The 56,735-nt window shown below is 41.6% G+C and overlaps 2 protein-coding genes across 2 annotated transcripts; both read right to left on the bottom strand.

Annotated features, from left to right (window-relative positions):
- Positions 1–22,135: 22,135 nt before the first annotated feature.
- vwc2 (von Willebrand factor C domain containing 2) lies at positions 22,136–36,644 on the bottom strand (the record flags this gene model as incomplete). Its single annotated transcript, XM_079230197.1, has 3 exons — positions 22,136–22,287; positions 34,483–34,612; positions 36,018–36,644. The coding sequence occupies 3 exons, from the start codon at positions 36,642–36,644 to the stop codon at positions 22,136–22,138; spliced, it is 909 nt and encodes a 302-aa protein (XP_079086323.1).
- A 13,195-nt stretch (positions 36,645–49,839) lies between these two features.
- Positions 49,840–56,117, bottom strand: LOC306746775 (poly(rC)-binding protein 3; the record flags this gene model as incomplete). The annotated part of the gene is made up of 12 exons (XM_079229746.1): positions 49,840–50,182; positions 50,493–50,662; positions 51,781–51,833; positions 52,803–52,878; positions 53,296–53,337; positions 53,996–54,085; positions 54,523–54,651; positions 55,109–55,240; positions 55,459–55,575; positions 55,691–55,723; positions 55,843–55,866; positions 56,040–56,117. 12 exons carry the CDS (start codon positions 56,115–56,117, stop codon positions 49,840–49,842), a joined length of 1,287 nt encoding a protein of 428 aa, XP_079085872.1.
- Positions 56,118–56,735: the final 618 nt, after the last annotated feature.

The raw sequence follows: 56,735 nt of genomic DNA, 5'->3' as shown, positions 1-56,735 counted from the left end.
AGGATTGCAATGGTTGTCAAGAAGGTTTTACTCTTAATAAAATCATTATACAAAATAAGTGTAATAAGCCTGTTAAATGAAATACCGTCTGAAAAATGTACCAAACACTTTCAATTATTCATTTACTGAGCATAACCCACTGCAGTCTTGATATTAATGATGGTTAATCTGAGCTTCATTCATAAATGAATAGCAGTAAAATATGAGCACATTTGTGTGGTGAAGTGAGCCCATAACCAGAGGCATGGTGTCAGTGGAGTGCATTAGACCGCCCTCCAGTGGACAATTGTGAGCATTCATGTCCAATGTATTAAAAATAAATGTGTATTGAAGCTACAAACTGGGAGAAGACAGTCTCAGTGTGCAACAGAGGATACAAAAGAATATTAACAGAAAAATATTGACAGATTTATTAAATAATTGCGACCAATGAATAAATTGTATTTTATTTGTGTGTGTATATATATATATATATATATATATATATATATATATATATATATATATATATATATATATATATATATATATATATATATATATATATATCTTTCATCCCTGTTGCTTCTTTATATATTTTATCTTTTATCTTGTGTGTTTATTTGTATCTTCAAGTTGTACGGCGCTACTATGACAAGAAATTTCCCCTTGGGGATTAATAAAGTATATATCTATCTATCTATCTATCTATCTATCTATCTATCTATCTATCTATCTATCTATCTATCTATCTAAAGTAGTGTTTGCTTTGAGTGCTTTGAGGTCATGGTTTATTTTGCTGCCTACGGGGCCTCATAAAAGTTACTGCGAAGACTCACCCGGATGAGCCTGCAGGACTGCAGACAGCTGGGACCGAGACCGCAGCATCAGCAGCAGAGTTAGCATAAGCAGCCTTGCCTGTATATCCAGGGATGGTGGTTCGCCTGGCACAAATAACAAGTTTACACATTATCTATCAGAATCTGTTACAGGAGAATGAACACCGCCATGTAAGAGGAATGTTAAAAGGTATATGCCGTTTCTGATCCTGCTTCAGTCACACAGGGTGTAAAAATAAAACAAAAATACATCAAGTGCAAAAATATATTTCATGCTGAATTAGTGGAGCTCTTGAGATCCTCGGTGAATGTGTGTGTGTGTGTGTCTTACCGTGCTGTAGGCACGTATGGGGGCACGATGCTCCTCTTGAGGGTCAGCGGGCTAAAGTCTGCATCCATGTCGTCAATGTTCTGCATGTTCTCAGAGCCGATCGTACCACTGCGCACACATGAAAACACACGGTCAGCTCGAGGGACACTGGGCATGAATACTGTGAACTGAAATGTGGAAGACATTTGCGGTGACCTCATACTCACGTGTACAGAGGGATTTGACCCGACCTCGGACATCCACTGCAGCTGGAAGGAGGAGAGAGATGTTGCTTTAAAGCCAGGGATCACCATTATATACTGCTCTTAAGACAGGAGAGACTGGTTGTTGGAAGCTTACAATGATACGGGCTTCCTGGCATCATTCCTCGATCGAAGCTGCTGCCTGCTCCACTCAGCTCCGATTGACTTGGAAAGGACAGTGACAGCAGATCTGTTAGCAGAATCTATCGGACACCTTAATTAAGACACTGATACACCCTCTCTTCACTGTGTAAACACACACAAATAGGTAGACATGTGACAATGTTGAGGTTGACGAACGCTGCAGGCAAGGTTTTATCATCAGTAAATTATTACCACACGGATTTCAATTCAATCCAATTTAGTATAGCCCAGAATCACAAATTACAAATTTGCCCCAGCAGGCTTTACAATCTGTACACATACGATATTTCTGTCCCGGGACCTCACATCGGACCAGGAAAAACTGCCCCAGAAAACAGAAAAAAAACTTTCATTGGGAAAAATGGGAAGAAACCTTTGAAGACGTTTAAAGGACGAGTCTGGTATTGTTATAGATTTTCCTAACAAATGGAAAGACCAAAAACAACAATTGGCACTTCTGGCTTTGTGGCTCTCAGACCATTGTTCCCACTGAACATGTAAATACTTAATAGACTCAATATAAATATATTGTTTAATTTGTAATTTCCTAAAATAGCTGGCCACTATGGCTTTGAGCACACATGACTTAAACATTAGTAAACAAGGCATTTTGTTGCGGACTACTTTCAGCCGCAGATTAATACATATTTTCATTGTATTTTAGTGAGTAATGGCAGGAGGATGGTGTAAGGAGGATTGACTCAAAATTACCTGAAAGAGCATGTCACTCTTTGAAGTGTTTCAACTGTTTCATCTATGAAAGCCTTATCTCATGGTGCAGAGGAATAAGCTACAACAAGGTCAAGTGCCTTGCTTTGCAAGTACCATGACGTTTTCCGAGGGGTGTTACACAAATTGGTCTGATGCAGTGAAAAAAAGACACACACATACACGCACAACACAGAGAGGGCTGTGTTGTGTCCCAGTTGAGTGGGCCGACCGGCCCAGTGTGGTTCCTTTGTGGCTGTCAAGAAGAAGCTGAAATCGCATAAAATAACGACATCTAAGTGTATTTAAATAATTAGTCGATGCATTTCGGAGCTGCTGGTGAAAGCAGCGCCGATGAGTCAGAGAGGAGGACCTGAGTAACAGAGCCAGTGAAAACATGTCAACAAATGTAAGGCAGTACATTAAAACATATATATATATTTTTGCTTTATCTGCCTGCCTCAGTTTCTATGCTGCATTTTACATTGTGGGCCAAGAGGTTAAAAACTGACCAGAAATGTGCTGCATTCTCTTATGCCGTGTTCACACCGGACGCGACGCAAATTTGCGGCGCGACCAGTTTACATGTTAAGTCAATCCACAGACGCGCTGCGGCGCGAATTTGCGGCGAGATAGACGCGTTGGAGGCGGCGCGAACAGAACGTTTGACCTGGGGCGAACAAAGCGAAGGACGCGGCGCGAATTCGCGTGAGTTGAATTCTCCCAACTCTGGCGGAGAAATCGCGTGACGCAAAGTTGCGGCAGCCAATCAGTGTTGAGAATCAGCGTTGAGAAGCTCTGCCCGTCACCACCGCCGTCTCCCCGTTTCTGAATGAAACTGCTGCTGCTCCGCCTGAACCAGCGCTGACAGCGGCTTCATTGAGACGCTGTTGTGGGACTACGGATAATAGTATGAACCCAGACACCATGGAGTTTGATGTTCCGACATATGTGGAGTTTACACAAAAAGTATAAAGCAGAACTGGTGGTTATTTCCATAGTGGATGGCATAATCGGTATCGTTTTACGGAGACACGCGAGACGCAGTTCCTGGAGGAGTCGGTGAAATTCACCAAGCTGTGTGCGGCTACGGATGGTGTTATGAACCCAAATACGAGGGCGTTTCATGTTCCGACATGTTTGGGACTTCCACAACAAGTATAAAGCAGAACTAGTGGTTATTTATTCCATAGTCGATAGTGGAAATGAAAGCTTCGTCGCTTGTCTCTCACAGAGGCAAGCAACAGAGCTAAGCCACGCCCCTTTGGTCGCGCCGCGAATTCGCATTTGGTGTGAACACCCTCTTTCTACTCGCGCGAGTAAACTTCCGCAGTGGACGCGACGCCGCAAATTCGCGTCGCGTCCGGTGTGAACACGGCATTAAAGGGCCAGTGTGTAGCGTTTCAAGGGATCTATTGGCAGAAATTAAATATAATATTGATGTTTATGTTTAGTAAATAATGAAACTAAGAGTTCTTTTTTTTTCCGTTAGCATGTTACTACAGTAGCCCAGAACGGACTAACCAAACTCCAGAGAGGGTCTTTCGCATTTTTAGAAAGATTGTTATCTGAACTCAACACCAAAAAAAAGAAGAAGAAAAGAGATTTAATTTTGTGAGAAAATAACAGGTTGTTATTTATTTCTAACCATAATTACATTCAGGTAACACAATTAGATTGATTTTTGTGATTTCCTTGAAAACCACCCACTGCTTAATTACTTCAGCACAGCAGTTCTACTCTGTGGAGCATTTAGTCTCAGTTATGTTATATCTGCACCTCTAGTAATCAGCTAACACAAATTAAATGTGGGCGAGTATAAACCTCTATAGGAGCGCACAGCTGCAGAGAAAGAAAACCACTGAGTTGCAGCCTTGGCAGAGTTAGTCACCGCTTGTCCTCCATGGCTCACCTGCCACAGCTCAGGTCGGCTACCGTAGCGCCTCGATGAGGTAAACTCACTCACTGGGTCGGCCATTTTCTCCAGGGTTGTGTCTGGTGCCTTCAAGCGCCGGGGTAACTTTGAATCCCAACAAACGTCCTCATAACTCCTGCAAGGGAACGGAAAATACCGACAGTAAACATCAGAGCCGAGTGCCTTGAGTGAAATTGATTAACTTGATTCCCAAAAGTTATTAGCTTTTAATTTGAATTCTTAAACAGCCCTGTCTTAAACAGCCCTGTCTAATATACCTTGTTGCACAAGGTATATTAGACAGCCTATTAACTGAGGAGCCAAGTCTTCCCAGAGGCTTTGAGAGAGGCCACAGTCCAGCTACATGGTTTCATTAAGCAGGAATTAACACAACAAGAGGACACACTGCTCCCTGATGACATCACCAGAGCACAGTCAAACCTCCTCACTCTCAATAGCCCTCAAAGCAAAAGGACACTGTGCGTGGACTGTACATAATGATTTATGTGGGAGGTGAGTTTTGTTTAGCTCAATTATTATGGAAATTATGGACTACTGAAGGTCAGTGTGTTCTGACCTCTGTGTTGCAGAAGTGTATCTGAAGTGCTGAACTGCCAGTGAGTTTTGTCTCCCCAGCCTCAGATCAGAAGAGAAGACATCCTTAAAAAAAGAAAATATATATATATATTATTTTGTTATATCGTTAGTGGTTTCATTTGCGGTCAAAAGACACAGGAGATTAGGTTGCAAGATACTAATTTGTCACTAGTTAGTGTTGATATATTTCTGTATTTCATTTTTTTCCCTTTCTTTATGTTGTACATAAACGTAAATGAATAACAAGATCAAGATAGAAAACAACAAATGTCTAACAGTATAAATTTACAATATAAAACGAGACTCAGAGTCTACGTGAATGTGCACCAAGTTTCATGGTCATCCAGATGTTGAGACGTTTACCTGAAAGACGACAACATAAGATATTGATATTACAGATGAGTGCTGCAAAGTTACTCCTAATCCATGATAATGTATGTCACGGTAATTTGTATTACCTCAATAAGCGGACTCAAAAACAAAAGAATACAGCACGATTATGTTCTCAAAGTGAACATCTGCCTCCATGGCAGCGGGTTAATGTGATGCTTTATCATGTGTGGTGAGACCCAAAATGTTTACTGAATACTCGTTCATACTTAATATGTTTGTGCTGTGACGGCTAAGTGGCTAATTGACCAGGTAACCGATGAAATTAAATAATAACTATTGTTTTCCAGAAACCAAGCCAGCGTTAGTTTTTTGCAAATTTGCCTCGTCGCTGCGGTCGATTGAATGTATGAGTGCTTATTTGCTCAGAAGCAGGAAAAAATAAGTACGATAAAAACAAGGATCTGTGGGAGTCTACGTAGGAAACACATGCTGTTATGCAGAGCACTTGTAGAAAAACCAACTCAGTCATCACCCACCTGAGGTCCAGTGTGTTTATCAGTGAATCTGCTGTGCGGCGTTGCTTTAGTTGACGTCCTCGGTGAGTGTGGTTGAACTTTACCAGGATCAGTCGAACCTTAGGATGAAACAACAACAACTGAGTGTCTGGGACACATGCCAAATTGTGAATTTTATGCACAGCAGTAACTGCTCTCCAGACCAGGCCCTGGGGCAATAATCAACCAGAGAAACCAGCAGACTGCAAATGGCGGTTATATAATACACTTTCTTTGCACTAATACCAACTCCTACTCTTGTCACCCATTACGGGGTCATCACGTTCTCCCAAGGTCCCAATTGCAAGAGATCAGTATCGGCCATCTTCTCAAAAGAACAAAGTGAGATGGATGTTTCAATTTTGAATGGTACAAATCCATTCAGCCGATGTGGAGATAGAAATGTCTAAAGCCTGTCTGCAGCTGCCAATTTGATGCCATAGGTCGAGAGAAGTAGAACATCGGGAGACTATAAGCTGTAGGTGGTTGATTTTGACATATTGGACAAAGGAAATGTACTTTTTAATATTGCTGAGAATATTAAACCCCTTAAAAAGGTGCATAATTGGCCCTTTTGACATGTAATGCAAGGTAAACACAGGTGTAATTGATTAAATAAATCAAGGTCCCATTCCATTTATTGTGTCTCAGCCGTTGCAGTGAGGCAGCGTGCAGGATTCGGTCCTGACAGGCCTAAACGGAACAGGTCCATAATTAATGTTATTAAATTATTAAACAAATGTGAAAAGGGCCCATTTTTGTACTGCGTGCGACGCGGCTCATGGTGCCGGCAGAGCTAACAGTGTTTACCCGAGGGGGAATCCGAGGATGGATGGTAAGCTTCCGCGAGGACGCTGTCGGTAGTAACCGGTGTTACGGTTTAATAAGCGACCGTGTTAACTGGCGACTTTTCAGCCGAACGCGTCAGTTGTTGTCGTAGTTACGACAGCCGTATCGATAATTAATCTTAATTTTTTTGAATACAATGTCAAACCCTCTCTTACACATATTAATATATCATATACAAATTTGATAATGCGGCATTTACGAGGGCAGCTACGTGTTGTCTTCCTATTTTTAAACAGCTGTCTGTAACTACGACAACAACGGACGTGTTCGGATGAAAGTCGCCAGTTAACACTGTCGCTTATTAAACCGTAACACCGGATATGAGAGCATTGCGGAGCGGCGGCTGTTAGCTAGTCCGTGTGGGACGCTCACAGCCACATGCACGAACATGCACAAAAAAAAGCATGCACGGCCGGCCCTCATGTCAACAAAGAAAGATAAACACTTTGATAACACACCGAGAGGGAGAGCAACTTCATGTTCTGCCCAGGTAGCCATATATATCTTTACATAGCTAGCTATTAGTTTAGTTGTTTAGTGTTATATTAATGCTCTCAATGTAAGCGGGTATTGAGCTGAGGAACAGAGATAGCATTATACTCCCCTGCCCAAGGTTAGCCGTTTGTCAACATCCTCAGATTAACTTTCTTTGAATATTTATCTGTGTAACTGCAATAAAAGCACAAATGGAAAACAGAAATCCAGAATTAAACCAATATACACAGAACTAATAAACATTGATAGAAACTGAAGCTGCAGTCACGTGGCTGTAACTTAGCTTATTTGCTAAAAGTCAATGGTAGCTATCAAGTAGCTCAACAAGTAGCATTATATCCTGCTTGTCCTGCCCTGTCTAGTATTTAATGAAACAAAATACTCACGTGCTAACACCTAGCGTTCAAGATAAAAAGTAAAAATATATATTTAAGCAGGAGAAGCAGTCTCCCTGCGGCCACAACGTGCTTCATAAGCAATGTGCCTCCACCAACACTACTGCTGTCGAATGGCCAGTAGGGGGCGCTGCAGCACCCAAAGTCTTATTTAACAGATTGAAATGCACACGAACAGACAGCAGAACAATAAAAGCAATAAAACTATTTTTTTCTTCATGATTAGACATCAAGGGATGTATTTGTGGCATATGTCTTGTGTGTTTTAGCTGTAAATACTGTTTCTGTTTTGTATGTATTTGATATGTTCATGTGCTAAGTGTTTTTACCTTTTCGTGTTCATTGCTGGACAAGATATTTCCCCATGGGAGATGCAGCTCCAGAGAGCCGAAGGTGACCTATTCAAACATATTTATCGTCTAAATCTTTGATATTAAATTTACTATTATATATGACTAAGGAAAGCAAAGAATATTGTTACCATTTTTGCTTGAAGAATTATTCAAATGAAATAGTTCCCAACAAATTTTCTGTCGATTGGCTCTAGGCTAGTTTCAGTTTGAGTGTTAGGGTCCTGGGGCAGTTGTCCTGTAGGTTTGCCAGCTTTGACTACTCTACAGTAGACACACCGTCCAACCTGCACAGGATTTGATATACATCATCACGGTTGGCAAAACATACAAGTATTAATATCAATGGTGTTATTTGAAGCAAATATTGACATAATCTCTAGTGTCTTTACCACTGAGTCTTGCTCTCAAGACTGCATCAGGGATCCTCCTTGAGTTCCAGGCTTTATCTTCGCTCAGGTCGACCAAGATACCAGAATGGTTTGGAGCTGTTGGTGGTCTCTCCCGGCAACCTGGAGGCACCCACAGAGCAGAGGCCACATGCTGAAAATCTATGAGTCTCTGTCGACCCCTGACCCCCAGGTCCACCTCCGCTCCGGCGCTCAGCTGACCGCAGCAAGGATCCAGCAGCGAGATGTCGTCTCGTAAAGGAGCCAGGTTGACAGGTTGCTCAGCAGGGGGGTAACATCTAGCAAAAGGTGAGTCAGCACGGCCACTTTCCAGTCCAGCAGCACCGTACAAGCTGGAGTTCAGCCGTCTGATGGCATGCAGTTCTGCTGAAAACGGCTTGTAGGGATCCCAAACTGCTGCCATTATTGCCAAGGGAGAAACTCACTGTGTGTGTGTGTGTGTGTGTGTGTGTGTGTGTGTCCGTGTGTCCGTGTGTGTCCGTGTCCGACACAGCACGTCATAGAGGGGCTGTCAGGCATAATGATGCCGTAAGCATGGTTGCCCAGAGACAGTCATTGTTTGCTGCTCAGATCAAATTACTGATATGCAGAGAAGCAACATGACCCGATGGCAGTGGAGGTGTGGAGCACAGCATTTATGTGCGAATGTGTATTCTGTATTTGTTATAATAATGGAGAAAAAGGATCTAATAAAAACATTTGGATGCCATAGCCCAATAATTCATGAGGAACATTCGTGACAAATAATGTTTCCTCTGAGCTTGTGATTCTGGCAACTTACAACAATTTATCACACTGACCAAATCAAAATGTTTTGTCAGTCGTCAGGGGACTATTGTCCCTTACTGCGCTCAAATGTGTTTGGTGGCAAATAATAATGAGAAGTCTCAGCCCCGCCTTAGGGTTTACTGATCTGACCCTCCCGAGAGAATGCTACATTACTTCTTGGGATGCGTTATGAATTCTTTATTTTCCCAAAGAAGAAAAAAGTTGTCTCCAGAGAAGATAGCGGTTGTCTGCTTTTCCTCCAAAAGACCACCAGATGGAGCAATAGAGCCTGTGTTATCAGATGGCAACACCAACAAACAGGCCTGCCCCCATGAATTAAATGAGTCCACAAATATCACAGCAAAAATACAAATCCCCGTTGCAATATTATGATGATAAATTATGCATTTAAAAATACCATTATAGCACAACAAGGTGACCATAAAGCCAATGCTGAAAACCCCAGGCACATTTTACGTCCCTGAAGAAATATTAAAATGTTTTTTGTGCATGCCGGCTAAACAACAACCAGGAGTGGAGTTAGTCGACGTCAAATGCAAGCTGTGTTTTTTAAGTTGACGGTAAACTAAATGAAAATTATGTAAATCACAGGGATGTAAAAAAGGGTATTTACAAACGGTGTTATCTGGCGAATGCACTGGCTTGAAAGAGCTGTCTTGTATTTACTGGAGCAAAAAACCTCAGTGCCTATTAATTGGTTTGCATGGATTGTCTGACGTGTAATGTGCAAATGTAAACATTCCACATAAATACACTGTTTAGGCGCACATACTGAAGATGGATATGCATGCTTTGTATAAATAGTGAAAGCGCCCCGGCTAGGTGGCGTTTTTCTTGGGAGAGGATCCATGTTTATGTGTCAGTGGCGATGATGGTGATGCTTGCTGATAGATGATTTTTACTCAGGCTGTCATTAGCAAATGTAAACACCCAAGAGCGGTTTAAAAGGATGTGTTAAAAATAGCCTAATTAGAGTTATTCTAATAACTGAGTGGTGAATATGCCCGACTCCCACACAATGTTCCTCTACAAAAGGAGAGCACAAATGACACTTGTGAGATCTTATGTGAGCTCTCCAGATAAAAAGGAGGGGAAAAAATCACACCATTTGCATCAGTCTTATGTCTAATGAGCGCTGTGCTGATTGTACTTTCACACATGTCTAACGAATGAGGTTATATAGGTCCAGGGGTCTACATGATTTATTGCATTTGGAGACCATTAAGTATTCCCAAATCAGTAATTCATCACTACACAATATTATATTCACACAATGCTTTGTATGCCAATTATTTCAAGTTTTTTTTATGTTGTTGCAAGAATTTAAATACCAGAGACGACTGTATTTTTCGCTGGGAATCAGATATTTCCAGATTGAGGAGTCATTATCATCGGAGCAGCCCTTGTTACAGAATCCTCCGTTATTAGTCGGCATGTCTGCCATTCTCTAGACTACTCCAGTCTCAGAAATTATTTAAATCACACATTTTGCCCATGGTGCTAGGTCCAGTGTTACAGTGCAGCAGCCATTCATTTGTACAGGCTGCATTCATCAGAGGGAAACTGTTGCTCTGGATTAAGAGGCATTGTTGCTGCTGGTGCTGCTGCTGCAGAGGGTCATCAAAGCAAAGTCACATTTTGTAGTGTTGTGGCTAAAGACAATATGGGCTGATGTGCTCTGGGCAGGACATTATTTGTGGTAATCAGACAACGAGGTTGAGGGTGACCCGGGATGACACCTCGGGATCAGACAAGCGGGGCCGGGAGGAGATGTAGCTGCGGGGCGCGGGGAATGGATCATCCACGAGTGCAGAGGACGCTCCAAAATGTAGATGGACAGCATCCTTCATTATAAACTGTGGTCGGGAATCAGTGCTTCAAGAAATTAGATGACAGGCCGATATTATTTGTTTGCAGTTGTTCATGTCATTTCTGTTTACAGTTTTGATGTACTAGGCGTCTGCAGATATCTTTGGGGCTCTAGCTCATGAAAGTCATACCCATGTAAATCCGTCTCTTTGTATGCATGATATAGCCTACAATCCAGTTCATAACAAAGAACCTAATCCCTGTCTGATGCTTCGCCTAATGCATCCACTTCTGGGATTATGTCCGTATGTCTCGTAAACTGATGAAAATGCATGATCACATCTATATCATAAGGGTCTTAAGTCATAGCTCATGGGTCATATTCCTCACACGGAAAAGGCAGTGAATTGATTAGGATGACCGTGCATGCATTGGATTAGAGGACAAATTGGCCTAAGTGAACTCTGTCTCATGCTGTGTGCGGCACCCTCAACCGTTTGGATAAATCCAAACAGAGTGCAGAGATGAAGCCCCCACGAGCGGCGGGGGTAGCCATGTCCTCAGAGAGTGGCCGAAGGCTTCATTGTAGTGCTGCTTCCCTGCCCTCGGTTGCTGCAGCTCTCCGCTTGTCACACTCACTTAGCTCAATGAAGTAATGAATATGCCGCTGTACATTTTTCATGAGGGTGGGAGTGAAAAATCTGCTCTTTTTTATAATGCTTTTAATATGGAAGTTTTCACACACACTCTTCCCCCGCAAAGCACCCTCCAGGCTATCATGATGCTGCATGAGCATGATGTTTAATGTTAACTTTCCCCAGGGGAGAGTCAGCAATGAAATGTCACTTTCTGTGATGAATATGTTGACAACAGCAGCAATACAAGCAGCTGTACATCATGAGTGAGTTTGGATGACAGTCCCTGTCTTTCTTGCAAAGAAGACAGGGACAGTACAATAGGAGATAACTGGTTACTGTACAGTGAGTCACCCATTCAGGTCTCACATCATTATAGTAATTAATTAGATTACGAGGAAGCACACCCATGAGCTTCCAGAAATGGAGGACTATTAAGTGTGAAAGGGAGAAATAATGATCCAAAGATAAATGCTAATGAACACAGGCGCTGTTCAAAAGACAAGCAAGTCATGCAAATGAAAACGGTTTAGCATTTTTGTAACTATTTCATAAGAACATGTATGGACACACGTGATGACTTTACTGCCCATAATGGTGTTTTAAATCTGTGATTCCCAACCAGGGGTTCCTCTGTAGTTTCAGGAGGTTTGTGGAAAGTGTATAGTGTTGCTCATTGAAAATGTAAATTAGTTGAAATAGCTTAATCAGCTAAAAGTAATGAATAAACTAAAACGATAATCAAATGTTTTGGAAAAATAGAACAGTCAGCTACAAGTAATGGAACAATTAATATTTACCTAAAACTAATTAGATGGTTTAAATGTCCAGATTCTGCCACTTCGTCAAACCAATCTCAAAATAGGCTGTGGATTGTATGGAAAAGAATATATCTGATGGAGATGTGGGGGTCAGTCCAAAAGGTTGGGCACCACAGTTTTAGCAGCTTGTGATCATTTAGGGATTTCTTTTGGGTTCGGTCGCTTGTGTGTGCTGCTGGATCGGTGCGCAATAACACACCTCAATTACAATAAGACATTGCATTAGGTAAAGAAACACTGAGGGTAATGGACTTTCTCTGTTGCTCAGAAAGATGTACTTGTCTGCCGAGACCTTGTTTCCATTATTAAACCGCCACCGTGTTGCCCACCTCGGCTGTTTCCATTCCCTCTGACCAAAGTGAAATTACTTGCTTTTGAGGCTAAAACAGTAAAGAAACCACAGAGTGGTCGCCCACAGTCTGAACCTCCATTCCCTCTCTGCCCATGAGGCTTTTTATGTTCTTTGGAAGGGCCACAAAGAAAGAAAACTAATTCTGCTAGCTTGTTTGCATTGAGGTCTATCTTCCCTATATTTTTCATGAACAAAATATCCCATAGGAGTGTACAAGAGCGTGTGAGCCAGTGGCGAAGACATTCACGGGGCACCCGCACAGTATGTATCCAAGACCTGCATGATGAATTACCATACAAGGGCCGGAGGGAAAAAAGAATACCCCAGAATGAATGTTGCAAATACAAACACTTGGTATTCCACAAGGCCGACACAAAAGCTGCTCCCCTTATGATAACCTACCAATCCACAATACTATCTCCCGCCTGACAGCAACTTATGCAGATGTGCATGGCTCAGCAGCGCTCTGCTGAATTGAGCCCCACTTGAAAAGTGTTCAGCAAGCAGGTCACATTGGCGTAGGCTGTCGGTTGTGGATGAAATGCTGAAACGTTGTCCTCCAAGGTGCTCTAAGCAGTATGACTCACCTACCTGGCCTTTAACTGCATGTGATGGATAGGGCAAGATTGAACCTGCTGTCACCCATCCAGCCCTTGTCATTTAGAGAAAATAGAGGATTTGCTTTCTCCCAGGCTTCGACTACTTCGTAACGCTAATACAAAGCCCAGTTAGGTGTTTGCCTCCCATATCCTGTCCTTCTAAAACCTGGTAATCTAAACATATGTGTCGGTGTGGGAGATATGCTCCCCAGATGTAGGAATGGGGGAGACGATTCAACACCGCAGCAGTGTCACCCTCATCTGGAGGCAAGCGCAAGGCAGAGAGGTGAAATTGAAAATGTGAATGTCTGGCTAATGGCAGAGGAGGAGTGCTGGAGATATAATACCAAATCTATAAAGGACAATTTCAGGCCTGAGACTCTGGAGACTTAGGCGCTCAATCATGAAGTGATTCACTCAGATTGATCAAGGAGCGTCCTAATCACATGGGAATGTTACATGTGGCTCAAAGGATGACTCGCAGAACTGTCAAGAGATTCAAAGCTGGATTTAATGGATTTGAGGTGATGTGCTTAGAAACCATTTCAGGAGGTACAAATAGAATCCTCAAAGCATTTTAGCAGCATTTAGCAGCTGTCCAGTGGATTTAACGTTGAGAATAGTAGAATTTGGAAGAATGAAGAAAGAAAACAGAGGGATGGAATTCACTCTGTAGTCTCGCAGAAGAAATTCAAAGGATCAGCTCTCTTACAGAAGAGTTTGAAATCTACTAATGAAGCACGCCGTTGATAACGGCCCTGTATTAAGCAGAAAGCCTAAATGCACTTACAGATAACAAGCCTTCTTTTATTTAAAGTGATTCCGGTTAAAAGCTCAGCGCTCCCTCTGAAATTGAAAGACACGTTTGAAGACACGTGCGCAACAAAAAACAGTCCTCCATAATTATTCACCTCTAATAAATGAGGCCCATGAAGGCGGATCATCGCAGCATTGTGAGAAAGGGAACTCTTCACGCAGCTGTATTAGATGAGATTTAATAGCTGCGTGAGCTGCTTTCTGAAGACCTTTGCTTATTTCCCTTCCTCGTGGGCTCATGGACCATTTTCACCACCCGTCAAATCATTGTCTCTCAAAGCGTTTATTGCATTTCACAAGACTACAGACAGATAGGTCAATTGACGCAGGATTACACTTGTGTATGTGAAACCATAAAAATAAACCTGTGCTTTCAAAACTTCAGATTGTAGTTGGCACTGAAGTTTTGATCTAAAACTTCAATCAAATGGCATCTCTACTCTGAGAATTGGCAACTTCGAAGAGAAACCAAGCTGTAAAAACATTCATATAAAGTCTTGACGTCTCACCGTGTTCAACATTTTGCACTGTAATATGACATAATAGCGTATTATCATTTTAGAAGGCTCAATGGGGCTTTTCAAATTCCACTCCAGCGCAATAAAGGACTTTATCAGATTTTGGAGAAATTGGAAATATTCATCTTGGTATCTTCCCTCAAGCGTGTGTAGTTAACTAATTACATGGGTTTCAATAACTCACTGGCTGAGAAACGTATCAAAAAAGGGACGAATGTGTCACAATCCGAAATGCTATATATTGATAAAAATACATCAGCTATGGACAAAAAAGGTCTCTTCTCGGTTATTATTCTGTCCTTTTCTGAATACTTTCTCAGTCATACGATCTTACATCCGGAAGCTTCATAGAAAAACATATGGCGACTCTCAGAATTAATATATTAACCGACTTGAGTGTGTCTATTCAGTTTAACCCTTAAACACACACCTACTTTTTAATAACAGACAAAAGCTACAAATGAAAATAACATTGCTTGTAACTTTTCAGAACGTAACAAATGTGATTGACTCTACAGTGAAATATTGCATTTACATTGGCGCCTGACACTGAAACTAAATGTTTAATATTAAATAAATATCCAATTGTGCGGTCATGACTGACACTAAATCAAAACGGATTCATCCATTATCTAAAAGGGGATTGAATTTGAGTGGGTTTTGATGTATTGAAACACACTAATTAACTACATTAGAAAGCATACAGTTATTAACTGCACGTATGTATGCCGTGAAATGTTTCTGAAACTACTAACAGATCAACATTTAAAGTGAAGTACAATATCGCGACATGTTTTGCAAATTAAACAGCGAGTAAAATAGTTATAGAACATGCAATATTAATGCAATGTGATTTCACACGTGTAGAAATCCTCTTTAATGTGAAGTTGATCCTTTCTTTGTCTCAGGCTCTCTCTGTGGAGACCTTCTCTGAGTCACATAGTTAAAATCAGCTTATATGATAAATGGACTTGCATTGATAATGCGCCTTTCTCGTCATCTGACCACTGAAAGCGCTTTACACTTCACTGCACACAGCTTATTATATTTCACGAATCCTGAAAAGAAACCCATAAAAGGTTTCCCTTCAACTGAAAAGATGAAAATGTTTGAGAAGAATCCTGCTTGATGTCAAACCATCCTGATAAATCTTTTTTTTTTTTTTTTTTTTTTGATTGGCCTTAGGTCGGCAGATCATTAGAAAATGTAAAAACAGATGGATATAATTTTTGAGCAATTTGAACATAGCAACGGTGACACATAAATAGTACAGCTATAAAGAGGCCTAAGCTGTGTAGCCTCCACATTGCTCAGCATACAAACCTGGTATTTGCTGGCAGCCTATGAATGAGAGCGAGAACCCATGTTAACATCAGACATGCTTATAGTTATAGTGCCAGCTGGCATAATTTCTTAATCAATGAATACAACCATGTTATAAAAGTTATTTTCATTTTGGCTGGTGAGATAAGATTGTTTAGCATTTAAATAATATAGTATTTCTAGCTGAGGGCTTCACTCTCCCTTCTATGTACCATTTCCCTCCAAGAGCAACTTTTTGATGTTTTCCCCGTTATGATTTAGTGTTCTTAGTCATCTAAACCCGGACAGGTTGAGAAAGTGCTTTATTCCTTTATTCAAAAATAATCTGTGTTCACCAGTGCTTATTTAATTAAGCAATAAGGTACAAGAGTTGAAGAGGGTACTGAATTGAAGAGGCAGTACTGTATCGTCAATAATGTACAGTTCAAGGGTATTGTTAGGCCCGATGCGTAGCAGTACCGTTATTGTAGATACAGTACTGCCTCAAGTACCTTATTGCTTTTATAATACGGTTACCTGCGACATTATAAATAGTAAGTAAATGGTAAGCTGCCTTTCAGCACAAAATAGTTGTAGCCACCAAACGTTGTGTATCGCATTTCAGAGATAGAGAAAATAGTCCTGTATGTGTGGGAGAGGCGCACACACACACACACACACACACACACACACACACACACACACACACACACGAGAGAGAGCGTGAGTCTGTGATTTACTGACGGTAATTATCTCACTGGAAATCATCACGATTTTGTGATTAGCTATCGAATCCTTTTCATTCCTCATCTTAGTTTCCGGTTTGACTCACTCGCTCCCCGCTTATCTGCTCTCCTCTCCCCTCGCCCCCATTATTCACCGCTGCCATTCTCATCAAAAGTCATTCCCCCCAAATTATCAAAGTTTACACGAAACATGTTTGTTTGAAATTACAACTAACGGTCGCGCAAAATCAACCTGTTATTTTGAGTGCGCACTGATATGGAACGCTTTGGTAAATGTAAACAGGCGTACAGGACATTATGGCTCAATAAAGTACACCCCATGACTCACTCTCAACCAATCAGAACGCTTGATTTCATCTACCCATATTTTAATTGATAATATGTTGGTAAAATTGGCAGTAGGCACACTCAGACATTATTGATTAAATGTTAGCGATTAAATGTTGAAAACATGCCTGTAGATTCAATATCATTTCCAACCTCAACCATATCAACATAGTCTCATGGCCGTTTGTGAAATAGTCACAAAATGCAATATATTGGTTTTGGTGTACAGGGTAACGAATTGTCCAGTTTCTTTTCGTGGCGCTTGTAATGAATGATTTTTCGGGACATTGTGCTACAAAACGAAAGTTAGGTTTAGGCATCGCTGAGGGAAACGAGGTGATCAACACCGGTCACATGGTTGAAAGTCCGGTGTTTAAGGGACCCATCCGGTCCTCCATGAGCGGTCGTTGTTGATATTCAATATTGTGTTATTAGCTCTTAACGTTGCAGTCACATGAATGTGTTTAATTTCCACCACAAAAGAAGGATCCTAATTTGCATTTTCATGTTCATATTCTCTAAACCAATGGATTACATTTCGTGACTATTTCACAGCCACGATACTGTGCTTACCACATAGCAATTGCTCAGTGCCATTGGGCCGAGTCCTATTTTATCTTGTTATGTTCATGCTCCGATTCTTCTACTAAATTATTTGACTGATATGAAAATATATATTCTTAATCATCACTTCAGCCACGTCTTTATTTTCAAAGTTACTGTCATCAATAGCCTGCAGAATCAAGGACAGTGCTGATGTGACGGTGTCAACACAAACAAACTTCCTCATCATTTTGTCTGTGATGATTTTATAATATGAGTGACACAAAATAAGGTCAAACATGAAAACACATTACTGCTAACATACCGTGAAAAACAAAATAGGTTTCTAAAGCTTCTAGGGAAAACATTATAGCATTGCGTTTTCTAAGGAAATGGACATCAGAGATTGGTGTAACACGGCTGAAGCCCCATTTCTACTGGATTCATTTCTCCAGGGAAGGAGGGGAGATTTGTACATCACCTGCGCTGGTCAGGGATGTTAATCCTGCCAAGAGTGAATACATTGGTCATTTTTCACTTCACAATAAATACAGCGACATTTTCCTACTCTTTTATGGTGAAGTAGCTGGTCCTCCTGTAATTAGTAGCTGGTCCTCCTGTAATGCTGTGTTTTCAGAGATGAACACATTATACCTGCTGTTGTTATAATGTGTTCATCATCTCTGAAAACACAGCATTACATTTCTAAACAGGCGTCATTTGGTCAAACTGAGCACACATAATAATTATAATAAATGTTATTTGTCTAGCGCTTTACAAGGTATTCAAGGCATTTTACATGGTAAAGAAAAAAAAGAATCAGTAACAATACAAACGGTAAGAAACAAAAACATAATTAAGTAGCATCACAGGTTAAAAGCCAATTTAAATAAATGAGTTTTAAGTAATGTTTTGAAAGTGGCGAGTGATGGAGAATGTCTGAGGTGATGGGGAAGAGAGAGGGAGGGGCAGCAATGGAGAACGTTCTGTCCCCACAGGTCCGATGCTTGGACAGAGTAGCGGGGGTGAGGAGGTTGCGGGTGGGAGCGTGTCGGTGCAGGATGTCAGAAAGGTATGGGGTGTTTAGGCTTCTGAAGGGCTTTGTAGGTGATGAGGAGAATATTGAACTGATTATTTTCTGTATGGGGACCGAGTGGTTTTGAAGGACTGGGGTGATGTGGTCTCTGGTTCGGCAGTAGGAGAGGAGACGGGCAGCTGAGTTCTGGATGTGTTGTAGTTTGTTGATGGTTTTGGTGGATGTGCCGTACAGGATCCTGTTGCAGTGGTCCAGTCGAGAGGTGATGAAGGCGTGGATGAGTGTTTCAGCTGCTGAGGAGGAGAGGGAGGACTGTAGACGGGCGATGCTTTTAAGATGAAAGAAGGTGTTTTTTGTGATGTGCTTGATGTGACGTTCAAAAGAGAGGGTTGGATCAAAGATGACACCAAGGTTACAGATGTGCGTGTGGAAGCAGGAACAGAGGGAGAGGGAGAAGTTGTGGTGCGATTTGTTTAGTGATTTGGGGCCGATGATGAGGATTTCAGATTTGTCGCTGTTGACTTTGAGGAAGTTGGCTTGCATCCAGGTCGTTATATCTGTGAGGCAGTTGGTGACGGGGTAGTGGGTGGGATGAATTTGGTGGAGATGTAGAGTTGTGTGTCGTCAGCGTAGCAGTGGAAATGGAGACCGTGGTGGCCTATGATGTTGCCAAGGGGGAGCAAGTAGAGGATGAAGAGGAGGGGACAAAGTACTGAACCTTGGGGGACACCTTGAGGGACAATGGCTGTGTCAGATTTGGAAAAAGGAATCCCAACAGTTACACTCTGGCCTGAAAAACATATTAAAATGTAATAAAGTGACACATTAAAAGCTTTTAGCCTGCCACCCAGATCCAAGCAATGCATTGTGGGGCAGTTGATTATGTGCATTGAATTCAAGGGTCATAATATATTATACAGTGTGAATGCACTGCATACTCCATTTTACATGAATGGTATGTTAATATGTGATTCTAACTTTTATTGTTTTGGACTTGTGTTTGGGTAACGGAACTGCCAGAACACACACACAGTTAAGTGCATCGCAGCTGCTAAGCATAGCTTGGTGTTATCTAAAAGGTCTTTAAACTGCATCTACATTTTCAGGGCTCAATATTCAGATGATGCAACGCTGATATTTCAGAACGAGACTACTCTGAGGGAGCTACACATTGACAAACAGACCAGATCAAGCAAAAGGTTAATGAAGACGTTTTATTTCTCTTGAAGGTCCTTTCCATAATGTTGTCAGACACTTAAAATCTTCACTGATCCATTTGGCCAGGTTACAACGTTTCACAATCCTCTTTCAAGAGACTATGGTTCTGGAGGACATTTCATTTGGTGCCTTTACATTAGTGAGTTGCTCAAAGTAAGCCGTGTGCTGATGAAGCTGTCAACTTTCTTTTGTAGGCAAGAGTTGTGTGCATCTCAAAATGTATGCTTTAATTTCAAATTACGGAGCTGGCCGATTGCTGTAGATGAATAATGAATTTCATCATTTACTGTAATATGAGCACACATCTCCTCTCAGGGCAGCAGTGTGCATTGTCCAGAATAGAACAGGGCAGGAGTCTAATTACGTAGTTATAGCATTGGGGAGACCAAGCTAATCTCTGATGGGTTTCTCCAACAGATGTGTCCAATTAATGGCCCGACTTTGAAGGAGTTTAGATGCCTACCACTCTGGGATTTTTATTTCAAAGTAAAAGACCCAGCCTCGTTTCTGATGAGTAGACTCTATAGGCAGTTTTAATCACCACTTTCTCTTATCCAGTCATACACAGAATTGATCTTGAATAACTGCTGGAATATGAACTGATCTAAAGCCAATTGTGAATGTTTATGGCCTGGATAGAACAGATAGGGGTGATAGATAACGTGCCTGGTCAGAGCCATTACTTCACTGGCTGAGACACAGCAGGCAAGCTGCTTTGGGCAATCGGACGTAAGGGAATATTATCTTGTACAATGAAATAATAGACACGACACTGCAGTACTTCCTCTAATTAGAAAGAAATTGAGGAGGGGCACATGAAGGAGTGGTAAATAGGAGTATTGTATGCACGAGCAGAAATCCGGTTTTCTTTGAATAAACGAGTTTGGTTTGAGAGGACTTTTAACAGTCGTAGAAACAGGAGTTAAGGCTGGCAAGAGAACCTTAATAGATCCATGCAGACGCTCCCCTACTGCTCTGAGAGAAGCCTGTTACGTAGCATGTACATGCATTTAGGCTTATTTACCTCGATCCAGCAGGCTGGCTGACAGGCACGTCTCACTGCTGGATCCACATTGTTGTCTGGCAACCCCTCGAACAAAGAGTTTTGCAGAGTGGCCGGCACATTGCATAGGGTTACACAGAGAGTGCCGTGCTGCAAATGCAAAAGATGACAGGCAGAAACAGAAACACAACATCTGCATCCATTTATCACAGCCCGCCCTTCAGTGTTCATAACCTAAACTTAAATTATTAATCTTCGTTTTGATCTGCTGGTCGATGTGCCCCTGTGGCTCTGCCAGACACTCACATTCATTACTCCTCATCCTCAAATTGAAGATGAAGTCATGGAAAATATGCTTCAAGTCTTATGACCTTTCAGTTTATACTTTTTTGAAGCAAATTGGGATCAATGACATCGGAGTGTCCTTCCTGGCTTTTTAATTAATGGGGTTGAAAATAGAATGAATAGACTATTGAGATGTATTCCAGCCTCTTTGTTGATATTGTGATGCTTTTAGATATTGAAAGTTAAACCGCGGCATCAAAAATGACTTGACAACTCATTAAATATTTACCTGAAGCTTTCACACAAACTGTCATCCAGGAGCTTAAAGAAAATGTTTTAAATATTCTTAGATCCTAAGAGAAGATTTGCTCCCGTTTGTCACATGCAAAGTTCTCTGTGATTTCTGGAACACAAAACGTTGTTGATCGTCCCATCTCAATGTCATTTGTTGATTCAAGTCAAATCGCGAACATTTTATTCAGCTGGAAGCTTGTTGACGTAAAACGCCACCCTTCCTGCAAAAACATGAAGACTTATAGCTGAAATGTACCATTTGAGCTTTTACACAGCCCAGATTGGCGTTTATTTAAAACATGAACACACGGTACCAAGAGAAATACAAAAAAGCACTTTCAAATTAAAACACTTTTGAACATCCAAAAAAGATCAAATAAATCAGGAAACAGTCAAAAGTCCTCTTGAATTTCCTTCTGTTTTTAACTTGTCTACACAGCAAAGGGGTCGCACATAGTCTAGTCTGCACTTTGGTGGGAGAGGGGCAGGTGTCAGGATTTGTCGGGTGACACCACATGTCGAGACACTGAAGGGTTTTCACCTCCAAAGACAGCTGTGTGTGTTCTATACATTCTGTTTTATTGACCTCTGGTCCAATACATCGCTTAATAAAATACAGAGGCTATAAAAAATAGCTGTTCACTACTTCAGCATTAAAGACTCCTATATTTGTGGATATTCATAAATAATGTAATACATAGATAAATAGATATTCTTTGTGTGGATTATAAACTTTCATAAAAGCTTCTTTTTTTTCCTATCTCTCAGTAATACCAAATGATGAAATCTGGAGGGCTGCTGTCCGACCCTGACGTCCGGTAGCCAGCGCTAAAGGCCGAGAGTTCACATGCGGTTTGGTGCCGGTGTTTTGCGTCAATGTCCCCTCTGACCGCGCTAGTCTCTAGCTCCGCTGGCACTCGTTCTTACTGCAGGTGGCCTGGTGCTCAATCTGCCATGAGCCCTCCTCGTATGTGCAGTAGCAGATCGTACACTCATCAATCTTCACCTCTCGGCCGGCCGGTATGACCGTCGTGTCCGCGTAGCAATTCGGCCCTGTAGGTGGTACAAGAAAATCAGGGAAATTATGGAGCAACGTGGAAAACAAGCCTTATGATAAAGTGGTGCAGAGATGATGTATTTTTGGAGGCCAACCCAGAAGTTAGCGCCACACTGGCCAACGGGATTCTTCTAGTGGAGGGCTGTCATGGCCTGCTAAGCCTTCTCTGCTGGCCTAAACAGAATCACAAAGTTAAAGCTATTTTATAATTACATTTTTTTATTTTTTTTATTTATGGAATTAAAAGTGATATCTATTTTATAATGTAATTGTTTTTCACAAATACACTACATGTATTATAATTATTTTTCCCTATTAGCTTATTTTCTCATTGCACAGCTCCTGTCTTCCTGTGTTCCTCAGCTTCTGGCCAGCGCTCTGGTGCAGCCTGCGAACAGCTGATCCACTAAAGGCCCAGCTGGAAAATCCACGGCCCGCCACTGGATTCTTCCATTGAATTTTGGATTATTGCAGAAAATAAGCTCTGTGCCAAACGTTTGACACTTACACGTTGAGTTTAGAAAGGTGATCTTCACAAATGAACACCACATTTATGATTTTTGAAGCGTGAATCGGCAGTAAAAAGCTAATGTTAGGCTATAAACCAACTAGACCACAGTCGAATGAGCGTGAGTCTACACAACGAGGCTCTAAGGGCGGACTAGTCTGCGTGATGACGTATTTTTTTTACGGTAGCCACTTGTTAGCAACCGCCATGTTAAAGGCTTCATAATTCAGAAGAGGGGTATTTACTGACTGTTTTATATCATAGAACAAAATGTTAAAATCTCTTAAGCGTGTGTTAACAACAGACCTTATTGCAACCAAAAACCCATAAAAACAACAACTGGGGAATCACAAAGATACTATCAGTAACTAATTTCCGGGTTATGACTCATTCTTGCACCTCTCTATATATGTTTCAAAATGGAATCTGAAATTGGCCTTGTATATTTTCAATGCGTTTCTTTTACGTTATCAGAAAAATGCCACATTATTGAAGTAAAAAAACAACTTGATGATTGTTTATGTCTTATTGTTCAAAGTTGCGTACAGATATGGAGAAAAGAAAAATCCTCCTTATGTTGAGGTGGCACTCGTCTGTGTTATTTTTCTGCTATTAGACCCACCAAGGACACTGTTCAATGTGGGAAAATGCAGTCTAAGGACGAAACACAACTCAAAGTCCCATTCCTTTGTGCTGCTCGAAGGATCCCAATCATTTTGAAATCCATGAATTTACAGACACCCTTGTCAGTTTGGACGCAGGTAAAATATGAAATACAATAACCTGCAAATTCTGCTGCCCCTGTGAATAGAATATCTTGTGTTTCTTTTTTTTTGGTCAATAAATCTGGTACACATCAGGATACATAGCCTGTGAATCAGTGTGTTGACCCAGACGAACAGTATTATTGCAAATGTTTTATTTTACATTCACTAAGTGCCAGGGGACACTTTTTCCTTTATGTGCACTTCATAACCTGTGCCACAACCAAATTATTGAGTGATAAAATATATGAACAAATGACAGATTGGAGGCCGTGAGTTCATAAACGTAAAACACACCCTCCAGCCCAAATATCCACTCTTAGTTTTACGAGTCTGGAGTTGCCGTCTCTGTGAGCTTGTTATGCTGCATTAACATGGAATCAGGCAGACAACAGACTGACAACACCTTCTGGACGGCACTGGAAACCAGAATGGCTAAATGAAACCAGCACGATATGTTGCTATGGTGAAGGAACCAAATATATCAATTATAATTAAGTAATGCATGAAGCTCTAAAATGCGACTTTCTCTTAATATTACTTTGTAAACTTAAAACAACTTTCTCTGATGTGAGGGAGCAACATAGCAGTTGTAAATTCAGTACCAGAGGATGGCAGAAAGTTCGAATATTTTCACCGTTACTGTGCCCGGTATGCTCTGCCGGCCTTCTAAGCTAAATTGTTGCTGCCAGGCGGCAACCTCCTGGTCTGAAAGGTCAATGCGTAAGTTCTTTTAAAAAAAGCATTCTCTCCAATAGATTCCTCTGGTCGTAAAAAGAAGTCTGATTTTATAGAAGTCTCTAAGAAAATGATTCTACTTCTTATTTGATTTATTACCTCTAAACTTTGTAAACATGAGTTTATGGAATCCATCGCTAGTTTCGAGTCTTCTTCATTACAGCATGATCATTAAGTAAACGATGGTCCCATTTAGAGTCAAATAGACCATGAAGCAGGGTATGCTTGAGGTGATTTAAAGGTCGCTAGCATTGGGTTGTCAAATCCAGGAGTTGTCCAGAATCAGAAAAGGTTTATTGCCAAGTATGGTACACAAAAGGAATTTGGGTTGGTGCCGTCCATGTTTTTGTCTGATAACTTGCTTTTTAAGTTCATGCCACTTAACTGTACCCTTTCTGGTTTACATGTCTGTGTGTGTGTTCAGTTGCACTTCTGGTTGCAAAAAAAAACAAGACGGCGACTACCAAAATGCAGAATATTTGTAATTGTTTTTTTGTAATAATTACATTATAAAGTTTTCATAATGTTTCTATCTTAGTCTCAGATGCGACAAAGTGGTCACGTTCTATTAGCTAGAACAGATATTCGTGTGGATAGATAGATAGATAGATAGAAAAGGACACTAGCAGAATTATCCAGCTGAATATTTCAGCTTCCCACAAAGACTCCAGAATACATTGTGGAATGAAGGCCAATGAGACACAAGCTAGTTGGAAAGTAGGACAGGACTTCAGTTATTGTCATCTTTTAGTCACCATGTCTGTTGCAATGACCACATTCCCATACGGTGTTCAGTGCTGTTCTACATCTCATCTGGTTTCTTTAAGATAAGTTTCATGACATCCCAGCAAACTAGTGTGCAGGTAGTCAAAGAGCAGAATGAACACAAGAGACCAAATGCGGCGCCTTTCATTTCATCTCTGTGGGAAATGGGCTCTCACGTCTGAGCATTCATTTTGTTTCCCAAAATAGTAAGAGACAGAGAAAAAGTAAAAACAAAAGACGTGTGAACATTCTTCTCCTGGTGTCAGTGGCCAGTTCTGACATGATTTCATTCAGTATTAAACCAATGCTGATCAAATTTAACATTAATTGTACACAAAACTGGACTTGATTGAAGTGCTTTTAGGGGTATTGGCAGTTTCTGATATCTGCCACGAATAAGCACAATATGTGCTTATCTGCTTATCAAAATTGCTTTTTTCATTGGCCATCATTACCATGCCCTTCAGATCACCACTTGTGGTTTATTGGAGGAGAATTTTCATGCTGGAGAACAAGAACGAGATGCATCCTGGGAGTAGGGTGATTACGCTGAACTCTTCAGGATTCGATTCACATGATTATATCCTCCACTGCTTGTTCCAGGATTCAGACATTTAACTCAAGTTTAATTTTTTTCTACACTCTAAAATTTGATTCCATATTGAGAGGTTTTCAATGGCACTTTGTTCCACACTTCTTAGATTGGCTGCACCACAAATAAAGCAGAAATCTTGCTGAAGGCAGTCTTACATACATCACTTCAAGGTTGGAATGCACAGAGTGGGAATTGTGCAAAAAAAACAAATTAAGCACTCTTACGCAGTACTTTTAATATAGTTCTGAAGTGTACCCCAAGGGATCCCTTCTTTTTTTTGCAGGAAATTGGATCTCACTAATGGAAATGTTGATGTGGAAGCAGAGTTTGACAACAGAGTCGGTTTCCTGTATCTGTGTCACATGGGTTTCGCCACTGCCATTTTGAAACTAGCATTTCTCCATTTGGGAGACTAGCAGCAGGTATTGAGTCTATTAACTCTAGTTGTGTGAACACAGATTACAACCAATTATTTGAACACGCCATGACCATGCCCACTTTGAGACAGTAAGTGTTTTCCATTTCAAACCAATGGCTGGAACTTATCGGCCTAATACAGCGTCACCTTTGTAATAGAGCACCTTTTGGGTTAAGGTGGTTGATAAGAATTAAGCAACCGGCTTATTTTGCTGCTCCTTTCTATCCGACAACATTGCGAGTACTAAAGTTACACTTGCCAAGAATACGAATACGAAAATGTTCACCTTGTATCATCTCACAGCATCCTTTGGTACTAGGTGTGATGGGAAGACTTGTCTCGTGAGAGTGCCTCTGTCCTCAACCAGTGGCTGGAAGATATGAGCTCATAAATCATCCATTATCTCTCAAACCGCATTGCAAAATATAAACACTGTGGGAATTGCTTCCACAACATCAAGTATAGCATAACAATGGTTATTTTCCTTCGACTAACAAGGTCTTGAGCCACTCTGTTGTATAATTAAGATGCTGATAAATGGAGTCTTTCCGCTGCAGCCACCACATTTTATTGGACGGCAGCAAGCAGAGGGCGCGCGCAGGCACATCAATCAATGTGAACAGTTTGCAGAGGCCTGTCAAAACGTCAACCCCGACGCATTTATAAGTCTTCAGATGATCACGCACACACCCTATCTGAATAACAACTCTGGTTGCTGTCGGTACTGATTCATCATCATTAGCGACATTTAGAACACAGTTTCACAAAATAAAAGACGCTTATATTGAGGATATGCTAGGGGAGAAAAATGCGGGGGGGGGGGGGGGGGGGGGGGGGGGAACAATTGCACTTTACAAAATAAATCAAAAGAGCTTCCTTCTGAAGCTAGGATTAAGACACAGCACATCACTCCCGGTAGCATGACACTCCTTTGTGTTAATTAATTCATGGATTCTGAGCCACTGCGCTTACTCATTGCTGTTGCCCTATTGTTCTGCCATTCATATAACACCCGCCCTTTTGTCACCGCTTTTTTAATATATTATATCCTCGTCTCTCCATCACGCTCTGTCTTTCTGTGCCTCTCGCTCTCTGTGGCAGAAAGAGGTTTTTATAGGCTCGTCAGGCTTCACAAGAGCTTTTCAACAAGAGGCAGAGACAAATGGACTGTGCATGTGCATGAACAGTTGGACCCAAACTGTCACTACAGCGCGTCAGAAGTTGGCATGGGTAGCGTGCGAAAAACATGACCATTAGCACCTGTGGCTTTTGGCTCTGTTGCAGCGCCAGATAATGGACGGGGAAAGGAAGACGCATCCCGATCATCGCACCCCTTCTTTCTGAAATGTTGAAAACATGCAGAGTGCCATTATAAGGTAATGGAAAGAGAAGAATAACAGAAATCACTCTTCTTAATGCATTTCTTGAGTACATTTGCATTATAAATGCAGAATAATAAGGACCTTCCTTTGTGAAGACAGGAAGTGGGAGAGCATTGCCGGCAGAGACTTATTATTATAAAAATATGAATGATTTCTTTCGTAGATGCCGTGTGAAACGGGTGCGTGCTTTCAAATATGAACCGCCTCGCTTCAAAGCCGCAGTTTTTAATGAAGTGCCACCTCATGCAAATATTTGCATGTGTTGTCTCCAGCATACTGCGCCCACTGGTAAACTTTGTGGATGAACAACCCAGCTGCACGACTGTCACGACTGATGTGCTTCACCGAGAGATTAGTTTCAACCTCATAAACTATATATATATATATATATATATATATATATATATATATATATATATATATATATATATATATATAGCTCTGATGTCCATCTCATAGATCTTTTTGTTTAGTTTTGTCAGACTGCATATCTGTATTGTGACAAATGTATTTGGTCTGATTAGTGTTGACTTTTATTCAGAGGAAAATTCGGTGACCCAGCAGTTCTCTAATTGTTAAGACATAATGTGACTTACTATTCCCTCCATTACACTGACCTTTTTCTGTTGTGGCCATAACTCTGAAGTTCAGCCATGGAAAATTACTTTTAGATAATTAGATAAAGCTGTGTGATGAATTAAACCAAAAGGTTCATAATGTGAATTCTTTAAATGATGCAAAATGTCCTACTTTTCATTTCAAATTTGTATTAAAAAATAACCCCAAAAATATTACACTTTAGTTATTATTCCTGATTACATAATGGCCAAAAGTCAGTGTGGAACATGTTACAACACACACAAAAGCTGAAGAGAAAAAATTACAAAATTAGTCTGTTTTTCTTTGACACATCCGTCCACGCCGACAAACCCCACAAACCATCTCTGCTCAAGCTTGAATTAGACCTTACACGGACAGACTTTCGAAGCGTATTTGTGATACATTAAAAGCAAAAAATATTTCCCCCTAAACGTAATTGACGAAGCAGTTTTATTTTCTGGGAAACTCGTATTTAGGAGACCAGACAACAGTTGTTGTTTTAGGCATACCATTCTGTATGTAGCAGCTAAACGCATTGGAGTCCGAGTTTCAGCATAAAATTGTTGCATCCTAGCTAGAGACATCTGAAGAAACCTTCTAGCAACGTGCAAATTCAGCCGGCAAAATCAACGCCCGTTGACTTGTAACAACGAGACCTGCTTTTATTACCGTCTGTGTGAAATCAAAGATTAATTGTTTAAAACTTGGCTGGGATTTCAATAGTAAATGTACCCCGCTGTTATCATTATCATCACGCTGTTATCGTTGTAAACGTTGTGTGAACAGAAAGCGTGATGGTAACGATGGGAAGCAGAGCTTAAACAGTCAATTAGAAAGAAGCCTCTTCTGTCTTGTCAGGCTTCAAATCGACAAAAGACACAATTTCACATACATATAAACAACGCCCTTTCACTCATGGTTTTGTTTGGTGTCTGTATTCCTTCTTTAAAAAGGCACTCTGCTCTATGAGTCACGCCTCTCTTCATTTAAATGAGTCTCCATCCCTGCTGGCAACCACCATGTCTCGTGTTGCTCTATTTGAAGTGATTTTGGCTCGGGTTCAGGCTGTTTGTCACATCCCTCCCAGATTAGTGTTGACCCTAATGTCTGAGGAGTCTTGAAGAGCACCGCTTGTTTCCTCACGCGTTGCCAGGGCAATGCCCTGCTCAAGCAAAGGACAAGAGGGAGGGAGCCGCGGCCGAGGAGAGAGGATTCTCCCGTATAGATTTATTATTATTTTTGCTTCAAAAGCAGATTCTGCGAAAGACACAAGACACGCTTGGCTCAGAGTTGACAACAAACACTTTAACACCTACAGGATCCTGTAATGTAGAAAAAAAAGGAGAAAAAAAACACTGAAGTTTAGAGAGCATGTTTCCCTTATTGACTTGTATCAAAGTTCTTTACAGAATCAACAGCGCCTGATTAAAGTTATGATGGCGAGCGAGTGACAGAGCTAAACTTTAGGGAGTAGGAAACCATTTAATTGCAATGTCTTCCAGTGCTTTGAGATAATGAGTAAAATATGATGAGAACCTGCCTTCATTCACAGCTGTCCTTTGATATTCATGAACAACTGTCTGGGGTGGATGTTAGCGATACCTCTCACTTTCATCTTCCTCCCCTGGCTCTTCCCCAAGTGTCTCATCGCATACAGGCTGAATGACACATCTGAGACAGGGCGCTGTGCCCATAAGCATTGCTTTTGCATGCCTGAAAAGGCCAAGATAATGCCGGCGCATATTTGACGGACTAATCAAACATCAAAAATACCTCATTGTGATTTATATCAATAGGAGGAAAACGGTGACGACCTGACTTGTTGAATGAGAAACCAAATCTGAGGTTGTTTATGATCAGAGCTGTATACAATTTTTTTCTCATGTTCTTTTTCTCCGCCTTTTTTATGCTCAACGCTCTCTCGTAAACTCCACGACACTTTTTGGTGGCGTTTCGCATCTGGATGAGTGTTTAATTCTTTCCCAGTAATGAGCTTGGCTTTGATGTGACATGCCAGTTGCATCGGGGAGGTCTCAACATCTGTCCACGCGTCAAGCAACATCTGCGGACAAGACAAACAACCCCACCTGAGCGGGAACTCTCCGACGGCCTCCAGTAACCTTATTTTACATCGTCAGTATTTCATCACGGCTGTGCCGCTGTCTCTTATTGAGTGCTGCGTGACCAACGACGGCGAGATGGGAGTTTACAATCAATGCTCCTCATTGTTTAAATCAAGGAGTCTTTTAATACCTGGAAAAGACACGTCATGAATAAAAGACAAAGTGAAATCCGATGTGTGATGCCCATGATATTGACGCGAGCTGACAGGAGATCTGTGATTTCGTTTAGATGTATGTCTCGTTTACTTCTCTCGCTTCCAATTATTTGAGAAATCATCCTCTCTGTAGTATTTTAACATGTTTGTTTAAGGTGTCAAGTGTGAAATGAAGTGCATGCAAATGAAAGCATGTGGCAGCTAAGTCTTCAAAGAGAAATGTTGTTGATGGATTATTTTCCCCAGACAGAGACCTCCATATCATCCAGTAGACCAGAAGAGTCTGACACTCACAAAGATGCGTGTTGATTGCAGAGTGTGTTCACACTTTCTGTTTACACCGTGACAACCCCATCGGCCCTGGTGATCAAATCGGAGCCAGAAATATTCCCTGCCCAATGAGAGGTTGTTCAACACATTCTGCTACGACGATACTCAACTCGGTTTAATTAACAGCTCTGGTATGCAGAGCTCTCCTGAATACATGGCAACAACAGCAGGAGACATATAAATGAGAAGTCAAAAGGATTGGCACAAACCGGAAAATATGTTTATTTTCAACATACAAATCTCACCTGCTGCTGCTTTTTTTTAAAAGCACTGTAGGCTGACTGCTGTGCAAATGAGGCGAAAATGCTGCTCAAGGCTATTTTTGCATCTTCATAAATACCACTGTGCTCCTGTAGATTACTCTAAAAGCGAGTGAGGCCGAGCTGACAGTTTGCATGACGATGTAGGACCAGAATTCTAATTTGAGCAAAGTGCCGTACAGGCAGAGATGGGCAAAAATACATTTTGATACAAAATACCCCTCAAATAAATGTATCAAAATGAAATACAAAATACTGCTGCCAGAAATACTTTTTTATGGATTTTCCGTTTTCAAAAAATTTGGTTTAGCAAAGCATTCAGGTTTGGGCTATAATGTACACAAAGCTCTGGTGAACCCCGCAGAATGTCAGTGTAACGAAGCAAAGCTATTAAAAGACAACAACTTGATTGTGTGTGTGTGTGTGTATATATATATATATATATATATTTTTTAATTAATGATAAACCCCAGCACCCCCAAAACTGGGGGCAGAATTCTTCATCAGGAGGTCTTCCTCACTCCAAGTCCTCATACTTCCATGAATCAATACCAAACCCACTGATGTGACATAGCAAAAAAAAAACTGCAAAGCCTGGCCTTACAAGAGCATATAAGTCCATGTTGCATGTTTATAACACAATTCAACCATAAATATGAACATAAACCATAAATGACTCGAAAGTGATATATATATATATATATTGATATTTATATCCCTAGCCTGAAGCCACACATGATTGGCGCACCTTTCTGGAAAGCTTACGACCAAAACCACTGTGAGACAAAAGCCTCAGCAAGATATCAACCACATTCCATTTACAAAACTGAAATTTTTACTTATGAATATGACTAAATGAAACGATATTCCACACGGCCTTGCTTGGTATGTATTGATGCATCTGCTTGAGCAGAGGCCATCTGTGTTAGAACCAGAGGCGTCCAAGGTCCAGGAAGAAAGCTCGGGCATTTTTGCTTTCAGCGGACCTAAACCTACGGTACACGAAATATGCACTAAATTAATTACTAAAAAAATATTTAACTTCACTTAATCAAGGCAAACTTTGCAGAGATGCTGTTAGCATATAGTGCTATAGAAGAAAAAAACAATGTTGTGCATAATTAAAGAGAAAATACAGAAAATACTATTTTTCGGACAATTCTTTTTTTTATTTTTTATCATCAACCAATAACACATATACTGCTATATGAACCTCTTAACTAGTTTCACACATGTTTACAGTGCTAAGTGCCTCATACAGGTTCACACTGACATCATTATGACATAATAATCCTTCCATTTTGGTTATTGAGACCCAACAACTGAGTAGCCAGTGTAGTTGCCTTTCAGAACAACTAACTTTTCAAGCTCAAATTAATTTACTTTTAGATTCAAGGCCAATTTTTTATTAATTTAATTAATTCAGCAACTACGTGTTTCGTTAACTAATTCGTTGACGAAGCCTCTGCCTGGCTTTTTCTCCACCGAGACGGCAGCCAGAGCTTATGGGTAATGTCGTATTTAGAGGTGTCTGCCACGCCAAACATGACTTCTCAGAAACAAAGAGCAAATAAATCAAAAAGAGGGTGACATCTCAAACCTGTTCAACCATTCCTGAGTTTCCTCATTGTGTTTCTACAATGAGGAACATTGAGAATGTGATGAAGAGAAAAACTTGAAATGGGATTTTACATTTGGGCTACAATACTGTTTGTCCAGAACCAGCGGCTACGCCCACTTCACAACCACATTAAATGCTCTCTGCCTGGTTAAAGCACATATTGTCAAACTACACATGCTCAATTTACCACGCCAGTTTAGAAAGAGACACAAAAGTAATCATGCAATTGTTTTCACAGGCGGAGCACAGGTCGCAATGAGAAAACTGGTCTCAATGCGTCACATCCGTGTAGTGCCACTTCAACCCCAGAGAGCATTTCTCATTCAGACTGCGACGGTGTTAGTTGTGGTCAAGTAACTTGGCGTCTTAAACGTAGGGAGCTCTGTTTATTGAATAGTAAAATGTGGTAATCTTATGGTAAATAGGGGACTGATGCCATCTTAGAACTGAAAATCCTCATCGGCTGAATGGGCCCGTGGATTTGGGGGAACTTTGTGAGTATAGCTGCAAGCTCTTCTGCAGACATCTATGCACATGCTGTACTGTACCTACATCTGTCTGCGAGACGGATGTGCTTGCGAATGTAACCCCTCAAATCCACTGGGCATTTCACTGGGGGGAGGGGGGGCGCTGCCCAAACTCTGCACAAAGCACTTTCAGCATGATCAATATGTGCATTTCTAAAAAAGTGGATAAACAGCAAAAATAAAAGGGAACAGAGGACCAACATGTATTCCCCAAGATTAAAGGAGTTAAATATTAATAGAGTGAGTAACGCTCCACGACTACCAATGTTTTTAACTCTTAGTTGCAAGGTTACGGGATGGAAATTCAATTTTAGTGGGACAGTCATTACATGCAAATTTCTATAATGTTTTATGACTCTAAAATCAGACATGAATTATACTAATGTGATATGATGGATGTAATTATAATGAATTAAGTAGATGGTATATGCTGAATGAGGCCTTTTTGTTTATTCCATCAAATTAGATTATCTCTTTTGACGATAAACCTTGTTTTTGTGAATCTGCCCACACTCTCTGTTATTTTCTAAACCGTTATGTTCATCAACTAATGTGTTAAATGCTCCGTTCCAACAAACGGCATGGCAATCAAAGTGTCTCGCTTGCAGTTTTACTCAAAAATGATATTAGCGGTGGTGTCTTTCTAATAAGCGGCTCATACAAACGAAGCATCTTTATGTGGAACGCGCTGTGCAGCTCGTCTCTAGTCGCAAGGGATTTTGTCTCCATGCAGACAGCCCGCGCCACTTCAAGATCCCAAGTCAGAGATACATATCGCTAGTCATCATTCTTTTTGCTGAAGGAAGCAATGTTGCTGACATTGCCATGTTGCATTAGAGTCACACCAAGAAAACAAGGGGACATAATCTAGGACATGCTGTCTGGAATCATTCGAAACAACTTCAGATAATCGACTCTGAGCCGCGGAACTCCTCCTTCTCAGGCGGGCCGAAGCTCAAAAACCACAACACGATCCCGAACCTCCGAAAACTAGCAGCGAAAAAAAGAAAACCGAGCGAACCTCAAATCTCTGCACTAGACAGTGGCGACAGATTTGGAATTCACGCTGCAGCTTCCATCAGAATAACATAGAAATTAAGATTGAAAATTATTACGTGAGCAAAAAACACAAAAACAGGCCATAACCGATTATCCTCACTTAATCCTCATTTAATATGATCTCATTATTTCAAACATGCAATCTGACTGAAAACACTGCAGTGCAGCATGCTGCGTGCCCCGCGTCAGCAAAATGAGCATCGCGCCACCTTGCCCTCATGACTCCTCTTGAGGTGCCCTTGAGCAGAAACATTTGACACTGGTCAGCTCTGAGTGGAGCTTATTCAGCAGCCACCATGGTGTTCATCGCAGTGTTGCTCAAAAAGGAAAGGCTCTCTCCACTCACCGGTCTTGCAGATGGGACAGCACTGATCCGGCTCGTACTCCGGGTCCACGCACTCCGTCTGAGGGCAGGCCGCCACAGAGCACAGCACCTCCCCGCTCGGCTCACAACGGCACTTCTCGCATGGAGACACCTGTTGGTAGCAGAAAAGAAATAAGTAATTAAAACCCCCCCAACAAACGGTTCACACACGGATACACATACACAACAAAGACTCTTCTCCTTTTCATTAATGACTTGTTATCTTTGTGCCTGGCTCTTTGTTTGTCTCAGTGTATGTATCTCTATTGCCACTGCTTTGTCTCCCTGACACACACACACACACACACACACACACACAATAAACAGCACACACTCTTTCTGGCTCGTACGGTGTAATCGAGTGTGCATCCAATGTCACAAAGCTACATCTAGAAAGGGAAGTACCATCATTCTAAACTTCACTGTCAATGAATGCCTCATTTTAAAGAGGACAGAGTGGAAAATTTAACTCCATTTTCCAATCAGGGGACGTGGAGAAATCGATAGCAATGGGAAGGGAAAGAGAAATGCTTCCAATTTTCTTGGTGCGTGAACAGAAACATTAGAAATGATGGGTTATCCGAGCCTTCCTGTCAGTCTGGTAATAGAACAAATGTGGGACAAAAGCTGGGACTGATAGTATACGGTTTGAATTACATCCAGCCCCTCCACCCTCTGTGAAAGACTTCATTTAGCAGCCAATTGTAAGAGCCATACACCTTTAATCCTAACAAGAGAGCAAAGGTTAATTCCGCCATCGTTTCTGCAGATTGCACAGGCTCGCGCCTCCGCACGGCACTCTGTGAGAAATTGAGAGAGGCAGCACTCAATGCCCAAGAACTTAGCAATCAAGCATAAAAACCTGCCTGTTGCTTGGTTTCAAAGCACCCTCCTCTCCACTGCACGCCACAAAGGCTGACGTATGCCTCCTGTGGAAGTACTGCATTCTTTAAATTTCCCACAGCTGGATTTGACGTTAAGGCGTCAGTAACACGGTGAGTTAGAGGAGGATAATGCCTTATTAGCCGTGACCTCCTGCTGAGACTCTCGGGAGCATGAAGAGAAGCTTCAGGTGCTGGCGAATGAAGACGTAAAACCAAGACCGTGGTGCGACCCTGAGGCGAGCCTTTCAAAGAGGTGTCAGAAGATAAAACATGAAAGATCTTGCCGGCGCGTCTCCTCGCGCTCACAAACGTCAGCGTGCTCGGCGGAGTTGTAGCGTTACTATAACTGGAACTCTATCGCGTGTATCAACAAACTGAATATGGAAACACTCTGCTGAAGGCAGGCATCGCTAAATTCAGCCTCCGGTAATACACAGGCGTTGTGCGAGAAGAAAAAAAGACAAGTGCTGACCTTTGCCATTATAAATCTGCCTGCCTGCTCACTTGCATGCTGTGAGGCAAGGTAACTAGCTTCTGTGTAGTGCCTGTGATAAACTCAACCAAGCACCCAGGAGTGTTCTGTCAGCAATTCTTTCATGTCAAAAAATGAGTGAATGCGGTTAATGGGCTCACCTTAAACTCTTCCAGCGAGGCGTAGGTTTTTCCCCGGAACTCGCAGTAGTTTTTTCTCTCCTTGCAGATCGGGCAGCATTGGCTGGTGTCCACTTTAATGCAGCGATGGTGAACCTTGGGACATTCTGGCTTGGTGCACAGAGGGCCCTCGTCTGTGCAGAGGCACGGGCAGGTCGAAGGGCCCGGGGTGAACTGCTCACCGATGGCGAACACAAAGCCGCTCTCATCCATGCAGCCTTTCCCCCTGTAGTCTGGGTAGGCGTACTCGTCAATGGCGTCCATGGAGAGGGTGACGTCACTCGTGGGGCCCTCGTCTATTTGATTCAGGCTGTCCTGTATTGTCCACAGCTCCTGGGGCTTCTTGCCCTTAGATCCCTGTGTCTGGGAGCTGATGTTCGTCCTCACAGCAGTCCTGTTGGGGCCCAAAGCATTGATTTGAGCGCCGTATCCGAGGGGCTCCTCGGGGGCCTGCTCGTCCTGATGTTTTTCCTCCCTGGCTTGGGTCAACACTCTTTCCAGGCGCTCTCGGCTGGCTGGTAAGGTCACTATAGGGTTGCACTGAGCGCCGCTAATCAGAACCCCCAGAACAAAGAGAACTTCTGCTGTCATGGCAACGGAGTGCAGCATCTCTCCCCACCACCAGCGAGGTGGGAAAACACCTATGGCTCACATAACACACTTCACATCCCAAGTGTGAGCCAGTCCATCTGGAAAGAGAAAATTGAACTGGGGTTATGCACTCAGTATTTTGTCACTTTTTCTCCCAGGTGTGGGGTTTGTTTCATTTAGTCTCGAGGACAGTGCAAGAAATGCGGGCGACTTCCGAGCACTGCCCCGTCGTGTCAAGCAAGTATCCCGCTGAGTGTGACGCAAGTCTGTGAATTGGATCATCAGGACAGAGAGTATTCATTGGGCTGTGTTAGGAAATCAATACTGTAACACTTGCCCGCATCAATACCTCCCAGCAGTGACGGAGTGAGAGGAAAATGTCCAAGGAAGGACCTGAATCTAACACTCTTAAGCTCCTGCTCTTCTCATGGAACAAAGAATCAGGATCAATGTCTGCTTTTTTTTTTAAATGAATCGCAGTCAACTTTACAAAAGCAGAAATTGATTTGAAAATAGAACATAATTCCAGTCTGGAAAGATGTATCTACTATAGCTGACAGAAGTAGCTATATACATTTCAAAATGAGGCCAGATCTTTTGCAAAGTGCCTTATGTGCAGCAAAACTTTTTCTCTGACAAAGGCCCACTAAGTATCTCATTGGTTTGCTTTAATCAAAAGTAAAAGCACATCACTTTCTTCCCAGTTGTCAGAGGAGTCAATACACAGCAGCTCGAGTCGAGTGAAATCTCAGGATCAACTGTCGACGTTGCAGACACTGCACATTTTTGAAAATGTCTTTGTTTTTGTCCCTCGCTTAACTGGATATAATGCAGCAACTTGACATTCCAATGCCTGCTATGATGCTCTGCTGCGTTCGGTGGCCTACTTCCCTTCGTTTCCCTCTCGCCAAATGTTCGGTGTCATCTCTCCGCTTAACGGGCTGCAGCCGTGTCAACATTTATCGCTTATTTTGAAAGGTGAGATTACTCCGTATTGACTGACTCAACAATTAAATGTTAAGTCCTGTATGCGCTTGTTAAGAATAGTTCACCCTATTGATTCAATTGTCAAACTCAATGAACACCGCTTAATTTCCAACAGAGCGATTTGGAGCCCCTGGCAGGAGGTGGTGAGCAACTAAGCATTAAATAAACCATAAGCAAATATGTGGTAATACATGGAGAGAGCAGGGATAATGCTGGAACAACCAGATGCAGTCATTTCATCCAGCTCCAACTACATAGTCAAAGTCTCTCTGTATGTTTTAAGACACTCATTTTGATATTCATGAATTCTGATCCAGTCTGAGGGAAAGGAGCTCAAATTGACTGCTGCCACAGCAGTGGTGTTTGTGCTGCATTTTAGCTGAATTGCTATGTTTGAGGCAGAATCCTTGGAGCTGCTTTGGAACGGAGAGGAAGCAGAACGAGGTGCATACCGATAACACTGCTCACTGCTGCAGCTGAGCGAGTGTGAGAGAGAGAGAGAGAGAGAGAGAGAGAGAGAGAGAGAGAGGGCCTCATTAGTAAAAGGACCTCATTTGGCTTTTTCAGCCTCACCTCTCCACCTTAACAGCTGTTACTAGCTGTCGTACTGAGGCTGCTGTTGCTGCTGCACTCTCCATCAGGACGGAGGCCTTGGTCGCCCTCAGGCTGGTTGTCAACTGGGTACACACTAGCCACAGCACCACAGTATCTTAAAGGCCCACACTGCCAATAGACCCTATATTTGTAAACAAATACCATGAGAAAAGACCAAAAGCAGCAACAAACTGTTCCTCCTAATAATGTAAGTCTGAGTGTATCCAAAGCCTGATTTTGCTTATTCTCTTGTGCCATAGAGCTCCACTGTTGTTCTAAATCAATTAGCCACACTGTTTCTGCATATAGGCTACAATGGGTTGTTCCACTTGCCATTGGCTATATTCAGTAGTCTAGTTGGCTCAAGGACTCCCTAAGTAGGTAAAAGCTGCCGGTGGCTGTGTAACTTTGCCAGTTCATGATTAGGTAGGTTGTTCAGCTCAGCACTTCGCACAAATGGAGCAAAACTGTATCAAAATGTCCCTGTGTGAATGAGTAAGCGTTGCAACTTATTGAAATACTACTACGAGGGATGTAATGTAGCTTACAGAGCTACTTTGGACATACAACATGGAATAGTGCCCTCGGCAAACAAGCTAGCTAGCCATTAGCTTGCTGAAATATTTATTTTTTTGTGCGATGTCTCACCAAGCCGATTTTATGTCCCTATCTAACAAGTTGGAACTTGCTTACAAGCCAGTTACATTAGTGTTGGCTGAGCATACGCTGATGCACTGTTCTCCTGCTGTAAATTCTCACTTTAGCACCGAATGTGTATATAGTCCCCAACAAATATACTCTTTAATTCAGTTTGAGTAACCTTTGCTTTAAAACTACTGTGCCCTGCTGCTTTAAGAATATACAGAGCCTCCCTGAAAGGAGAGACTACTATATTTGTGATCATTTCAAAAAATTCACATCTTCTGCAGGAAGTAATGGGTTCTGGGCTGAGTGCAACACAAAGTGTAGATAAATCAAAAAGTACTGAGAAGCAGACCTGCACATTGGTAGTTTGGGTCTTTTTCTGTTTTGTGTTGACAGAGAGACAAATATAGGTGTATCCTTTTGATATTTAGTCTTTTTTTAAATCCCATAAAAACTCAATCTTAACAACCTTATGTAAATTATCTGGATCTGCAACTAAATGATTCATAACATTCGGATGCCATCTTTAATACAGATCTCATCTTTTCTAAATGTCTAATTAATCCTCAGCCACACGGCATAACGTGTGCCACATTCTACAGGCTAGGTTGAGACAGACAGACATTTGTCGTCATAGCACCAACTGTTAAACATTTTCAAGATACCTTTGCGGATACTTTTTCTTACCGCTCCTCAAATTCAAGCAAACGCAAACTTTATTACATTTATAGTGTTGCATATGAGCCACTTGGTGAAAGGTCATGGATTTATCTTTGCCCTACAGGCCTGCAGAGGATTCACTTTTTTTTTGTCTTGCTTCACTGCTCTATCTTGAATACTCGCAAAGCCATTCTGACTGGAAAGGGGGACAAAAACACAACTATGAACTCATGTAAAGATAATACAGTCTCTACACATCTCTGCAGCATCGGGTAGAAGCTTGTGTTACGGACTATTACACAGACAGATTATGAGTATTAATTTGAGCGTAATGAGCTCATACTATGTGATAAACTGCAACCATGGTTCTGTTAAGTCCCTTTTAAGATCAAAAGCTGATAAAGTAACTCTCTCTGCTCAGGTGTGACTTGAGACAGCCCCATGCTCTGTAAAGCCTTATACTAACAACTAGTTGCAGCCATCAATCATTCAGGACCAGAGTTTATGTAAGCCAACATCAATGAGTTCATTCACACTTCTGACACATTTTAACACCCACTTCAGAGCAAAAAAATCAGCTCCGTAAGTGGAAAAACAACTCACCAATTAACACTCCTCAGCTACGAACAATTATGTCTGGAAAACATTAACGCATGAACATTTAGCTGTATATCTATGTTTTGAAGAATAGTCAGTTTTTTTTTTTTTATTAAACCACACAGAGCTGAGCACACATGTGGTTTCCCATACACCACATCTATTTGGCAACTGGAGGGACTTCCAAATACTGAAGTGGTCCATGCTATTACCGAGTGAAAAAAAATGAATAAAAGAAGTAAATATATACACACACAGTATATTCGTGTGTGTGTGTATATATATATATGTGTATGTATGTATGTATGTATGTATGTATGTATGTATGTATGTATGTATGTATATATATATATATATATATATATATATATATATATGTATATATATATATATATATATATATATATATATATGTATATGAACATCTTCTTGTGAATTTTAAAATCCATTATTCAGTTTGTTTTGCACTGTAATGGCTTGTCCCGAAACTGTTTTAAGAAGCAGGCAGAAAGCCTCCCGTGGCTAAACAAGTATTATAACTCCAATAAAACCAAGACCTCCACTTTGCTTTGCTCTTGTGCTACGTTGTACTCTAGTGTTGTTTCTTTAATAGATTTGTTCATTAATAAATAATGATGCAAGCACAGGCTGGGAGAAGCGATGTGTGTGATCTGGCAAACACCTGAAGTAAAATATAGATCTTCACTATATTGAACTATGTGCTCAATTTGAGTGATCGAGGGGCATAAGAGTTTAAATGAACTGGTTTTCTAATCCTCCACTGAGCCAGACAGCTCTATGCTCAGTCAGAGCTAGACCGGGATGTGAGAGTCAGCAGTTCAAACCTCAGGCCTGACAGGTGGCACAGCAGGAAGACCGCCGGTGGAAACTTAACGACGGAAGCTGCTTTTATTTCCACGAGATTCAATATTACGTCGTTAGGAGTCAGTATCATAAAAGAAAGCAATACTGAAATGAGTAATACATAAACTAGTGGTCGGTTTTCATAACCTCTATTCTTTCCTTTTCATGCTGCACTCCCTTCCCAAATCACAAATAGGTGTGTTTGCATTTATGGTATTGGAGTTTTATAGGTTTGTTCATAATAGGTAATACTGTACATGTATTTGTCTGTGAATTATTTCTTTGCATATACTATTTGTTAATGCATAGCCCATTTAACCTTGAAAAACATCCTTTTTTGGTGTAATAACAATAATTTATGCTCATTCCCTCACGTTGTCACTTCCATCAAGTGTGTGGGTGTATATATGTGCAGTATATATTTTAAAATAATTGCAGGTTTGACATATTGCTTATGTAGCTACAGACAGGGATAGTGCCCTATATTATATCTCAAATGACAACATTGCCCGGCAAAGATCAGATTTTTGTTTGCATTAGCTTTACTTCCTTGTTCACTGTGCTGTATACATATTAATAATAAAGTTTTTCCCCATATAAATATATTTTTGAAATACAATGTAGATACGTATTGAAGAGGTAGCTGTGGCTTGCACACTTGATGCAAGTGTCAACGTAAAGGAAATTATTATTGCACCTTTTTTTAATACTGAATAGGCTGTGCATGAACAAATAGTAAAAATCCTTCACAGACAAATGAATGTACAGTATGTGATCCTACATAGTGACATTGCTTATGTTTGGGGTCAGTTCGACCTCCTATGAATAAACTTATGAAACTCCAATAACATAAACACAAGCACAGCCATTTGTGATTTGGGAAGGTGGTGACGCATGGAAAGGACTGTCAACTCCAGTCACAAGAATACAGCTTATGAAAATCGATTTAAATCTATGTCAAATTTAAAGATGCTGAATGCTGGCACAAAATCCAGTTCCAGTATATAAGTAGCCTAATGGTAATCACATCAGCTGTCAAAGAAGTAGCAATACCATCAGAATAATACCTAACTCTGCCAAACATTAAAAAATGTGTTTATCTTTTATTCAAATATTCCGTCACTGGCTTCAGAAAGCTCTACAGCTGATTCTCTGCGTGCAGTAAACAGCAATTATCACATATACAGAGGTTGTTACCTCACAATTGTAACCATGCATCAGCAGGAAATGCTAATTATCTTCCACGTAAATGGCTAATTTCACAATAATATAGTTGCATTTTGTTATTCTGCTGCCCTATTAACATGCAAATCTAAATGCTGACAGCCTATGTGCTATTACTTTTAGCGCTGACGATATTTCCACTTTCAACTGACATTTAAATGGTGCAGTGGCTCCCAGCACTGGTGAGAATGAACTCCGCATTAGCCTCTGTGTTTGTCAGCCGGAGTGTGTTCAGTCATTACCGGGGCTGGAGATATAAATCCCTCTGTCAAAGGCCAAAGTTCTGTTTACATCTCAGGTTTTTTTTATTTTTTTTTTTTTATATGTTTATTGATCAAACCTCAGAAAAAAGGGATACAAGCTGTGGTTGTAGTTAACAGGGTTTGACCGGCTTTTTTTTTTTTTTTTTTAAACCCACAAATTCAAAGGAAATGGCAGACAGAGGAAAATAAAACTACATAGTAAATTAAAACACAAATACAAAATAATAGAATGAACAAAACAAAAACAACAAGTAAACAAATGAAAAGGGGAGGGGCGGGGGTGGGGGGGGGGGGGGGGGGGGGCTTAGCTGTTGGCAGAGTGCTGGTTATTTACATAAGAAAGGAAAGGGTCCCAGGTTTTATCAAAATTCTTCAGAGATCCTCTGACAGTATGTTTGATTTTTTCAAGGTGTAAAAATGACATTACCTCTTCATACCAGGAGTATGTGCTAGGCAGCTTTGGGTTCTTCCAATGTAGCAGTATCTGACGCTTGGCTATCAGAGCAGCAAATGCAATAACATCCGCCTGACGACTAGTAAACCGTCCCACAACAGGAGACACACCAAATACAGCAATCAAAGGGCATGAAGACATACGAATATTAAAGACTGCAGAGAGGGTATCAAAAAAGGATGTCCAGAAAGAGTGTAGTTTAGGGCAGGAGAAAAGTGTGTGTGTGATCTGCTGGAGATTGAGAGCACCAGCACAGAGTTCATCTGTTTCAGGAAACAGCTTTTTCAGCCTGGCCCTTGTGTAGTGAATTCTGAAGACAACCTTGAATTGGATGAGACGCATACGTGCACAAATACAAGTCGTATTAATTCTGAGCAAAACATCACTCCACCAGAATTCATCTAGTGTAACACCTAGTTCATTTTCCCAAATATTCATCAGCCCTACAAGAGAAGGAATTTGAGATGAGAGAAGACCATGGATTGAAGAGATACTGTTTTGTGAATCTGGGGAGGACATGATGTCTTCTAACAAAGTTTTTTCAGGCAAAACAAGGAATAAAGTGAATTGTGTTTTGGCAAAATTGCGCAACTGAAAATATCTGAAAAGACCCAAATTAGAAATACCAAATTTTGTGGTTAGGTCAGTGAAGTTTCCGAAGGTCCCACCTACATAAAGGTCATTAAAAGAGACAAGGCCCATATTTTTCCAGTGTGCAAAGGTTGTGTCTATGCTTGACGGTAGAAACAGGTGATTATTGCATATGGGAGTAAGGGCAGAGGGGGATTTTAGCCCATAATGGTACCTGAAACATCTCAGGTTTTTTGAACATAGCCGGTTTGACCACTGAGGTGCAGCAACAATGATTAATCAAGCAAGCAGAGCCTCAACCTGGCTGTTAGTTCACGGTTCAATGATGCTCCCCATTGCATTGATTTATGACTCATAAATTATTATTGTTTTCATTACCCAGCAGAGCGAATAAGGCCCATAAGTCTTGACACAACAACCTGAGCTCGGAGTGAAATTTTTAGCTCTACCTTGACTAATAAGAGACTGTTATTCATACAGATTGAATTGGCAAGGCTTCAATAACTCACAGCGTGTCGGTTGAGACGTGTTAAGGTTGACCTGCCTCAGACAGACAGGTTTCTTCCAGAGAGGTTGATGGCTGTTCCACTCGCACAATATGGCTATAAATAGGGCCAAATGTGCCGAGGCTCTGCTCTCATCTCTAGGAATTTCCCACAACACCAGCTTGGATATTTATGTCTGTTTGTTTACTTCTTATCACCGTTTGGTCTCGGTAAATCTGAACAGTCTTAAAAAGAAACATTTGCAAATGTGCAAATTTGATCTGCCTGAAAAAGCCTAATGGTGGCAGATTAAGACAACAGAGAAAGTGATGCAGCAGCGGGGAGGCTCACATAAGTGTGCACGGTTTAAGTCTGACAAAGAGCCCCCGAAAACGAGCAAACGTGACATCCACATTGTCTTGGAGAATACAACTCCCGCGATGTCCCTCTGTAAAATCAGACTGGATGTCATTGAGAGGGAAACCGTCTCCTCGGGGCTGGAATTAACTCGGACAGACAATATGCGCTCGCCGCTGTGTGCTCTTCATTTATTGCACATTACAGATTCTCCTACTTACACAACTCCATCATCCCAACATGCTGTCGATGGCACACAGGGAATGCAACAATTTACTTTGCGGTCTACTTCAATTTAAGACAAAGCAGATCACGGGGTGGCGAGATGTGAGACGATTAGACAGTGGTGGCTCGTGGGCTCGGATCTGACAGGGCTGAGAAAGCATTGAATTAATGATGCCACGTTTGAAAAACTCATTTTTGTACAAATAAACAGTGTGAAATGATGAAATCCAATTAGAGCAATGAGGGACACTGAAGCCAGATCCGAGAGTATTAAGCCATCTGCCAGTGAGTAAAGATTGCTGCAGGGCTGCCTAATTGAATTTTATCCTCTTGACTGTAGATCTTACGAGTGACCCAAATCAAAGGAAAGTTTGCCTGAACGTGCGATGCAAAACTGGCAAGCACTTGCAAAACTGTCATATAATCTTAAGATTATGTGCGGTGGAACAAGGTGAGAATTTGCTCATATTCACAAAGCCCTGCCAGGAGAAGACTGAAGCAGGAGATGCATCAGGAGGCGTGTGGCGACACGCTTGGTTCTTTTTATGTATTACTCAGACCAAACAAGACAAGATGATGATGACGGTGTCAGAGATATAGTGGCATTTCAATAATAAATGTGAATAAATCCTAAAAATGTATATATATATATATATATATATATATATATATATATATATATATATATATATATATATATATATATATATATATATATATATATAATGTATAATGTATAAAGAACAAAAAAAATCATCTAAAAGCAAGCAGCTATTCTCAAGAAAAGCACGCGCTGTTATCATTCAACCACCTGTTTTTTTTGCTGTGCATTTATACGGACATTGTGTTGTGTTTGGGCTCCTCTGCTGGAGGCTGTGTGGACTGGATGTTGCATCCCGGAGTGTGTAAGCAGCCACAGTATTTGTGCAGCCTCTGAAAACCCTCGGTCTCATTTTCATGAAAATGTCAAAACAGTGCACTTACAGAGATGTAAAGCCTCTACAGGTGCAGCAGCCTTTTTCTCCTGCAGGTTCGAACAACCTGCAACACCCATCAAGCTCATTTGCATACAACATCTTTTGTGACAGACGCGGTTACATTTCCCACGCAGGCATGGTGCCTTTTCTGCTTTTCTGAGTGAGTGAAATCTTCATGAAATGCGCCACTTCCTAGAGAACACACGGGAAAAGTAAGTTGATGCGTGAAAAAAAAGCGATCAAATCCCACTCAACACACATGCACAAAGAAGAAACCCGCATCCACCCCCGCTGACACACGCAAACAGTAACTGCCGTTTCACCTGTGATCCGCGGAGAGTCGGTCCCTTTTTATCCGTCCGTGCGCCGTGGGTCCAAACGCAGCAGCATTAAACTGGATGGCGCGGTGCTCTCCGGCGCTCGAACGCACGGCGTCCCCTCCGGGAAGAAGCTCGCGGGTCGTCTCAACTTTCACCGCCACTAGCGGAGAGGAAGCGCTCCGTCTCCTGCGATCCGCCGCTGCGTGTGCCGCGCAGGCAGCTACTGACGTCCCCGCTGCACGCTGCCACTTTATTTCTCACGGTGACAAAAAAAAGAAGGGAGAAATAATGTGATAAACGGGGCCGAGCGGCCGCTAGATGGGGCCGTTTGAAATGAGCGAGGAATTCAACGGGGGCGAGTCAATTAGTGAGGTTCACGAGGTTCACGAGCTGCTGTGATTAACGACTTTACTTCATTATCTGGAATTAGGAAGTCGTTTCCCTGAGTTTGGTCACTAAGTAATTTGTTGCAGAATGAGGAAAGAACATTAGCCTACTACACGAGGGTGCAGGCAATAGCCTGGAGGAGCAATAAGACAGAATGATCAGAAGGCCAGAGATCGTCAATCAGAATCAAAATCCTTGTTATGGCTGCACGATTCAAGGTTTCAAAGACTTCTTTACAGTGCCAAGAATAACACTTGAATGTGATAGTTAACATAAATATATTACATCTAAAAGTACTGGAATTTAATTTAAAAGCCTAGACTACTTTAGGCCGAGCCTAAAATTACCTCATTTTCTGCGCGGCTACTTCATACCGCTGCTGTAATGGGTTAAGGAGGAAATGGTATCCTACTTCACTACATTTATCTGACGGCAGCAGCTACAAGTTACTTTTCAGAATAAAGACACAGAAAGTGTAAACAATCACACGAGCGGCTCTCTGAAGCAGTACTTGTCATTCGAATACATCATGAAGACAAAATGTCATGTATAGGAATATATAAGCATTACGCTTCTACCTGTACATTTTCAGTCTTTCTGTTTTGTATATTACACTGTGGCTTCACTTATGTATTGTAATGATTGACTGAATAAAACACATACACATAATGTAATCCATCCAACAGTTGTTGAGATAAATAGATATAAATTTGAGGAAATAATATTATGCAGTGATTCAGTATAAATAATCCAACATTATGATGTAAATAAAAATTCTGACAGAGATGTTTACCTGCATACCTGTCGTGGCTATTTTACTTTAGCTACATTTTGCAGATGACGGTAACATTATGAATGCATTGTAATGTGGGGTATATTTTAAATTGTGTCATTTAGGCCTACTGCTTCCACCACTGGTTGAAGGTTAACTGTTAAAATTCACAAACGAAAGTACTGAGGACATGCAAATATTGAGGTGCACATCTTATTCAGAACTTCACTGCGAGCAAAGAAACAAGCATAGATACGATAAGAATCAAATATAAGAAGAGAGCTCCAGGTCTTCAAAACTATCCACGATCATTTATTCAAAAACAATAAACCAAAAGTTTAACAATAACAATCACTAAAACATATAATTACTCTAGATTATATAGAAAGTAGCACATACAGTAGTATACTATCGTAGTACAATGAAAAACTGGTGAGGGAATACCATATACCAAGTAAAAACAAATACAATTAAACACCACATACATGCTCGTCTGTCCATAGGAATGTTCTCAGAGTACTGCAGGGATTTTCCTTCAGGGATTGAGTGTCAGCTCTGCCTTCCAATTTGCCACACATTTTCAAGCAACTTAAAAAAAAACATATTTATTTACTTATTTTCCTCTAAATTGCTTTTTCAAAACAGCGTGATTGCAGCAAGCTCCACACAAAAAAAGCGTGCCTTTCACTCCTGCCTGTGTCAGGTTGAAAAAAGGAAATCATTAATATAGCATTAGAAGCTGGCTGTGAACCCACAACTGCCCTGGGCACCCATCAGCATACATGCAGCACTGTTCTCTGCTGCTACACCTTCCCTCAGGTTCAAATGTCATCCTTCACTGTCATTACATTTTCTGCCCCCATTAACTATTGATTATCCCCACTTCAGCATTCCCAGCCCTCCTGTGGAAGTGGCCTCACATGGCATCTGTACCCGTAGTCCACGAATCGGGCAGAACAGAGGTGTTCCAGGAGGTACCTACCTCCTTGTAGTTCCTTTAAAAGAGGGGTGGAGGGTCCGATTCACAGAGGGACAGACCTACCTACCCATTAGCAGTGGGCTTGAGCGGGCAGCTGGAGGTTAAGTTGTTCTTTCCCAGGACCCGTGAGAACAACTTGTGTTGAATATTTACTGTGAGGTCAGTCCAAGTTTGCTTCTGTTTTTCAGGAAAATGCAGGTCAAAAAGTTTGTTTGGGCCGGAGCCCTCTGCCATCAACAAACTGCATCCATAATACCATGAAAGTTGCTCAGGCAGCTTTGTCTGTGCACCTGCCAAGAACCTCAAAATGTCCATGTGTTGCCAACTGCTAATGGCCGCTGTTACTGCTCTCTATTGTTTTCCATATTTCAGTATCACTGCCCGTTAAATGTTTTACATGCCCAGGCCGTAGATGCACATTTCCTCCTTGTGGAAGAGTATCTGTTTGTCATGTTATTGTGGCTGTCTGGTCTTTGGTTTTATACGGGTCACACAGGAACACGGGGGAAATATAACCTTATTTGTGTCGATTGGTTTTCAGGTTCGCTTATATGTCAAGGGTTTGCATCAATAAAATGTGAAAATCATATCCCAATAGGTGCTCAAATATTATTATTATTAATATTATCCACTGCATATATATGAAGTAGATATTTTATTTATACGAAAAGAAAATAACATACCAAATGCTCTCTGAGTTATTAAATGTAATTCCAGTCGAGTAGAAATGTGTTGCCCTGATTTATATACAATTAAAGTTCAAAGCCACTAAAAAGTAAACAATGCATAAATCATAGTAAGTGTTTGTATTAGGAGTCAGAGTAATCAACACAAATGCAAAAGGTTTTCTTCACCCTACACATATAGAACAAAACAACCAATCTGTATTCATAAAAAGTCACATTTATTCCAAAGTCATTTCAAATATTACAGCTCTGCATTGTTTGGGGGCGGACCCACACCAGAAACACATGAATAAGACAGTTATCACAATAATTGCTCAACGTCCATTTTCAGATGCCGAAAGTCGAAGGGTTCCAGTCGTTTAGTTTGGAAAATAAACAGGAGAGAAGCTGGCGTACAAATACAATAAATGAGTTAGTTCGGCCAGTCCAGCTCTACAGGATTACTGCGTAGAGTGAAATCCACTAGAATCCAATGTGGCTTTAGGATAATCCCATCAGAACTGCAACAGCGCAAAGCTACTACAGAACACCCATGCCTGTTAGCACTGAAGAGAGCCTATAGTGAAGGAAAGGTTAAGTTGACAATCCTCGTTGGAAAATACTTAACACACTGACTTCTACTGTACAAGACACACATTTCAACAGCCTGCTGCCAACAAAGCATCACGTCCTATGATGCTTGGTTGCATTATCTAACAAACAGACAAAAATATTGTAAACTAGTTACAGAGATAGAAAACTAAGTCAATATTTGCATCTTTTGCATTTGAAAATACCTCTCCTGAAGTAAGTAAGTATAAAGCTCTGCGACATGAATCCATTTCGGAAAAAAATACCTTTTCTTAGGATACTAATATAAGCCTGAGTTCCCCACATTAATTGTTATGCATGTCAGTAAGATAAGATTGAGTTAATATGCACCTCTGCTGCCTGTTGTAATTAATGAGGACATGTTTTGATACTACCATGCTTACCGTCTGTTTCTAATACTCTCCCAATTTATGGAAGACAAGTGATACATTTGAAAAACTCACACACAGTGGTGTAAGCATTGCCAGCCTATATATGCTCAATTTTATTTTTGATTTGATCATTTAACAAATGTCTTACCAGTCAGCTGGACTGACGGGACTTAAAAAGCAGACATCAATAGGGAGAGAACTTCTGCCGATCAGACTTTTTCATGCTGGACATTTTTGCGGTGTAAGGGCATAAACCATGAGTTAGGCCGGAAGCGGCTGCTGGGTGGACGAGGAGAGGGAGAGTTTTCATGCCAAGCAGGCTGGAAACGGGGACGGCGTAATGTGGGCTTTGCATGGTTTGTAAGGTGGAGGGAGAGTGGACGTTAATGGTGGGGGCTTGGGTGGAGGCCGCTAGGACGGCCATAGAGGTAGCAGCGGTGGAGGGAACGGAGTGAGAGAAGCTCATGTTGAGGTCAACTGGGTTCGCAGAGGAAGCGGCCTGCATGGTGTATTTAGCCATCTCTAAGCTGCAGGTGGTGACATTTGAAGAGGGGGGGGGGGTTGAGGAGTTGAGATGGTGAAGGGGTTAAGAGGAGACAGTGGAAAATGAAAAGGGGGAGAATGGGTGAGACAAAGGAGAAGGGAGGTGAGAGAGAGGAGAAAACATAAGTATCAAAGAAGGAACGTGTTAAAAAGCAGAGTCAACAGAGAACGGAGCAGTGAGATGGAACAAATCCGGCCTCACTCTGAGAACAATAACTCTGGTATTTGGCTGTTTTATCATCAAGCCGCGATGTGATGCCCGGCTGGACATGGGCGTCCTGCGTAATGTCTTACCTGGCGTTGATGAGGTACTGGGCGACGCTGATGCTGGCCGGCGAGCCCGTGATCGTGACTTGGCGCATGGCTGAGCCATCAGTGGCACTGGCAATTTTGATGTGAGCTCCAGAGACCTGCCGAATCTCATTGATCTTGCTGCCTTGTCTTCCTATTATGCAGCCAATAAACTAGAGGGGGAGAGAGTGGAGACATGTAAATGGCTGAATAGGTCATGTTTTCAATCTTTTCAGGAACTAGATTTCAGAACAGCATGTGGAAGCAACTGGCGTGGTGATAGCAGCGCCGCGGACTCCCAGTTGCTTCCTACGGACGAAAGCCACATTTCCAGCTGTGTTAATGTGACAGCAGGAAACCAATTATATCCATTTTACTGACGCTCCATACTGTAATTGTGTGATTACATGAAACTTTAGCTAACAGTACTGTCACTATTACACTCGCTACATTAACATTATGACATAACATTTTTTCCACTTTGTTTAATATTGACACCCCTTTCAGGTCTGTACGGTAAATACAAAGCTACCACCAGCAGCCGGTTAGCTTAGCTTAGCACAAAGACTGGAAACAGGGGGAACAGCTAGCCTCGCTATGTCCGGCCGTACCCCTAAAGCTTATTTATTAGCATGTTATGTCATGGCTCCTATGGGTAGGAGTTGTGGTTTTAGGAGGAGTTATGTACTCCTCCTAAAACCACAACCTTCTTTTTCTTTTTACATTTGTTTTGCACAGATTAAACAAACATATTAGCTGTAACATGTTAGTTATCAGCTGTTTCCCATCTACATTTTGCTCAGCTAACTTGCTATATGAATTATTTCTTAACATCTCAATGTGTTTGCTCCAAGAAAACTAAGGAACATTCCCACACATAACATTCACCTCTGCATCGTATTTGATCGAGACATTTCTCGTGGTACACCTACACTTACACACACAAATACAAAGCAACAAAAGAGGTGAATGAAGAGGTTGTGGTTTTCTGTTGGGTTTTTTTATGGGAAAGTGGATCTTTCAGATTCATATGGGCAAGGACTCAAGTTTTGCATGTTCCACATTTCATCATAAGTATGTCATTTGGCGTGGGACTCGTACTGGTCTGGTCTTGGTCTTGACTTGGTCTCAACCCCCAACAGTCTTGGTCTTGCCCTGGTCTTGAACATAGGTGGTCCTGACTACACTGTCACTATAGCTGCCCTCCTAGAAAGCAATAATAAACTAAGCAGCATGAGGATTATCTGTGTGAGTTTTTGTGCTGGGAGAACACAAACAATGTGGCACTTACATCATTAGGTATTGCCAGCTCTTGTGAACTTGTGGGGGCAGATATATCCAATCCTGCAAAGTAGGACAAGAAATGTGAACAACAGTTTGGCACTAATGGCTTCCACATTCATTGCATGACAAGTTTACCTACTTAATCAGTGGTACACTGCTCAAATAGGAACATGACAATGGCATATGGCAAGAAAATCTTTCCTGACCGACATATACTGTATTTAAATACACATTATATGCACATATTTAGCATTGCTACAATAAGATAAGCGTTTTCATAAAAAATATGAGTTCCTCATGAGCTCTAACACACCAGTCTGGCGTACATAATCACAGTGTTGTAATGTTTTGTCCTCAGTTTAGTTGTGGCAGAGTATATGAGTACGTGGGGTGGGGGGGGCTGAGGTTAGGGATGGACTGGCCAAGAAGACAGTGTTAGATTTGGGGGAGAAATGTTGCAAAGGTGGAGGATGGGGGTCGAGAGATTAGGATTTGTATTTTCGGAGAGGGAAACCGGGCAAATGGAGCTGAAATTTTGGGAGGATATGAGGAATCGTGAGAAATGGTTAAATATTTACTAAACTGTAAATATTTCTGACATTTTTCACATTCCCCTGTCTGAGAACGCTGCTGTTTTACTTTTGTATTTCAGTCTGTCTGCTTCAATCCGTCACACACTGTAAATATTTCAGTGACTAACTTTCAAGATTGTTTATAATAAACTAGTTTGGTGGCTTAACCTTAAAACGTCACTGTCCTGCTCACTATTCTGTTCTTTTCATCTCATTTTCTCCTACAAATAGATGCACACGCCAATGCAAAACCTAACGGATCATTTCAGGGAAGTGCACGTCTCTGTAAAGCCACCTTCTACAAACCAAAAAATAAACATGTGAGAGAGTCTGTAAACTCGGAGTAACGGAGACATTCTTGTTCCTCTCGGAAGTGACGGGGCCTTGATGATGTGATTCAAAGAGGAGTGAAGACAGAGGGATAGATGGACTTCCCCGGGGAGCCGTGGGTACGTACCAGGGAAGGTAGGGTTGCTCTGCCCAAGGGAAGGGAGGGGGATATGCTGCATAGCCAACTGGTGAAGCTTGGTCAACTGCAGGGTAGGAAGGAAGTTAGAGCTAACCAATCAAACTGGATTATTATCAGAGGAGCTGACATCTGCAATACAGAGCCAATCTGAAGTTCACAAACATCACAGATAGTGAAGAGATCCATTCCCTTCAGAGAGCATGTCGGCTTCTCATGGCAGTCATCAGAACGTACAGTCGCATCTCTGGCTACGAAGCTATCACTGATCAAGAACTCTTGAGATCTTCACTTTCATTTCAATCAATGCATGCTGCTACAACAACAACAACGTGTTAGCGTTAGTAATGTCAACAGATCAGGGTTATTGAATTTCATCTTTTGCAGAGTAGGGTTTACAGAGGGCGGAGTGGTGGCTTGGAAGGAGTGGGCAGGGGCAAGGTCAACGGGGGCGGAGGTCAGCAACTCAAATGGGTATACTTACATCTTGGTGCGTGTAAGCATACTGCCCTGGAATGGCGAAGGCCTGAGAGGAGCAAGAGAGGAGTTGCGGTTGTATGACTGGGGAGGTGCAGACGTGTTCGAAACATGACACTTGAAATGAGAATTTGTCACAGAGTGTAACGTGTGACACTCGGTGCAGTGAGTGCATTTCTGAAAATCCATTCTCTTCCACTTTTCCATAGCTCTAATGTGTATGGATTTGATGGAATTTCATCTAAATGTCATTTGCTGTTCACCCCCCCACCCCTCCCTCTTTGACCATGATGGCCAGAAATCCAATAACATAAACAGATGTCTGATAGGTCAGAGCACAGTGTGCCAAAATCAGGACAGCAACCGGCCAGCTCGGGGAAAGCACGAGCTTTAGTCACGGCATCATTCAGGTGTCACGCCGCAGGGGAATCATTTTATGTAAATGACTGTCGTTCATATTTCTGACACATTACAGCTTGCCTGAATACTTTCTAATGTGATCATTACCCTCATCCTACCGCCTAGAGCGTTACAATATGAAGAGCTTCCTGCTGTATAATTACACAGATGTGTCCCTCTAGTGGTAAGATGTGTTTAATGATCAGCGTGACTCTGAGCTCCCACAAAATAAGGAGCCAATTCAATTGTTCTGCTTTTAACCGAGCGGTTTAAAACCCCAGTTAAATAACTCCCACCTTGCTACTTACTTGTGCAGAGTGTTGCGGTGCCAATATTGCATGTGCTCCAACAGGAATGGCCTTGGGTCGGTAGGGAATAGTCGCTCCTTTTGGTGGAGACTAGAGACACAGAAATGCAACCAGAATGTATACACAGCCAGTGAGGGGAGAGCGCTTACTGCCACTGGCGAGTTTTGTATCCCTTTTTTTAAATTGCCTGCTGAATATTTGTATCCCCTTTCATCAGTTGAGAAAGTTACATGAGACCTTGGACCAAAACAACTTATGATACGACTGTGGATAGAACAGAAAATGTGGAGTGAACAAATAATGATCTAAAAAAAGGAACAATATATTGAACACTAATCTCTTCTCGTGAGGCTGATCAGTAACTCCGACCTGAACACAAAGCTTTTAGCCTTGCGGGGGAGGGGGGTGGGGGGGGGGGGGGGGGGGGGGGTGGGGGGGGGGTTCTATACTTTTTCCCCGAATGTGACATCGGGCGCCTGAATAGAGCTGCTGAACGTGAGGATCATCTGCTCTCTGACAGTGCTTACCTCCAGCATGACGGAGCAGATGTGTCGTACACACTGAGTGATGGCCTGTGGAGTGCCGGAAATTGTGACAGCTCTCTCTGTGGAGTCCGGCAGCATGTCTCCTGCCACCTGAACCTGAGCGCCTGTGGTCTTGACAGTCGCCGGACAACAGAAGAAACAAAGGCTATTTATTGCTGAAAAGAGCACACCATCACCCAAATTGAAATGCTGTTTCAAGCACTCGCAAATTACCCCGAACCCATTTTGACATGCAGGGAGCAGCTGCAAGCCAAATAGCAATGTGTGCTCCAATATTTGAAGAGGCGGCACACAAATATTGTCCATTCAGAACGAGTATTCATCCTCCGCCGAGCTTTACAGGCATAATCAGAGGGATTTTCATGAGCAGCAGACGAAGAAGAAAGTAAATAAAAATACACACATTTTAAGGCAGAGAAAAACAAGCGAGATGGAACAAACAAGTTTGACTGGAGTGCTTGATACTTGAGGTGTCGAAGCAGCCGAGAGGAAGCTTTCTGGAACTTTTTGGCTGCTGAGAAACAACTTCATGATAGAAAAGAGAAAATAAAAAGGACTCCTGCCTTACCTCTCTGATCTCTTTAATCTTCGAGCCTCCTTTGCCAATCAGCGAGCCACACTGGCTCCCTGGGAAAACCAGGCGAAGTGTCACAGGTGGCTTGCTTGTCACAGTGCTGTTTGTCATCGCTGCGGTGATATCCTAAGGGGGGATTCAAAAATATATGTTCAGCGACCGACTGTGAGAACGTCAGTTTTATTTGACAAGTGTCTTTTTTTATTCTTTTGCCAAGGAAAATGTGCATTCACTGTCCAGACAAAAATCTTTAAAAAATCCTTCTGAAATTCTTGCGTTAACCAGAAAGAAGATAGTGCGAGAAAAGGGAAAGGTTGCAGCAGAGTTTGTTTGCTTGGCTGTACCTCCTCGAACTTCTGAGCAATCATGGAGAAAGCTTTGAAGATGCCCTCTGTCGGTCCCGTGATGGTGACGATCCTCTCGGGAGACGATCCCTCCGATATGTTGATACGAGCACCGCTCTGGAAAACACATAATCCCCATTTATTATTATTGCTTCAATTTGTTGTAATTGGTCTGCCAGAACACATTAAATTATACGTGTTTTCACATTATGGGCTGTCAGTGAGTACTCACCTCCTCCCTCATTTTCTTGACTGTTTCTCCTTTCTTGTGTCATGTAGGAGAATACAAATCAGTAGACTTGATTAGTTTGATAAAGAGAAGAAAACAAGGCAATCAGTAAGGAATCAGTGTGACGCTGATGGATTGTAAAAAAAAATATCTACCTTCCCGATTATGCTGCCAACTTCCTGTGAATGAAAAGACAAAAACGCTGAACAAGTGGCAACACTCAAGATTTTCTCTAAACAGCTTTATACATTTCGAGCAGGATGTGATTATTTTAACAACAATGGCATGTTATTAGGATATGACGACATGAATACACTCAATTATTTGAACTATTTCCACATCTGTCTATTACCTTTCCATGCATCAGCAGCCTCAGCGTCAGCGTTACATTCAGACTCCCTTCGGACGCCATTTCTTCCTTGTCAGACATTGTCAGTCTGTGTTTTCCTTTATTGTAAACCTTCTGCAAAAAGAGAGAAAGTGTTTTCAGAACATTCCTGTGCATGACTAAAGAGCTTTGGAGTTTCAGATGGCCCAGTCGATTATCTGTTTCAATAAAGAGGAAATCTGCGAGATCCTAATTTCATGACAAAGTCCAACTGTGTGGAGAGTATATTGAGTATTATATGAGCTTCACGTTTCAATGAATTTCCAGCCGTCTTTGTCCGTTAAATCACTATGGTTGTTATCACTGCTAATGCTAACTGCCCCGTTCTTCTTCTATTTATTACTGTCAAACCGCTGCAGCTGCAGGAAATGTGAAATGTATCATTTCCTGTGCTCAACAGAATTTTTCTGGGGAAGAGCAACCAGTCACAGCGAATGCAACAGCTTCCATGAACTGTGTGTTAGCAGCATCATCAGTCCGCGGAGATGAAATAGATTTCCATTTGAGAACGCTATGGATCATTAGCTTAACTATGCGCGATGCAGAGTGACCGGGAAATGCTCCAAGTATGAACAGACCTTTTCATGCTCTTTTTTTTTAGGTTTCATCAAGGGACTTGTGCTCTGAAGAGTTGTGGATCATTGTTGTTTGTCTTCTGAC

This window comes from Taurulus bubalis (genome assembly GCF_910589615.1).
Source record: "Taurulus bubalis genome assembly, chromosome: 14".
NCBI classification, from domain to species: domain Eukaryota; kingdom Metazoa; phylum Chordata; class Actinopteri; order Perciformes; family Cottidae; genus Taurulus; species Taurulus bubalis.
The sequence above is the reverse complement of the archived record's forward strand: the minus strand, read 5'-3'. Positions and strand labels throughout refer to the sequence as shown.